At 39.7% G+C, this 72,089-nt stretch overlaps 4 protein-coding genes across 4 annotated transcripts; all 4 read right to left on the bottom strand.

Annotated features, from left to right (window-relative positions):
- Positions 1-3,126: 3,126 nt before the first annotated feature.
- LOC149452273 (olfactory receptor 6C4-like) lies at positions 3,127-4,163 on the bottom strand. The gene has a single exon (XM_089689566.1). The coding sequence runs from the start codon at positions 4,154-4,156 to the stop codon at positions 3,215-3,217; it is 942 nt and encodes a 313-aa protein (XP_089545692.1). The 5' UTR covers positions 4,157-4,163; the 3' UTR covers positions 3,127-3,214.
- An 11,991-nt stretch (positions 4,164-16,154) lies between these two features.
- On the bottom strand, positions 16,155-17,096 carry LOC149452272 (olfactory receptor 2AP1-like). The gene has a single exon (XM_089689547.1). The coding sequence runs from the start codon at positions 17,094-17,096 to the stop codon at positions 16,155-16,157; it is 942 nt and encodes a 313-aa protein (XP_089545673.1).
- A 19,048-nt stretch (positions 17,097-36,144) lies between these two features.
- On the bottom strand, positions 36,145-47,989 carry LOC149452271 (olfactory receptor 2AP1-like). The gene is made up of 3 exons (XM_089689546.1): positions 47,795-47,989; positions 36,638-37,543; positions 36,145-36,294 (listed from the first exon to the last, which is right to left on the bottom strand). The coding sequence occupies exons 1-3, from the start codon at positions 47,987-47,989 to the stop codon at positions 36,145-36,147; spliced, it is 1,251 nt and encodes a 416-aa protein (XP_089545672.1).
- Positions 47,990-50,570: 2,581 nt separating this feature from the next.
- On the bottom strand, positions 50,571-63,158 carry LOC149452270 (olfactory receptor 2AP1-like). The gene is made up of 3 exons (XM_089689545.1): positions 63,108-63,158; positions 53,737-54,642; positions 50,571-50,594 (listed from the first exon to the last, which is right to left on the bottom strand). Exons 1-3 carry the CDS (start codon positions 63,156-63,158, stop codon positions 50,571-50,573), a joined length of 981 nt encoding a protein of 326 aa, XP_089545671.1.
- Between the last annotated feature and the right edge of the window lie 8,931 nt (positions 63,159-72,089).

Raw genomic sequence — 72,089 nt, 5'->3', positions numbered from 1 at the left:
TGATGTAGCACTAACTGGTGTAGGTTGATGTAGTTGGTACAGGTCTGGAACTGGAGATAAACTGCAGGTGAGAGCCTGTTGGACCTGTAAGTGATAGCTACAAAGATTGATGGGTAAGGAAGTGTCAAAAAATGGAAATCATGGGAGTGGAGAGAGGGTGGTGAGGAGAAAGAAGGGAGGGTGGGAAACTTATTAGGGGAGGGGGTTGGCCAGAATGGTGAGTGTGGGGAGTTAGGAGGATGGGGGAATGGAATAGGATGGGATTAGGAGATATACCTGTGTGAATGATGATGTGGTTGGGGGATATACATGTTTGAATAGTAGGGGGAGGGAATGGGGTGGTATTAGGAGATAAGCATGTGTGAAATATGGAGCCTAAGGAATGGGATTAGTAGTGTAGAAATAGTTGCGTTCAGAGGGTGAGGACCAAGGTAAAAGGGGGTAAGGTGATAAGGATGGTACAATGTATGTGAAACATAGTGACTGGGGATTTACCTACTACATACTCCTGGCAACTCCAACCTATATGCTTTACTGGACACTACATAATTTTACACTGGGGCTGGGGGTCTTATTCATGAAAGGCAGATGTCTCATCATGAATATGGGGTGATGGAATGCACTTCTGAAAGACAGATCACTGCTCTCAATAATGGTAGCAAATGAGTGAGTATTGAACATCGTTGGACAATACAAGCTTAGTAAGTTCTGCTGCCAGCAGGTGATTGCACAACACTAAGACAGATTTAGGTATTTATCTGGATAATGGGATATGGACTTTACATAAGCTTACTGATGCATTGCTGCTCTGAGTTTTGATGACCCACCTCTCCACTGTACAGTGGGACCTGCCTGGTTCTTTCTTCTGATGATGCTTACATTGTGGCCAGCCAACCACTTTGTTTTGATGTCTACCTGATACAAGATCAGAACATGGTGAGCCAATAAATTCTGTTCAGGTAGCAAGGTGAGTCATTGTGGGACAGTCCAGTTAAATCTGAAATGACTGGATGGTCTGTACAAATGTCTCTTTCTGTGACACAACAATTACAGAATATTGTTTGGGTTTAAGGGCTGCAATATATGTATGTGCACACCTTCAAACTATTCAGTCAGTAACTTTTAGATTTACAGGGGATGGGGCAGAGCCAGGAGGAATATCGAGATGGAGAGTTTAATAGTAGACACATACGGGTGAATTTACTAAAGGCAAATTGACTGTGCACTTTGCATAGTACAGTTGCACTCTGCAAGTGCAGCTGCTCTAGAGCTTAGTAAATGAATAGAAGCTCCATTGACTTCCATCAACTAATTATGTGCATGTTGTTTCTTTCTTATTTTGCTTGCATGCAATTGGGTATTGTTTGCAAAGTGAAGCTTTTCCTTATTTACTAGGCTCTGGAGCAACTGCACTTTGCAAAGTGCACAGCCTTTTTGCCTTTAGAAAATGAACCCCATAATACACCACAGAACAATACTGAGATAATAGTACTGTGGTTTGATTTATGGGCGTACATGGATTCAATTAAAGTGATATGGTCATCTATGGAAACAACACTGATGACAATATGCTCAGTCCTGTTAGTACGCAGGCAACAAAAGTACAGTCAATCAATACTCAAGCAGCAAACAAGAAATCAATGCAATATGTGGGCACAAAATGGGCAGTGGTTACAATATGTGGGATACAATGGTACAGCCCATGCCAACGACATAAGTACCAATCATGGAGTACTATAGCAATATTTTGATGGGGCCCTCTGGCTAACTCTCTGTAACAGCTGGAAGTGTCAATTGTAATAATACTGTCACTGATACGAACATATACTATACCTAAATCAGGGATAAGCAGTAGGATTGCTGTCATCGTAGTCAGGTCATTACTATGGATCCGTGCTTTGGTTAACAGTTATAAAATATCATTATGGTTATTATTATTATTGCTACAACAACTATATTATGTCAAAGCTTTGCTACCCTAGACCTCATAGCAGGTTACCAGAACAAAACCATCATTACAAGTTTTAAACACTGCCTTGAAAATCTGAAAAGGAAATATCCTACAATATCCTGCAGCTCTACTAACTACTTACTATACAATCGAGCGCTAGGAAGGATAAGAAAGATAATCAAAAATTTGCAACCCTTCAAAAAAGAGAATTGAAAATCTAAAAGAAGAAATAGTTTACCAACCCCACTCCTGGCTAACTGGCAACCACCCAACCTCCGACATAAATTATTCAGCAGGAGACTGCAATTCTGTCATTTCAGTGAAACAAGTAAAGGAACCAAGCCTTGCGTCAACAAACGCTGCAAACTGTGCAGCCAAATCAATCCATTAAAATGTGTCACACACTCAAATTGGACCTTCAATATTATCAGATCATACAGCTGTATTTCAAGTAATGTTGGGTACTTCATTAATTTTTGTAATTTCTGTCCTGTTTTGCATTGAATTAATTGACATAGGGACATCATTTAAGGACACAAGGGGGTGGTTACTGTACACCTGCAAAACATTATTTCACACAACATAACTGTAAGGAAGACACATATGTTATGTTATAGTTCCTACAAGGAATTTGCTCAGGAAAGGAAACCAGGGGCGGACTAACAACTCATGGGGCCCCCGGGCAATAGGGGATCATGGGGCCCCTGTGTCCTCACCCACACTCAAACCACACCCAAATAAACCTATGAAAGGTACCAGGGGCATCTTATGGGGCCCCCTGCTGACCCCAGGCCCTCGGGCAGTGCCCGAGTTCCCAAATGGTCAGTCCGCCCCTGATTTGGACTAACAATGGTAATTCTGTTAGACAAAAAGATAATGTACTAAATGTAGACCTCAGGTTTCTAAATGGCTATTCAACCATTTTATGACCACTCTCACCTCTGTGACTCTTCCCCCACTCCTTTCATTCCATAGTCCACTCCTTTCCTTATCAGACCTACTTTCCCAGTTTATTCCTAGCACTGTGTATACTTTTTTCTCAGAGAGTGTCTTATTTAACATTTTGCGTATTAGTACTGCTTGGACCTCAGAAGAAGGGGATACACTTCAAAAACTTGTCAGAAAATTTGAATGTTGGTGCAAATAAAAAAAGTATTACATACAGTACTCAACTGTTGTGTATAGTAGCAAAATTTTATATATTGAGAAATAATAAACATATTTAAATACACTTTTTTTCATAATGCGAACTAAAATTGTGCCTTACAGGCCACAGGATAAATGTATTTTCTTCAAGACTGAATTTGTTATTGCTGTCTTCACATCACTGTTCCTCAAAGTATAAATGAAGGGATTTAAGAGTGGAGTAAGAACTGTGTAAATAAGAGCCAGAAATTTGTCATTTTCCCCTCCAGTTGGTCTGATGTACACAACAAGAGCCGATCCAAAGAAGAGACTGGTCACAATAAGGTGAGAAGAACAGGTAGAAAAGGCTTTTTGTTTGCCTTCAGCGCCCTTGATTTTCGAAATGGCGTTAATTATGTGAATGTAGAAAGTTATGATAATTAAAATTGGCACAACTACAGCAAGAATAGCGGCTATTGTTGTGCTTAATTTGCTCATTGAAGGATCGGAGCAAGACAAATTCTGAAGTGGTGCCACATCACAGATGAAATGATTTATCTGATTTGGCCCACAGAATTTCATTTGAGCCATATAAATAAGAGTCATGGAAGACATTGAAAAACCACCAACCCATGGGGCCACAGCTAACTGAGTATAAATTTCCTTCCTCATAATGGCAGAATAACGTAAAGGACTGTTAATAGCCAAGTCCCTATCAAAGGCCATGACTAATAACAAATAACATTCTGTCATACCCAAACCATTGAAAATAAACATCTGTGTAAAACATTCAATGAAAGATATCCTCTTATTTCCTGAAATCAAATTATCCAGAAGTTTTGGTATAGAAACCGTCACAAACATAATTTCAAGAACAGCAAAAGTACTTATGAAAAAATACATTGGAGTTTGAAGCAAGGGTTCAATTCTAACTAAGATGATGATGATGATATTTCCTGTAACGCAGATGATGTATGCTACCAAAACAAGGAAGAACAGTAATAACTGGAGCTGTTTTAAACTGGAGAATGCAAATAAAATAAATTCTTGCACCATGGTCCTATTTAATTCTTCTTTCATAGTGTAGAATCCCTGTAAAAGAAATATAGAGAACTGTCATTTAAGGGTCTTTGTGGACCTTACATTTTTGTTTTTGATGGGTTTGAGCTAAATTAAAGATGTCTCCCTGTCCTTTTGCTATTTGCAGTGATCAGAGATATCAGTATCCTCACTATCATATAATATAATACATTCATATAATGAATCTTCAGAATGAAAGTATTATAAAATTGATTTTCACCACTTCATTTTTAGGGACCCCCTTTTCAGGCAAACAATCAATGGGAAGCTGATGAATCCTTATGACTGCATAGATTATCATTATCAAATTGTGCAAAACATAGTGTATACTTACAGGGAAATTAACAGGCATATTCCAAATAAAAACCAGAGAAGTGTTAGAGAACATAATATAATGTATATTGAGAAATTACACCTGAAACATGTTAGCACGTGAATATATTTATATGTACTGTAAAAACAAGGGAGAAGGGCCCTCTAGACTTCATACACAGGGGACCATTTTCTTTTGAAGCAATTATTTTTTTACACCTGAGACAAGAATCTAGAAAAGGCAATTTAGCTGCAATATAATTCGTTATTAATGCTGATTGTTTCTTTTCTTTTCTCAATTTAGTTGAGACATGTTAAAGGCATAAGAAAAATAATATTTTAATAAAATATAATTTTACATGCCTTTCTGAGAATGCATGAAGAGGCATTTGTATCTTATTTGCTAGGGAAATAAATTTGGACAATTTTAATATGTCTGTTTTTCAAAATGAACGCATGCATTGCCAATGCTCTCACTAATGTTCAATCCATGGGAACAGTTAAATATAAAGACATATTAATGCATCTATGTATTTATTATTAAATCATTAAATGTCTTTTCTAAATGGAATTAGTATAAGTATCTGAATTTGATTTGGGCCTTATTTATATGGCTGCTGAGATCTGTAACCCATGAATGATCGGCTTGTTTCCCTGGCTGCAACTGCAAGGTGCTGCGTACAAGAGGCTATCCATTTCTGTTGGGTCACAGCTCCAGCACAGATACAGTCACTCATCTGAATTTAACAGCTGTGCAACTGGAGACCAAAGCTGGATAAACAAGTCTCTCACTCCCAGGCTACTGGTGTAAAAGTTCATTTGAATGAGGTCTTGGTGTCAGTCTCCTGTAATCCCTGTTACAACAGAGTATTCTGGAGGGGAAGTACATTGAGCCAAACTATACTCCGTGTAAATGTGATGACAAAGAGCAATCTGACAGAAGGAAAGGGCAGCTTGAACTTCATCAGTCTTCTGTGCTATCTATGTTTAAAAAGTAGGCTGGGAGCAAGGAGGTGGACCTTTCAGTAACTGGACATTCTTGACACATCACAATATACATAGCAGACAACTTTTAAAAAAGCTGTGCCTTTTCTTTTCAAAAATAATCCTTGAGAGCTCTAGTGTCTGGGATGAGGAATTGTAACTGGTCTTCTACAGGCAGGGGAAGGGTACATTTCCATGGCCTACTCTCCCTTTCGATCTGATTGCAACATCGTAACTGTATATCAAGAAGGAGAAAGGAGTTGAAAGGCTGCAGCAGGTAGCTGATCTGATCTCATTTATGACCACAGCCAAAATTGCACAGGGACCAGAATGTTAAATGAACTCTGAGCCAGTATCTAAATCTAGGAAGACGATGGCAACCCTGGACAATCTGAACAAGGACGACATTTCCTTTTCGAAGATAAAGGCATTGCCAGACAAAACACACTATATACTCTATATAGTCAGTGCCGGGACAAAGTCATTCAGTGCCCTCAACAGTAAAATCAGTCTGCATATGTAGTAAAGCATGCTTGTTATACTCACTGTGGAACCTAAGGGGTTAATCTTTTGCATTTTGTAAGACGTCTGTTTGATCCTGTCTTCTCTGCCCCTCCTTTTGTTCTAATGTCCATGTCTTATCTACTGATAAGACAGACTGAACCCGTAGCCCTTCTGTACATGTTCAGTTTAGTGTGTATTGCTAGACAGTTTTTTTTTTTCTTGGGAGAGTGCATGTGATCAGCACAGGGCCAATCAACACTGTCCAGACATAGGTCAGGGGTTCTGCATCCTCCGAGCAGAAATGAAACTCCTCCCACAAGCTTTAACCAGTGCTTTGCTGAAGTCACAAGGCTGCTCTAGCTGCTGTTGAGAAAAGGTGTTTAGCAGTTTATATTTACGAAAATAATTGCATTTCCAAGTTCTGTGTACTGTGGGAGACCACATAAAGTGTTACTAAACCCAGGACCCTGCATCCATTATAAGCCTCAATGATATAATCTGCTCTGCCCTTGTATAACTATATCCCTCACACCCTTGTCAGCGGATTTGATAACGATGTAATGGTTCTGGGCCAAAGCTTTAAGTGAATTACATTCATCCATAGGAGTCAAGTTAGAAATCTCTTGTTTGCTGATAGCCAATAGGTCAGCATAAACTACTTGGTAAAAATGTTGCACTGTTAGCTGGTACAGGGTGAAATACATACTTATTTCTAAAAGATGTATGGCATATAGAGACGGAATACCAAAACAGTGTATTAACATAAATCTCATGGTTTTCTGCTATCAGTTCCTCTAAAGTAGTTAGTGCAGCCATGTTCCCTGTGTCGCAAATTCCAATATCCTTCATTACTAAAGAATCAGTAGCTTCATTAAAGTGGTTAAGATAAAAGCAAATGTAGGCATCGGTATTGGCATCTCACCCCTTATACTTACCTGAGCTCTCATTCAGTCCAGCGCTGTGCACGACTGCAGCTCTTCTCTCCCTTCACTTCCAGCTCTCACAGAATTTGCTGAGGCAGCGAGAGCCATTCTATCCCACTGCTGTCAATCAAAGTCAATGAAAAGAAAAAGGTAGCGGGGCCGAGCCCTGCTGTCTGTGTCAATGGAGGCAGCAAGGGGCTTCGGGAGACAGCCCACACGAGTGCCTGTACGGGAAGCTTCTTCCCACTGGGGGAACTTGGGTGAGGGGAGGAGCCAAGAGCACCAGTGAGAGACCCAAGAAGAAAAGGTTCATGGCCACTCTGTGCAATAGAAAATGTAAGTATAGACATGTTTGTTATTTTAAAACAAATTCCTTTGCAACCACTTTAATTATATTCATTTGTGGGAGATTCATAATATAGAACATTTTGACCGTTTGTTGTTTGATAAATGTATTTAAATCTTTAAAGATGGTAAAAGGATTAAAATTAATGGAGGGAGAAAGAGAAAAGTTAAGTCCTTTACCCCTTTACCCAACAGAGATATCTCATGCTCTGTAAGTGTGTGTATAGATAGACTGACTATTTTTATAGTATTGAGGTTCTTTTTTTTTTTTAGGGGTTCTTCCATTTCCCCCCTCTTCTTCCTCCTCAGTGTATTTATTAATTTTTTTCAAGAGTTTGTAGACAGGATACGCTAAAAAGACTGAGAGTCCTGATTTGTGAGGTAATCTTTTTGTTTCTGGACACTTGGGGAGCTGATTCTCCTATTGACCCTCAAGTAATAACAATAAGAGCAAGATGGTGAGGAAATAGGAGTTGGGGAGGGAGGCTGTGATAGAACTTTCTCAGTATTCACACCAATTTGACCCCCCCCTCCAGTAGAGAAGGGAGAAAAAGGAAGATAACTTACATCTGTTGAGGCTGCGGTCACCCTATAGGGTAGGGACATGCAACCTTTCATGTGAGCAGGCGAAGAAAACCCTGTCTCCACACAGGAAGAAAATGGTCACTCTTAGTGCCATGGAGGTCCCAATCCTGAATCCTCAGAGGGATACTTAGGTGGTTGTTTAGAACTAGGTTAGTTAAAGAGGCCTAAAAATGCCCACCAGTGGTCTGATCAGCAGAGGTGCCCATTGTCAGCTATCTAAAAATAGCTCGGAGTGAACTGGTTTAATGAATACCAAGTTGCTTTATATGCAAACACTTTTTTGGAGTGAAACAGGGCAACTTGATGTTCTTTAAACCAGATGGCAGTTGCCTATTCTTAGGCAACAATGGACACCTCTGCCAATTGGTCCACCAAAATGCTTTTTTTTAGCTCTCCACTTCAAGACCACCCCATAGCAGATGTACTGCTAGAAGATGGCAGCGCTGTTCAAAATCACATAAATATACATGATTTTGCATTTTCAGATAGGGGGCTTGCGATACCCAACCCATCCTACCATTGGCTCCTGAGGATGTCAATCACTGGGTCCCGGCCAGTGATTCCTGGCCAGGACTCGGTGATCATCGGTGAAGCTGAGAGAGGAAAAATCTGTGTCTATACAACACAGATCTCTCTTCAGTCAGCATGGGCGTGCTGCTTTCTATCTCTCTCCACTGATCACTGTATTAGTGTCACTGGAGATGCCAGTGGCAGTCAGTTCCCACCCAGTGTTAGAGTGCCCACCGCAGACCTACTATAAGTTGCTGCAATTACTAGTATAAACAGTTCCAGTATATATATACTGCCATTTGTAGACATAACTTTCACGTAAATCAAATAATATACACTTTTTTTAGCAAAGACATTTTAACAATACATTTTGGCCTAAATTTATAAAGAAATTTTTTTGGATATGTTTTTTATAGCAAAAAGTAAAAAATATTTTTTTTCAAAATTGTCAATTTTTTTTATATCGCAAGAAATAAAAAATGCAGAGGTGATCAAGTACCACCAAAAGAACGTGTTATTTGTAGGGAAAAAATTACATTAATATAATTTATGTATAGTGTTCCAAGACATGATCTCAAAAAGTCCTTATCTTGGACTACAGTGTAATCCTGAGGAGCTTCAAAAATAAATGTTAATGTCATAAATCAATTCCTCAGAACTTTTATACATTATTTTTCCTGTTTTTTGGCTATTTAATTTTTTTTAAATTACAGGGGCTGTCAACAGCATACCCCTTGGTTTTGAGCTGAACTGATTCTAGAAAGTACAGCATTGTGTTTTCTTTGCTTGTCAGTGGCATTTCCCAGGAAATAGGTAGCACACAAGTTTCAACACAAGATGCCAAAATATTATTGAACTGTGCCCTGTTATAGAATGTGCATATGTAATCAAAACGCAAAAAAAAAAAAACATTTTTAAAAAATTTTGTTTGACCCCATCACTTTTTATGCTGTACTGTACATTACACGAACAAGTCCTTTGTATGTATGTGTGTGTGTGTGTGTGTGTATGACAAAGCTGGACCTGTGCATGCTTGGGTAGCAAAAGAAAGAAAACAGGGCTAATTAGTCCTTCAGAGAGTTGTGTAGCTCTGAAAGTGAGAGGAAGAGATTCCCCAGGGAACGACCTAGAACAGGTTTAGAGGCACACCAGGTTTAGACTTACGGCACAACTGAGGTTGGATTTTGAGAGGCTTGACCGAGAACTTAGATCACAGGTAAAAAGTTAATGTATTTTGCAGGAACTGCCTCCCCCTTCATCAGGGCTATTGTACAGAAAAAATTGAGGGCAACTGATAGATATCACATAAATCAGGTGTACAAAACAAGTTTAGAACTTTGATAACTTTTGTACCTTTGTACAAGATAGGCAAGTGGATGCAGTAAAAATAGATATGATAAAGAACATAAGGAATACGTGGGGTAAAAATAATTCCGTTTTTCACAACCCTCTAAACTGGTCACTGGGCCTTTTTATTAGCCAGTTGGCTTGGTCCTCTCCTTTTACCATGGTGATATCATGCTTCCACTTAGGTATTACCCAGGTGTATTCCCATTGGTCTCTGTTATCCTTGAATATCATCTTACAGTTGTGCCCAAAAGTTGACATACCCTGGCAGAAATTCTGAAATGTTGGCATTAACAGTGAAAATATGACTGATCATGCCAAAAAACGGTCTTGTATTCAAGGATAATTATCATATGAAGCCATTTATTATCACATAGTTGAATGGCTCCTTTTTTAAATCATAATATCAGAAATCACCCAAATGGCCCTGATCAAAAGTTTACATACCTTGGGATATTTAGCCTTGGTACAGACATACATGGTGGAACACACAGGCTAAAATGGCAATTAAATGTTAATTTCCCACATCTGTTTATTTTTACATTGCAATTAGTGTGTGTATAAGTAGTCAAAGAGCTTGTTAGCTCTCACGTGGATGCACTGAGCAGGCTAGATACTAAGCCATGGGGAGCAGAAAAGAATTGTCAAAAGATCAGTGAAACAAGGTAATGGAACTTTATAGCGTTTGGAAAGGATATATAAAGATATCCAAAGCCTTAAATATGCCAATCAGTACTGTTCAATCATTCATTAAGAAGTGGAAAATTTGGGGATCTCTTGATACCAAGCCAAGGTCAGGTAGACCAAGAAAGATTGCAGCCACACCTGCCAGAAGATTTATTCCTGATAAAAAAAAACGCACAGGTAACCTCCGGAGAGGTTAATACAGGCTGATCTGGAAAAACATGGTATGGTTGTTTAAAGGAGCACAATATGGGGATACTTGAACAAAAATGAGCTGCATGATCAAGTTGCCAGAAAGACGCTTTTACTACAGCAATGCCACAAAAAGCCCGGTCACAATATGGTTGACAACACCTTGACACACCTTAAGTCTTCTGTCACACCTTAATCTGGAGTGACAGGACCAAAATAGAGCTTTACGGTCACAACCATAAGCGCTATGCTTGAACAGGGGTCAACAAGGCCTATCCCCACTGTGAAGCATGGTGACGGCTCACTGATGTTTTGAGTTTTAAAGGCAAGAAGAATCTTGTGAAAATTGATGGCAAAATGAATGAAGCATGTTATCCAATAATACTGGCAAACAATTTGCATTCTTCTGTGCATGGAACACTCATGGACTTTCCCGCATGACAATGATCTTAAGCACAAGGCCAAGTTAACCCTCCAGTAGTTGCAACAACTTAAGGATCCAGAAGGGAAAAATATAAGGTTTAAGTTGGAATACAGATGGGTAGATCCAGAAGGGAGATTTCTGTTTATGAAGGGAAAATTACAGGAAATAGATTGCACATTGGCAAATATCTATTGCCCGAATAAGAAACCAGAGGTGTTCCTAAAAAATACTCTGAGGAAATTAATGGATTTTAGAAAAGATAGTTTAATTGTTGCAGGAGATTTGAATTTTTGCATGGATCCTCAGATCGATATGATGTCTCATGTGCAAAGAGATGGCATTAGGTCTCTTAAATCCTTGAAAAAAATGTTATATCAATGCCAACTTGTAGATATATAGAGAATCAAGCACATGAAGGACAGGGACTATATGTTCTATTCTCATGCACATGAGATGTACTCAAGATTAGATTATATATTGTTAAACCATCGACTTATTGAATCCCTGGTCAAAGTAAAAACAGAAGAGATGTCAATATCGGATCATGCTCCTGTTACAATGCAACTATTATGGGGAAATGAGCAAAATAGGGGAAAATTGTGGAGGTTAAATGAGACAATTCTCCAGGATCAAGAGACGGACCAAAAGATTAAAAAAGAAATAGAGCAATTTTTTGAGGAAAATGATATGGGGGAAGTGTCTGTAGCAACGGTGTGGGAGGCTCATAAGGCTTATATTAGAGGAATCCTGATAGCGATTCGAGCAAAGAAGAAGAGGGATAGAAGAGGAAAATAAATACGCTTCTTAAAGAACTTTGTGAGTTAGAGCAGAAACATAAACATAGAGTAACAAAGGAGATTATGTAGAGGGTAATACATAAAAGAGAAGAATTAAATAATTTTCTGGAAGAAGATAAGAGTAGAGTGTTTAATAAAATGATCATTGCGAGATATAGATGGGGAGAGGCCAGGAAAATATTTAATGAGGGCTCCGAGAAAAAAAAAATCTAGGAACTATATAGAGAAAATAAGAGATAACAAAGGAGAGTTAGTGTATTCAACTAAAGATATAGCTAAAGTATTTAAAGAATATTATAATAAGCTATACAATATTATTCCACATGGTTCCATGAAGAAAGAGGATGTTGGAAGAATAGAAAAAAGACAGACGTATTTAAAAAAGGCAGGATTACCGAAATTAAATGAGGAACAATTAAAATCTCTGGAATCATAAATAACGCAGGAAGAAATACACTTCACATTAAAAAGTACTACAGCTGGAAAAAGTCCTGGACCCGATGGATACACAGTGAGATATTATAAAAAGTATAAAGAACTATTAGTACCCAAACTGAGGATATATATGAATGCATTGGGTCGAGAGATGGAAATGAGGAGGGAATCCCTACAAGCCCATGTAGTTCTCATACATAAGGAAGGTAAAGATGATACTCACTGTTCTAGTTACAGACCGATTTCCTTATTAAACACAGATACTAAACTATATGCAAAAGTTCTGGCAAGTAGGTTGAAAGACCTAATGCCAGAATGGATACTTATAGATCAAGTAGGCTTGTTCCAGGAAGAGAGGGAAGAGATAACGGATTAAGATCTCTGTTTCTCATACAAAAAGCAGGAAAGAGAAAACCCCTGTGGTGGTACTCTTGATTGATGCTGAAAAGGCATTTGATAGAGTAGACTGGGGATATATGTTATATACATTGGAAGTATTGGAGATGGGACCCAGAATGAGAGAATGGATAAGGAAATTATATAGTCAACTCTCTGCAGCAATCATGGTTAATGGGAAATTATCAGAGTATTTTGGGATGCAAAATGGAACAAGACAGGGATGCCCTCTATCTCCACTGTAATATGTTTTATCACTGGAATCTCTTTTGGCTACAATAAGGAATAACATAGATATAAAAGGAATTTGGACAAGAGATATAGAACATAAGGTGGCAGCTTATGCAGATGACATGCTGTTCTATGTCAGAAACCCAAGGATAACATTGCCAAATTTATTGAAAGCATTGAAAGAATATGGGGAGATGTCAAATCTAAAAAATCCATCTAAAGCAGAGATTTTAAATATAAATCTTCTAAATAGAGAGAAAAACATGTTACAGAAGGAATTCCCTTTGTTTGGAGAGAAAAAGAATTAAAATTAACCGTATCTTCCAAGAACTTATATAGATTAAACTATATCCCATTATTAAATGAGATTAAGGATGTATTAAGGAAAATGGGTGGGGAAACTCTGTCATGGATATGTCGTATAAATTTGATAAAAATGGTAATGGTCCCAAAAATTCTATATAAATTTCAAATGATACCAATTAAACTACCAGAAGTATATTTTAAAATAATTAAAAAAATGTTAACAAGGTTTATATGGAGGAATAAATAACCTAGAATACGTTATGAAATTTTAAGTCGAAATAAAGAGAAAGGTGGACTGGGAGTTCCAGACTTGAAAAGATATTATAATTCGGTAATATTGGCGAGAATTTTTGATTGGACACAATGCACTTGGGAAAAGGTGGGTAAAAATATAAAATTCAGACTAATTTAAGTAGAATTGTATGGATACCTCCACAATATCAAGGATTAGCAGACAGCACAAGTTTGTTCACGCCTAATGTTTTAAGAGTTTGGGATATTTTACACAAACAAATGGGGTGGGAATATAATTAATTGTTAATGCCCTTGGGATCCACAGAGTTTTTTCCTCCAGGTAAAGAAAGTGTCACAGGGAAGTAGATAAAGAAGGAAGATGTACAGTTAAGAGACATAATAGTGGGTAAGGAAATAGGTTCACTTCAGGACTTGAAAAAAAAAGAGGCAAATATTTATGAGAATGGACGGGTGGCGTTATTTTCAGTTGAAACATTTTATAGGGAAGCTTCCAAGGCCAATGAGAACAAGAGAGGATTGGAACCCTTTTGAGCACTTATTAGACACAAGGGGAGATGGGAAACATTGGATTTCCAAAATATACAAGATCCTCACTGGAATAATCACTGATATAAGGCTATCATTTATAGAGAAATGGGAAAGGGATTTAGGAGTAACAATAGATGATGAAAAACAAAGGAAAATATATTGTTTCGTTCACGAGAATGTAAAAATGAGGAGGTAGAAATGAATTATAAATGTTTAGCAAGATGGTACATCACACCGAGTATAGCACAGAGATTAAGTGGTGATAATTCACCTTTATGTTGGCGTGGAGGTAGAGGCACAATGTATCACATTTGGTGGGAGTGTCCTAAAATTCAAGAGCATTGGGGGAAAATAGTACACCTGATTCAGAAAATAATAGAGGTTAATATTCCAAAAGATCCGGAGATCTGCCTTTTTCATGGTACTAAGCTTTCAGTTAAAAAATATAAAAAAATCTGGTTTATTGTATTATCTGAATGCTGCGAAGGGACTGATACCCAAATTTTGGAAGGAACAAGAGGCGCCAAAAGTAAAGGATTGGGTGGATCAGATATGTAGAATGGAGGAATTTTAGCCCATGAATGAAGATAAGATGGAGAGTTTCCATATAAGATGGAAAAAATGGAAGGAGTTTAAAAAATCAAATTTAATTCTAGAGGATATAGTCAATACCCCCCCAATGTCAAAATGTCCGCCGCAGTCCCGTCATAAGTCACTGATCGCCACCATTATTAGTATAAAAAAAACCTAAAAATCCCAGTATCTTTCCCGCCATTTGTAAACGCTATAACTTTCACGTAAACCAATTAATTTACACGTATTGGGTTTTTTTCTTAGCAAAGACATGTCGCAGAATGCATTTTGGCAGAAATTTATGACTAAATTTGATTTTTTGTTTTATTTACAGAATTTGTTTTATAGCAAAAAGTCCAAAATATTGTTTTTTTTCCTCAAAATTGTCAGCCTTTTTTTTTACAGCGCAAAAAATAAAAACCGCACAGGCGATCAAATACCACCAAAAGAAAGCTCAATTTGTGGGAAAAAAAAGGATGTAAATTTCATTTATGTACCATATTGCATGACTGCGCAATTGTCCGTTAAACTAGTGCAGCGCTGTATAGCAAAAAAAATGGCATAAATTGCAGTATATATACCATAGTTTGTAGACGCTATAACTGTCACACAAAGCAATCAATATACACTTATTGGGATTTTTTTTACCAAAAACGTAGCAGAATACTTTTTGACCTAAATTTATAACCAACTTTGAGTTTACTATATATTTTTTATAGCTGAAAGTAAAAATTATTGTTTTTCTTCAAAATTTTTGGTCTTTTTTTGTTTATAGCGTGAAAAATAAAAAGCGCACAGGTGATCAAATACCACCGAAAGAAAGCTCTATTTGTGTAAAAAAAAGCACGTAAATTTAGTTTGGGTGCAGCATTGCATGACCACGCAATTATCAGTTGAATTTGTGCAGCGCCAAGTAGCAAAAAGGCCTGGTCATTAAGGGGGGTAAATCCTCTGGAGGTCAAGTGGTTAATAATAAAATATTTAAATAAAAAAAAATACAGCTGTACTTCCAGTAATGTTGTGTACTTCTTTATTTTTTTTAAATTTCTGTCCTGTTATGCATTGAATGAATTGACACAGGGACATCATTAGAGAACACAAGGGGGGTGGTTACTGGTTACTGTACACCTGCAAAACATTATCTCACACAACATGACCACTATATGGAAGACACATATGTTATGTTATGTTATATTTTCTAAAAGGAACTTGCTCAGGAAAGGAAAACCTTTGAACTAACTATGGTATTTCTCTTTGACAAAGATAATGAACTAAATGTAGACCTCAGGTTTCTAGATGACTATTCAACCATTGTATGACCACTCTCACCTCTGTGACTCTTCCACCCCCCCCCCTCCCCCCTTTTCCATTCTGTAGTCCACTCCTTTCCTTATTAAACCAACATTCCCAGTTTATTCCTAGCACTGTGTATTCTTTTTTTCTCAGAGAGTGTCTTATTTAACATTTTGCGTATTAGTACTGCTTGGACCTCAGAAGAAGGGGATACACTTCAAAAACGTGTCTGAAAATCTGAATGTTGGTGCAAATAAAAAAAAGTGTTACATACAGTACTCAACTATTGTGTATAGTAGCAAAATGTTCTATATTGAGAAATAATAAACATATTTAAATACACTTTTTCTCATAATGTGAACTAAAATTGTGCCTTACAGGCCACAGGATAAATGTATTTTCTTCAAGACTGAATTTGTTATTGCTGTCTTCACATCACTGTTCCTCAAAGTATAAATGAAGGGATTTAAGAGTGGGGTAAGAATTGTGTATATAAGAGCAAGAAATTTGTCATTTTCCCCTCCAGTTGGTCTGATGTACACAACAAGAGCCGATCCAAAGGAGAGACTAGTCACAATAAGGTGAGAAGAACAGGTAGAAAAGGCTTTTTGCTTGCCTTCAGCGCCCTTGATTTTCGAAATGGCGTTAATTATGTGAACGTAGAAAGTTATGATAATTAAAATTGGAACAACTACAGCAAGAATAGCGGCTATTGTTGTGCTTAATTTGCTCATTGAAGGATCGGAGCAAGACAAATTCTGAAGTGGCGCCACATCACAGATGAAATGATTTATCTGATTTGGCCCACAGAATTTCATTTGAGCCATATAAATAAGAGTCATGGAAGACATTGAAAAACCACCAACCCATGGTGCCACAGCTAACTGAGTATAAATTTCCTTCCTCATAATAGCAGAATAACGTAAAGGACTGTTAATAGCCAAGTCCCTATCAAAGGCCATGACTAATAACAAATAACATTCTGTCATACCCAAACCATTGAAAATAAACATCTGTGTAAAACATTCAATGAAAGATATCCTCTTATTTCCTGAAATCAAATTATCCAGAAGTTTTGGTATAGAAACCGTCACAAACATAATTTCAAGAACAGCAAAAGTACTTATGAAAAAATACATTGGAGTTTGAAGCAAGGGTTCAATTCTAACTAAGATGACGATGATGATATTTCCTGTAACGCAGATGATGTATGCCACCAAAACAAGGAAGAACAGTAATAACTGGAGCTGTTTTAAACTGGAGAATGCAAATAAAATAAATTCTTGCACCATGGTCTTATTTAATTCTTCTTTCATAGTGTAGAATCCCTGTAAAAGAAATATAGAGAACTGTCATTTAAGGGTCTTTGTGGACCTTAGATTTTGTTTTTGATGGGTTTGCGCTAAAATAAAGATGTCTCCCTGTCCTTTTGCTATTTGCAGTGATCAGAGATATCAGTATCCTCACTATCATATAATATTCATATAATGAATCTTCAGAATGAAAGTATTGTAAAAGTGATTTTCACCACTTAATTTTTAGGGACCCCCTGATCAGGCAAACAATCAATGGGAACAATCCTTATGACTGCATAGATTATATTTATCAAATTGTTCAAATCATAGTGTATACTTACAGGGAAATTCTCAGGCATATTCCAAATAAGCAGAGAAGTGTTAGAGAACATACAAAGACAGTTTAATAACTGAAATCCCACAAAGAGTATAGTGAGAAATTACACCTGAAACATGTTAGCATGTGAATATATTTATATGTACTGTAAAAACAAGGGAGAAGGATCCTCTAGACTTCATACACAGGGGACCATTTTCTTTTGAAGCAATTATTTTTTTACACCTGAGACAAGAATCTAGAAAAGGCAATTTAGCTTCAATATAATTCATTATTATTGCTGAGTGTTTCTTTTCTTTTCTCAATTTAGTTAAGACGCGTTAAACTATCTGATCTCATTTATGATCATAACTTATTGCACAGGGACCAGAATGTACATGATTGTATGAACTCTGAGCCAGTTTCTAGGAAGAATCTAGGAAGAAGATGGCAACCCTGGACAATCTGAACAAGGAGGACATTTCCTTTTTAAAGATAAAGGCATAGACAAAACACACGATATACTGTATATAGTCAGTGCCGTGACAAGGTCATTCAGTGCTCATGGCAAAGATAGCAAACAGCGCCCCCCCCCATCCCGATGTGTACTTACAGTTCACGCCTCAGTCTCAACATAGAACCATTTTGAAATGAAGGCAGCTTCTCTTGCCTTCCCCTCTCTGGTTATGTGATATGACACAAGTGAAGGGGAGACAGGAAAGGGGGCAGTCTGCCCCCCACTCACACTCCTTAACAGCATTGTGACTGAGGTGCACAGCTCAGTGTGCAAGGTGTACAATCAGGTAAGGAAATGTATTGTAGAAAATACATAGTAAGCCTCTTGTGCTTAAAAAATCTACCCAAAAGTTCCACTTTAACTTTGCTCTTATCTTTTAAAATAATTTTAAAAGTGCATTAATAAAATGCACAAATGATATAGACTACATAAAAAAATAAAGTGGTTAAACATTGAAACAAGGCCTGATTAATTACACAGGGTGTACTACAGTGTACACCCATACAAGGGCTGTGTATAGGTGTTGCATGTATAACACCCTCCTAGTTAGCTAGGAGGAGCTCTAGCTTCAATTACAGGGGCAGAGCAGCAGCTCAGGTGCAACAGTCAGAGGGAGGTTACATTTGGGTAAAGAAACCCCCATTGGCTAAACAGCCTGTCCTGGGAGTGGTACACCAGCTCATGCCATACCCCCTGCATACATATAACAGGGGGGAGGTGCATCCAAAAGCATTAACTTAAAAAAAACCCACAAGAAAGAAAGGATACAGCACCTCAATGACTAATGAATAGGATACTGTATATTTATTGGACGTAAAAAATAACAATGCACATCCCATAAATACCCTCCCCATACCGTCCGTCCAAGAACCGCCCCCCCAAAAGAAAACCCCTCCAGAAGGTAGCTCCACCCCAACAATACCCCCCTCCTCCACTCCCCAGGACACCCTCAACTCCCCCCCCAAAAAAAAATTTCAGAAAGAGATGCGGGTGACAAGGGCCAGCCCTACACACCTCTACCTGTCCTCCCTCACTGTGCAGATGGAGCCTCCCTATAGGGCTTCTTTAGGGCGTAGCCCCGGTTAGTGGGCGGGGTGAAACATGTAGGCCGGATCTGTTCAGTGCCGACCATATGTCCTTATTGAAGCTCTGATAACAGTCTTGTGAACACAGGAGAAACAGAGTGCACCATAGACTGAGTTACATGAGAACTTTTATGTGGCACACAGTTGCCTTGCTTTTTTTCTCCATTGGAATACTTTGTGGAACTGATATCACTGCTGGCTTATTGATATCTGGTTTACAGCATATCTATAGCAGGATTTGTGGCAGGCGCAGCACTTGTAGTGCCTTGTGTGCTGTGGCATTAGAAAAATTATGCAATTGCTGTTTCTTTTGTTTGATTAGACTGACTTTACTCTGTAATTCCTCCAATGCCGCTCTATGGATGCAGTAGGTTTAAAGAGCACACCGAATACTTTAGTTAACTTCTTTAATAACTTCAATATTCTTCATATAACATTGCTTACAATGGCTTGTTTCATTTATCTTACAGTAGCTTATTTCTTTCATATTACAGTGGCTTAATTCAGTGGATTATATCGATTGATTACTTTACATTGAATTGTTTCGTTCTGTATATTTCGATAACTTATTTCGGTAGATTCGGTGGAACTACAAGTAAGCACATACAACAGATTTTACACACAGATCTACCTGCACTGTTAAACAATAGAGGAACACATAAGTGCTTTAAATACCTATTTGGCCTTCTCTGCTTCCATAAAGCTTCTCTGATTGGAACTTTATCTGTTTCCTCTTCTGTCTGATGAGCAAGTGACTCTAGAAAATTCTAGCAGGGAGTTTTACACAGGCACAAATGTGAAACTGGCTGGGATTGGTTAAGGCCCTGTACAGTGTGAGGCTGGCTGTGATTGGCTCACCTATACACTGACTCTTAGAGGCATATTTTCCTTTTCTGCTTCTGCTAACACAATGAATATAGAAATGTCATATAACATTCAAAGACATAAATTACAGCAATGATTCTGCTTTTGGCTTTAACATATGCACATATACACTGTACTGAGGTTATTGGCAGGTTTGGTATACACATATATGTGAACCATATTAGAAACCTAGGACTGGTCTTAGCTGGCCAGCTACAGGATTTGACACTTGCTTATGTACTATATTGTTTCCAGTTTCAATTAGCAGGGTCTATAGGGGCTCCATCTGCACAGTGAGGGAGGACAGGGAGAGGTGTGGAGGGCTGGCCTTTGTCACCCGCATCTCTTTCTGAGATTTTTTTTTTTGGGGGGGGGAGAGCAGGGGGGGTCTGCTGTGTTGCCGGTACTATAGGCACCACTTCATGTGAGTGTACATCTATTTGGTGTAGCATTTATTAAATTGTCATTGTAAACAAAAAGGAAAACCAGAGAGGATGGTTCCATACATGACCAAAATGCGCATTTGACCGCCTTAACCGGGGTCAAACAATCTGGTGAGTGAGCAATTCACTTATAACCTGTCGACACGTGGTGAAGATATGTTTTTACCTTGATGGATCACAGCACATTGGAATAGAAAGGACTGTCACTTCTTCAATAATTTCAGTCACTTATGGACTTTTTTTTTTTCTGCATACATATATAATAGGAAAATCTAGCACCTATAAATAGGTGCAATATAATAAGACGTTGGGATTTAGCGGCACGTTGTAAACCAGGTCTTTATATAATTATGCACAATATATTTGCGTAGCACCTGTCTATTTATAAATATTAGTTTGCACCAGTGTGTATATCCACTGAATAGGGGCAGCTGCAAAGCTCATACCACTTACAATATTTCATATCATTTGTTGGTGTTATCAGATACACTAGGCGCCATACAATAATTTTTCAATTCACTTCTAGCAACTCTCCAAAAAAGACTGTGTGGCAGGAAGTTGTCCTCAATCCATCGGTTCCATTGGGCATCCCTATGCCCCTTTCCCCATCCGAGCTGATATACCCCTAATAAAATATCAAAAACAAGCTCAATGACTGACAGGACTCCTGGATGCAAGTTGTTATGGAAATATGTGTTGCGTGGCTGTGCAGGACTATAAGGGGATCAAAAACTTCAGCAACTCCTTAGGGGGTAGTGCTACACGTGTACCCCCTAACAGGCAGTCCCATTGATGTCAGCTGGAACACAGTGGCTTCATGGACATAGCCACTACTCCCAATTCCATATGTGTACGACAGCAGTACACCCCCTATGAATGAGGCCTAATGGTGATAAAAGTATGCTTCACATACATATAAAATATGCCTTTTGGAAGTAACAATCCACACTGCAGCTTCCATTACACATATATGTATGTCACTAATTGATGTAATTTTATTGCATGGTGATTTTATTGTGTATATATACTGTATGTTAAAAGACAACATGAATAATAAAAGGTAATACTGTATTATTAGTAGTATTATAATTGAGGATTTATATAGCACCAACAGTTTGCACAGAGCTTTACAATGTGAGGGCAAACAGTACAGTTACAATACAATTGAATACAGGGTGAATCAGAGGGCCCTGCTTGTTAGACCTTACAATCTAAAAGGGGAGAGTCAAGTTTTACAAAAGGTAATAACCGTGGGGGATGAGCTGATGCAGAAAATACATGTACAGTTGTCAGGTCGAGGCAGGTTAGGCTTCTCTAAAGAGAAACGTTTTAAGGATTGCATAAGAGTGGAAAGAGTAGGAGATAGTCAAACAGATTAGGGTAGGGAGTTCCATAGTATGGGAGAGGCTTGGGACAAGTCCTGCATGCAAGCATGGGAGGAGGTGACAAGGGAATTAGAGAGCAGGAGGTCTTGGGAGGAATGAAGAGTGCAATTTGGTTGGTATTTTGAGACTAGGTTAGTGATGTAGATGGGGGCCTAGGTGTTTTAAAGTGGTTGTAAAGGCTCAGAGTGTTTTATCTTCATGCATTCTATGCATGAAAGTAAAAAAAAAACATCTGTGTGCAGCAGCTCCCCTAGGAATGCCACCTCATCCCTTTAAAACTGAATGCACATTAATTACACAGGTTCTGAAGCTAATTTATTGCAGATAAGGCACTAAGTGAGTTTAATTAATGCTTAAATCAGCTACAGAACCTGTGTCATTAATATGTGTTCGGTTTTAAAGGGATGAGGTGGCAACCCTAAGATCCCCCCAATACTTACCTGAGCCTAATCCCGATCCAGCACTGTGCACAAGAGCATTGGCTTTCCCAGCTCTCTCCTTCCACATTGGCTGAGACAGCAGCATAAGCCATTAGCTCCCCCTACTGTCAATAATAGCCAGTGAGCCAATGAGGTGACAGAGCATGCGAGGGGCGGGGCGAGACGCATCTGAGTGTGAATTGATACACAGAGCATTGACTCAGGAAGCCCCCTAGCAAGCTAGTTGCTGTGGGGGCATTTGGCAGAAGGGAGGGGCAAGGAGCAGTGGCAGGGGGTATAATTTTTGCTGCAGCTTCAATTCAAAGCATTGCAGCCCTGGCATCTTTACACCTCCATCTGCTGCCTCTGCAGCTTAAGGGGGAGCAGAATGGGGTGGTAAAAATGAGTCATGGCAAGTGTAAATGAGCCTTAATAGTCAGCTAAAAGCAAATGCATAAAGCACAGTGCCTCCAATATAATTTATCCAAAAGCACAGTCACTTTACGAACTTTTGAAAAGTTCCATGTAATATTCCTCAATTTAGCGGTCAAATCCACAATGCTCGGCTATTCCTTAGATGAAAACAGCAGCCCAAATTTGCACTCTACCTGTAATACTTCAGTGTTTTTAGATCTTCCCAGGTTTAGTCCCAGCATGACAGCTTGTCCTCACCCACCTGCCCACCCACTGCCTGTAATGCTTCTGTATTCTTTCATCTGAGTCTAGTCTTGGCATCTTTTGATGGCTTGTGTCCCAGCCTACTGGCCCACTATTGACTGCAAAAAAGGTCCACACCTGCTTTTCCTCCTTCCTCTTTACAAGATTCTCTTTCAGCAGTCTCAAATGATATGGATGACAGTATTTGAGGGTTGTCAGAGGTTTACCTTATGGCACTTTCAGCTAAGAAGAGGGTCAGCATGAGGTCACATAGAGTAGAGGCAAGCGTAGGATGCAACTATTCTGCTAACCCCATCCTGCCATCTCCAGCTTTAACAATCAGCAGGCAGTTTTCTGTGCCGCAGCTGCTGGAACATAAGAATAATTCATCCCAGGCAGCTCCCATACCCAGCATCTCAATGCCAGCTTGGCAACATTGCTAGCTTCACAGCTACTGCCGTTCCAGGTGGTGGAGTGTGCCCCATTGCTGGAAATTGTGTTCTTTGTCAGGTTCTTGGCCACCAATTGTATTGCCTGTAAGGCCTATCCTGCCCTCCTTCATTATTGATTTTATGTTGACCACATAGTAAACTGAAGAGTTTGCCATGAAAGGTTGTATGTGACAACAGCACCAACCTGCTGTCTGTCATTTGGCAGGGAAAGGTCACATACGTGCCTAGCCTGGTACACATTTTCAACCAGGTGGTTCAATGCTTTCTGGTTAGGTACCCTGCCCTACAGGATCTGCTGAGGCAGGCCAGGTGAGTTTGTAGCCATTTCAGGTGGCCACACCCAGCTAGTGTTCAGCCTGGTGAAATTCAATGTGAACTCCATTTGCCTGCAAACTACTTGATATTATTATTATTATACAGGATTTATATAGCGCCAACAGTTTGCTCAGCGCTTTACAATATAACGGGAGAAAATACAGCAACAATACAGTTCAATACAAGAGGGATAGGAGGGCCCTGCTCCTTGGAGCTTACAATCTAGGAGTATATGTACACTTAGTGGAACTGTACCTTGGTCATACTGCAATAGCTACACAAATATCCATGGGCCTTAAATAAGTATCTGTGTGGATATTGCATGACAACAGGCTTGGAGGAGCTGTTTTTCCTGAATCAGTAACTCCTTATAAGGGTTTCATGTCACTATGACCAGCATGTGCAGCTGAGGCCCCTCCCATAGACAGCTTCTGGGCCACCAATTAGTTCTGGCACCAAGCTCACTCCTGTTCCATGTGAACAGATGTAGGCCAAAGGTCCCTCATCCTCCTGGTCCATGATCTATTAACCCCCTATCTCCCATATCACTGTACACAGAGGCCTATGTTCTTTTTGGTCAAGGTTAGGTCGCAGGGAATCCACTCAAACACCTGGGGCCCTTGTCACATGGTAGCCTGGGTCACTTGGTGCATGATGCATGAAAGGGGGTCTTCTCTCACCACTAGGAGGGTGATTCCTGCCCCCAACTACTACGTGTTGCCGAGTCAACCAACTTTGCATAGTTAATTACACTTTAATGCTTTTTTTTTTACATTTCTTCAGTTCCTTCCTGATTTACTGGCCTAGGCAAATTATGTCATACACATCCCAGGAGTCTTCAGGAGGGGTTTTAGGAGGGAGCTAAGCACACCCTCCTGTCTGCATGTCTGAGCAAAGTGTAGATGGATTCCAGGAAGTAAATGCTACATTAATCATTTGCCCTTAATCCATACACAAAATAAAACATGGAGACATGGGTGAGTTTGCTTTGAATATTAAAAATGAATTAAATAGTGTTTTTGATTTGTGGTGCTGGGATGCAGTGTAGTTACACTTCAATTCATTGTCACTTTATGCACTTGCATTTTGCATATCTTTTTTTAGTAGTACACTTGACATTGGGCAGGTGACAGTTGGCAGTTTTTGAAAACAAAGGTCAGTTTGACACAGTCTGTTCTCGGCAGCGGCTGTAGCACAGTAGTTAAGGTGCCCCTCCAAGGAAGTGCATGGTCACTCTAACTGCCAATGGTTGTTTGTAACATAAGAAACTCCTTATCACATGCCATAACCCCCACCTCATCTTTCCCCATTCCGTCATTAGTGTCTAACCCCTGACTGACGTTTCTGCCCCACTATATCCTAATGCTCCCTCCTCCCTCAATCCTAATTTAAATTCTTCTCCAGCCTTCCCAAAAAACATCTCCCCCAGCAGAGCAGACCCTGTTCCATTTAGATGCAAGCCATCATTCGCATATAGGTTGTACTCCAATGAAAAATCAGTCCAGTGCTCTAGAACCCCAAATCCTCCCTTCCTAAATCAGGTATTACGCTATAAATTCAGTTCTCTAAGCTCCCACTACCTTTCCTGTATTGCACATGGCACAGGCAATATTTCAGAGAACATAACCTTGGAGGCCCATCCCTTCAATCTGCAACCTAGTTTTTTTTTGTACTTGATTCTTTAAACAGTCGCAACATCTGTGTATTCAGTCATTGGTCCCAACATGGACCAAGACAACTGGGTCCAGGGAGACAGCAAACACCCAGGGCTAAACTTTCCATAGCTTTTTCCCAGTTGCAATAAACTTTAATATTTCTCAACAGGGTCTATCCTGTCCTCTGCATGAAATGTTGTTTTGGGTTATGATCTTCTGGCACTAGTAACACCCAAAACCTAACTTTTCCATAGGTGTTTCCCAGTTGTAAAGACTAAGTGTAGCCAAAATTAAAAACAGAAAAATCAGTACAAGGGGCATAAGTCAGTAGGATGTGTTCTTTGTGTGATTCCTCTGCTTTCAGTTGTAATGTTAATGCATCCTGTTACCCCCATCACCCTTGTCACTGTAGTCTTTGCTGGGGTTAATACAACTGTAATATCTCGGTGGAAAGGGCCAGTATACATCTCGGTGGAAAGGGCCAGTATACAGTAGTCAGGCTCTCTTGATGGGAACCTGTGACAGCCCTTTAGTTGTATTAATCACCACCACACTGGAAGATTATGGCAGCAGCAGTGGCAGGATGGAGAAAGATTACTACTAACAGCAGAGGAATCAGCACAAGGGAAACATCCTACTGACTGTAAGTTGTGTCCCTTGTGTTGAATTTTCTCTTTTTGGCTGCACCTAGACTTTAATATTTTCTGTAAGGATCCATTCTGTCCTCTGCATGAGTTTATGTTGCTAATCGATAATTTATAAAAAATTTTTTTGCATTAGTACATGGCGACTAGAGCTTTGCTCACCTTACTGTCATGGGATTTTTCAACTCAGGCATAAACACCTTATCTTGGTTAGTCAGTGATACCCAATTCAAAAATATTATGTACTGTAGCTATATAGAGACCAGAAAGACTCAAGGAACATGACTCGGCTGATCTGCTTTAATTTTTGGAGGTTCAGATTAAGTAGCCTAATTGACATACAGTATTTAAGGTAGGTTGAGTCAAGATATGAAATTGACCAAAGAATAATATGATTAAAGCAAGCATTGAGTTAATTGTCTTGTGATTATGCTTCATCAAGAAGTCATCATAAAAGGATTCTTATTTCTTGTGGCTTGGTGTCTTTCAAAGACAACATCCAGATGTTTTTTTCCAGGAACTTGCTTTGCCACAGGCTCTAGAAACATCATACATTTCAGGCAGTCATCAGAATTATTTTGCAATATGCCAGTATACATGTAAAGGAAAGAAATAAGTACAGATTAAAGTTTTTGTAATTAAGCCATTTTGTCCTAAACAGCCATCTTGCAACCTCATCCCCATTCTCTTTGTTTGATGTTTACTTACCCCTGTACCACCAGGTTTAGTACATGAGCAAATTAAGTCATGTGGGTCAGTCATCCTGACTTAAGGGTGGGCAAGAAGCTGGTGCTGATGTCATACACTCTATTGCCTGCTTGGAACTGACAGTAGGGTCATCTATTTCTGCACATGAGACCTGAAGGTGACATGAATTTTAGACCCATTGCATCTTCTCTCAGCCAGATGGACAAGAGCAGCACACCTAGGCAATTTCTTACTTGAGGGGTTCAGCATTACTTGGACCTGGGGCAAAGGTAGCAAAAGGAGGTGGGTTTTGCAGTTTTAATATGGACCCCATGGCTTTAGGCACAATAGGGAATGCTTTAAAAAACATTTTGGCTTCAAGAATAGGACATTCTATAGTGTCTACTCCTCATTCCTCAATAGTGAGTGAATTCATCAGTAAATTATCTCTTTATGACAGAAACCATTGTTTTTATGCACTCTACTGTTTATATTATGCTTCACTTTTTTTGAATGAAGTTTCATATTCATATGTATATTAGTTAAGGGGGGGGGCTTCTTTTATTATATTTTGTATATAAGTGATAAAAGTTAAGTCTGTAAGAGGGGTACAGTGGTGATTGTTTGTCATGTCCTCCATGTTTCTTTCCTCATTGGACTCCAAGCAAGGGTCAATGAGAGGCTCCTCTGGGTTAGTTCTTCTGAGCTACACTAGGCAACCTTGTACATGGTCACTTTCTCTCTACTTCACACAAATGGGGTACCTGATGTCCTTTCAGGAAATACTTGACCTTAAGACAGGCTTACACTTTTTGAGATGAAGGTACACCATAAACACTTGCACAACAGTTAGCTTTCAGGTCCCTGTGGAAATGTACATCTTCTCACTGTAGCTTGCAATTAGGTGGGCTGTGCTAAACACTGACTGCAGCCATTTGTCCAGAGTTTCCCACTACTAGTCCCCGTAGCAACATGCAATCCATTTCTACACCTCTCTACAGGATGGAGACCTCTGCAGTGCAGTTTTGTTCCTGTTGCTGTGGGAGAATGCTGTGTAGGGAGTGCTGACATCTCACCTGCGTCAAGAAGCAATTTTACCTATAACAGGTACACTCTTCAGGCAGACTGCTTGCTGACTGTACCTTCATTGCTCATGGCAACCACATGTATAACTTGCACTAAAGTGACTCTTTAGCATGTGACTGAAGCTGTAGACTAGGTATAAAGTTGTTACTTGCATTACACCCCTTTGAGTAACTTCAGACTAGGCAGGTAGCAAAGTTTTAACACTTAACCGAATAAAGTACAAAGTCCAACACAACAGACATCACAGTTCCAATGATTCCAGATAACAGCCATTTTTCCTAAGTCCCTAGTCCCTAAACCTAACCAGGCTATGTGCTGTCCCAGCATACCTACAGAGGCGAGGTCCATGAATGACAAGCTCCAATGGTTGGAATCTTTGGGGCAAAGTTGCTCCCACAGGCTTCCTTGGTGGTTAGTTGGCTGCTGGATCAGCAGCATGACCAAGGACAGGAAGTCAGAGCTAAGACTCTTAAGCCCCGTACACACGATGAGAATATCGGACAAACAACCGTCCGATATTTTTTTGCCTGCTAGTCTCACATCGAAAGTAAAAAGATTACTAAAGATACGAAAATTCTCCGATGAAAGAATAGAATTTCGAAAGTGATATCATGTATTGTATTGCATTTGTATTGTATTTTCAGATGACTACTCTACTGATTAAATGAAAATCATACAATCTGGTATCGTACAAGAAAAATTTACGCGCTTGTCCCTTCAGACATTGTCATACGAATTGTCGTGATCGGCTTTCGAAAGCTGTGTATTAACAATCCGATTATCGGACGATCGGTCCTCATACGAACATTTTCGTACGATTTTTTAATAGTGTGTACAGGGCATTAGGGTCTTGGGTTAGACCCAAAGATCCCACCAAAACCAACAAGCCGAGAACCAAGCTAAACCCTTTCTGGGACAGCACTTAACTAGCAAATTCTAACCTGTTTACAAGTCTACAGATTATTTTATTCTTGTTTTGCAGTTACCAAGTTTTATATTTTTTTGTTCTCGCTGGTGTGCAGTAATTATATTGATACCTACAAAAAATGCTTATAGTACAAATAACTACAGAGCCATCTTTACATGCATACTGTAGATATGGCATAGGGTATTAAACAATAGAAAGAAGAGCAAATGTTAACCGTGTTTATTGGTCTCCTTTTACGGTAAAGGGAAATAAGTACTTTCATCCAACCTAAATCAAAATTCATTTTGCATTCCCAGCCCAATCTGTCCTGCTTAGCTGCACTAGAAGTCTACAAATAGCTTTGTCTGGCACTCTCTCAGGTCCCAAAAATGACTGAACAGAATCTCAAATCTTTTGCCAAGTAAGACAGTTTGTATATATGTATTTTAACTGTTAACCTCCCTAGCGGTCTGATTATGTCCATATTTCTGTGCTCAAAGAGGTACATATTTTTGCATGAAAATATGTATTTTTTTGTTGTAGGCCTGTAGCTTTTAGGAATAACTCACTGAAATCTGTCCGAACAAGAGTCTAGTAAACATACCGGGTAGGATAAAACTTGAAACACGAAATCATAAATTATAATTTAATAAATAATCATAAAAAATAATATAATAATAAATTTAATTCAATAATATAATCAAACCAAAAACACTGAAATTTGAAATAGAGCGCCAAGTTTGCACATCACTGAGTAAAGTCGCAAAATCGTTTTCAGTGTCTGATGACGAATTTCCCCACGAATCATTATCACTCAATTCTGCAAGTGGTTCTGATTTACTAACGCTGTTCTCTAGCTGGTCTAAAACCGCTTTTGACCTAAAGGGAAGCTTTTTGGACGCCATGGACATTTCTCAGTTTCCAGGCAGAAAGAACAGTAATAATGCAGGCAGGGCACAGGACAAAGCACTTGGGACAAAATGTATGTGAAATGGTCTGATACAGTAATGTTTTACTATGTGATTTTAGTGAATTTAGTGTATATCACTTTCACAACTTTCAAATTTCCTGCCTGTTCCGTCCCACATATGACCTGAAGTCGCAGGGGACGGAACCCAGAAGACAGATGCCGGCATCCGCCGGAGTACATTACAGGGGACACTGCAGGAGTATAGCTCTGGGTTACCGCTTGTTGTACTGAAACTTTACCCCGAGCTACACTCCGGAATACCGCCAGGGAGGTTAATCTGCAGGCAAACAGATCATGAGAGATTAGACATGCAAAATTAGAAATAGAAAGATTTTTCTGCATATCATTTTTGTACAGATATCTATTTCTATGCAGTGCCACTTAATATTGTGTTTCCTGAAGAAGCAATTGGTGAAACATGTTGAAACCACCACTTATAACAACATCTGGTTAAAAATGCAAAGATGCCTTGAATTGATTTAAAGTGGAACTTAAGTCAGAAAATTAAGTCTTGCTAGATCACTTTGGGCTGGCCCATTTTGCAGGTATAGCTATGTAAAACATTAAAAATAAGTGCCTATACCATTTAAAAGCACATGCTTCATTGATTTCTATTTTTTTGACACTGCTGAGTTTGTAGAGGCCGATCTGTCTAAAAATATACTTCTGCTCAGGGCTCTGGGATTCAGCAAAATGGCAGCCTCCAGCAAGAAGAAACAGGAAGAATGCTGGAGGCAATTATGCTACCAGAATTAGTGAGTGCTGCAAATTATTAATGTGTAATGTATGCTTCATGCTAAGGCACATTATTTTCTTTCAAGTTGTTATGAGTAAAGTTACACTTTAAGGGGAATATTACTACTAATTTCTATTCTTCCCCATTTTTATTTTTCTCATTGTATAATAAAGTGTGCAATGTTATTGTAAAATTGATGTATCTTTCTTGGCACGTTAAAGTCCTTCCCATTTCTCAAAATAATTTTAACTTACTGTATATCCAAAATTCTGAAAAAAACCTACACATTTTCAGGCAAGTATGCCCCATGATACAGGTGATTATTCACAGAAGTGTCACTAATAGAATCCTACTAATTTCTGACCCTGTACTTGTAATAAAAGCAACTGCCTCTGGTTCATAATGTTGTTTTTCTGGGAGGTTGGTAGTTTATTTTTCTTGGTGAAGTACTTGCTTCCTCTGCAGGAGACCCAACCTACATGTGGACATTGCCTATGGGGAGTCAGTGCTGTACTTTCTATAGGATAAATGTTGACCTCCCATCCAAAAAAGAGCAAGCAAAGCTCAGTAGACACAAGGCTATGGTGACCTACACTGGTAAGGATGTTTACATGCCACACAGTTGTGCTCAAAAGTTTGCATACCCTTGCAGAAATTATGAAATTTTGGCATTGATATTGAAAATATGACTAGTCATGACAAAAAGCTGTCTTTTATCTAGGTATAGTGGTCATATGAAGCCAATTGTTTGGTTCTTTTTTAAATCATAATGATAACAGAAATCACACAAATGGCCATGATCAAAAGTTTACATGCCCTGGAATGTTTGGCCTTGGTACAAACAAGGTTAAAAGGACAATTCAAGGTCAATTTCCCACATCTATGGCTTTTTAAATAGCAATTAGTGTCTGTGTTTAAATAGTGTTTTAGCTCTCACATGGATGCACTGAGCAGGCTAGTTATGGGGAGCAGAACATACTGTCAAATGATCTGCATAATAAGGCAATAGAGCTTTATAAAAATGGAAAAGGATATCAAAATATATACAAAGCCTTGAATAATATGCCAGTCAGTACTGTTCAATCACTTACTGTATTAAGAAGTGGAAAATTCTGGGATCTCTTCATACTAAACCAAGGTCAGGTAGACCAAGAAGGAATGCAACCACACCTGCCAGAATAATTGTTCTGGATACAAAAAACCCACAGGAAGCCTCAGGAGAAATACTGGCTGCTCTGGAAAAGATGGTGTTGTTGCTCCAAGGAGCACAATACATTGATACTTGAACAAACCATAGCTGCATTGTCAAGTTGCCAAAAAGAAGCCTTTACTACACCAATGTCGCAAAAAAAACGGGTTACAATATGTCAGACAACACCTTGACACACTTCACAGTGTCTGACACACTGTAATCTGGAGTGATAAGACCAAAATAGAGCTTTATGGTTTAAAAGGCACAGGGAATCTTGTGACAATTACTGGCAAGATGAATTCAGCATGTTGTCAGAAAAGACAAGCAGACAATTTACATTCTTCTGCCCGAAATCTGTCCATGGAATGCTCTTGGACTTTCCAGCATGACCCTAAGTGCAAGACCAAGTTGACCCTCCAGTGGTTACAGCAGAAAACTGTGAAGGTTCTGGAGTGGCCATCACAGTCTCCTGACCTTGATATCACCAAGCTACTCTGGGGAGATCTCAAACGTGCTGATCGTGCAAGATGACCAAAGACTTTGCATGACCTGGAGGCATTTTGCCAAGACAAATGGGCAGCTATACCACCTTCAAAAATTCAGGACCTCATAGATAACTATTACAAAAGATTGCACACTGCCATTGATACTAAAACAGGCAATACACAGTATAAAAAACTAAGGGTGTGCATACTTTTGAACAGGGGTAATTTTATTTGTTAACTTGCCATGTTTTGTTTTATGATTGTGCCATTCTGTTATGACCTACAGTTACAGAATATAAATCCCATAAGAAATAAAAGAAATGTGTTTTTTCCTGCTTACTCATGTTTTCTTTAAAAATGGTACATTTATTACCATTTTAACCAAGGGTACACAAACCGTTGAGCACAACTGTATTTGCCTCCAGATTGCTATGAAAAAGGTACCTGAACTAAACCTACATGCTGCAAGCCACTTCATTGAAATGCCATATCCTTTTACAAAATTAAACTGGGAAAATATATTATAGCCCAAACTTTTTAATTTTGTTTTGGATACGGCAGTGAATGGTTAAAACTCATGTCTTGTTATCTTTTCTTTTTCTTAGCTGTACCAGAGATACAACTGGAAGTATTAGAAAATCTCTCAATATTGATAGGAAATTCCCTCTTATGGTTCTTCCACAAGGGTGGACTGATGGATGATGGTTGGCCCATGGTTTAACACCCCCCCAACCCCCACCACCACAAACCACCCAGTCAAATACAGCCAAAAGGGGTTGTACACATGTCCTGCTTTTAATGCTTTGCTTCATGGGTGCTTCAATTTGATCTCAGCTTGCAGAGTTTTACAGGTGTCACTGCCTGTCATGTCAAATGCACCTATTAATGCCAATGAAAGTGCACCTATTAATGCCAATGAGAGTGCTCTGCAAGGTGGCATGATTGCCTCCTGATTGCCTGGCAGCCACTGCTCTACTGCCCTCTGAAAAGCATTCCACTGCAGGTCACAATTCAGAGGGCAGTAAACATTGACACCCATTCAAAATAGTCCTTAGCTGCCACAGAGAGAAGTATCTGCATTCTAAGATTTCTTGTCTATTCACCTGTTCTGGTGAAAGCTGTTAACTTCTCACCCCGTACTTTCTGTTACAATGTTTACCGCAGGACATAGACAGCAAAAACTTTACAGAATTTTTAAAATGTCATTCCTTAGCAACTAAAAATATATTAGTCTTGTATTGTGCAAAACCAATCTCAGCCTTCTCTGTTATGATTATTTTTGTTGTATTTTTCAGGCACTTCATTCTGGTCTGCACCTCTTAAAGCAAAGTTCCAGCCCCCGCCACCTCCCAAAAAAAAAATTAAAAGTGAAAAGTCAACAACCACAGTATTTGTAGCTGCTAATAGTAGGGCATTTATCTGTCCATGAATCCAGCGGTGTCCTCACCCCGAGCTGATTCTTCAATCGGCTGTCGGGTGCTGGCACCGCCATCTTGAGTAAGGGAAACAGGCAGTGAAGCCTCACATGAGTGAAATGCGCTGTGCTTTGTGAATGGGCTGCAGTCCTCTGTGTGGGTGCTGAACTTCTGGCTCAGTTCCCCGCTTCGAACTCAGCCGGAAGTGGGCAAACGTATATTTTCGCCAGCACACCACTGATCTCAATATGGTCCAAAAAGGTTTTTGATAAAAATATTTTTGCAACATATCAAGATCCATGGTGTGCTGGGGAATATGTACGGTTGACTATAATGTTTCCAGTCTCAGCTGGTAGTCTCTACAGCACCCTTTATTGATGAGCCATACTTCCAGGAATGTGCACGACGGGAATATAGTTATACTCAGCTGGAAGTGGGAGAGGGTTCCTGTCAAACCCAGATACCTGCTCCCCCCAAAAGGTGCCAAATGTGGCAGTGGAGTGGGGGAGGAGACAGAAAAGTGGAGCTTCCACTTTTGCGTAGAACTCCGCTGTAAGCTGGCTATAGATGGATTAAAATTTGGCTTGTTCAGCACACACTGGCTGAATTTCCATCAATATATGGGCAGGGTGGTTGTACAGAAGTTGATCTACTGATTTACCTCCCGACGTGCATTTAGTTACGAATCAATTTTTGGGCGAAAATTTGATTTTCAGAGATTCCGATGTATACAAATCTCTCAATGGAAATACTAGGGGCGTCCCATGTCAAACAGGGACTTCTAATTTTACAGATAAAAGGGATGCTAGCATGGCAGTACTAAACGCCGTAGTAAGTGACAAGTGTGTTCTATTACTGATAGGCGGCACACATGCCACGGACCAGTCCAGAGACCATTAATCAAGATGGCAGACAAAAGTGTTAGCACGTGCGGTGTGGTGAGGGAGTTTCTTGTGAATTAAGGCATAAAACCCGCGGATATCTACAGAAGCCTACAGTGATTAGACTCGCAGCTGCAGTAAGACAGTTGAATAGTGTTAACATTTCAAAGATGGCCGTACATCCATCAGTGACATAGTTTGTTTGGGCCAGCTTGTCCCTCACTAACCTGTGAGGCTGCTGGATGTGTGCAATAAACTGTTGTTTTACCTGCTCAAAATTAAGTCTACAGCTCACTCACTATCATACTAAATAGACAAAGACTAAGTCCTTTGAGGTAAAACAAAAAAGTAAATTTATTGATAATTAATATTCCCTATTTACAGGTTATAGCTAATCATATATAGAATAAATCATAAAGAGTAAGCATCAATACATCACCGGATATTGTAGCATCACTAGTCGCCTCGATTGGGGGACTTCTAGCAATCAGCGAGGAGGAAACCGGGAAAACACCGCAAGACATGTCGGTTGCTCCAAGATAAAGTCCCGTTTTCTCCTCAGAAATCTCCCCTTCTTAAGATAAAATTGTTATTTCACGCGTGTATATGCGCAGTGTCTAAATTCCAGCACGTGAACACGGCGTGTGTTCATGCTCAGTTGCCTGTTTTCAAGGTGTGCCCTAGCTCATGACAATGAGTCATAATTCCAGATAAAACCAGTTTCATCCACTTCTGCACAAACAAGTCTGAACTGTAATAACCTGTTATTCCTGTAACAGTGCAAAACCAAGACCTGTAATAACCTGTTATCCCCGTAACAGAGAAACCAAGTGTTCAATTATAATCTATACACTCATTCTATGCAAACTTGTCACACTCGTATCACAACTTTATGCAGCTGTGGCTTCATACAGCATACCTCCCTGCAGGGGCAGACTGACCATTTGGAAACTTGGGCACTGCCCGAGGGCCCGGGGTCAGTAGGGGGCCCCAGGAAATGCCCCTGGTACCTTTTTTCATAGGCTTTTTTGAGTTTGGGCAAGGAAACTGGCCCCATGATCTCCTATTGCCCGGGGGCCCCATGAGTTGCCAGTTTGCCCCTGCCTCCCTGTGTTCCAGGAGTGAGCAGAGACTTCCAGTAGAGTCTATCACAGCTGCGCTTAGCCATTCAGAGTGAGTGATGTATTCTAGCAATGAATACAAAGCTTTCTCTGATTGGCTGAGTCAGAGATTGTGACATCATCAGCCTGCCTCTCTGACCAATCAAAGGAAGCTGTGTATACATTCATAAAATACATTGCTTAGCTTGAGCGCTGCTGTGATAGACTCTACTGTGTTCCGGGTATGAGATTGGAAGTTTTAGCTCGCTCCTGGAACACTGTGCGTTATGCTGTATGTAACTACGGCTATATACAGCATACCGAGTGTACATCCAGCAGACTCACAGGTTAGTGAGGGACAATTTATTTGGGCCAAGCTGGAGCAAACAAACTATGTAAAGTATATCAAAAGGTGGGGATCAGCTTTAATTATTTCTAAAGCTTGAGCTTCTGCACTCAGGTGTAGTACTTAATTATAAAATGGACTATCCTGACTATTCTTGCTGTTACTGTATATCACACACCCGTCTTGCTGCATTCTCAGGACTGTGGGTATTGTTAGGCAAATTTAAAAACAACAAAGGAGAGGGCGCACAGACCCGGTGCATTGCCATAACTCCATTTTATTAAAAGTATCTAATAAGAAACATAGGAACATTTTTTGAATGCTATGAGGTCTTACCATACCATTCACTGATTACAGGGGATTTTGGAGGCGGTTGATCTGTATTTATAGATATGCTTGGACATGACATGTGTTTGTGAGTATACACTTGTTACATACTTTTAATAAAATTGAGTTATGCTAGTGCACTAGGTTGTTGTGCCCTCTCATTTATTGTTTTGCAACTTTAAGTGTTACATGGTTACATAATTGGTAAGGTTGAATAAAGAAACCAGTCCATGCAGCTCAACCTGTGTTGTGTGTATGTTCATGTCAAAACCATTTCCCACATCCCTATATACTATGTTCACTAAGATATCCATGTAAGATTTTTTTTTAAATATCTATGCTTCCTGCTGACACCACCGATTGTGGAAGGGAGTTCCACATCTTTAAAAGCTATGTTTTTGTTTGCAGCCCATTGTATCTTAGAAACATTTAGGTGATCTGTGGGATCAACACATGTTTTTCCACACCAATTACTAACACCATCAAAAACTAATGAATCACCAAAATAAATTATAGAGATTAAACTGCAATTATAGGAGTATAACACCTACATACAATCTAGATAATGTTGGTTCTAAATTGATACTGTATAACTGAGGTTTCTTTTTTATTGTAAACAATGGACAGGCCCTATGGATGTTTGAATACATTTATTTTTTTTAGTATTAAATTGTTTACCGCTGTCTTCACATCATTGTTCCTCAAAGTATATATGAAAGGGTTTAGGAGTGGAGTGAGAACCGTGTATATAAGAGCAAGAAATTTGTCGTTTTCCCCTCCAGTAGGTCTAATGTACACAACAAGACCTGCTCCATAGAAAAGACTGGCCACAATAAGGTGAGAGGAACAGGTAGAGAAGGCTTTTTGTTTGCCTTCAGCGCCTTTGATTTTTAAGATGGTGTTAATAATGTGAGCATATAAAGCTATGATAATAAAGACTGGGAAAATTGCAGTGAGAATAGCTGCCACTACTGTGGATAATTTGCTCATGGAAGCATCAGAGCAAGACAAGTTCTGAAGTGGAGCCACATCACAGATGAAATGATTAATCTGATTTGATCCACAGAATTTAAGCTGGGAGGTATAACCAGTAGTCAAGGAAGATATTGCAAAACCACCAACCCATGGTGCCATGGCTAATGTAGTATAAAGTTCCTTCCTCATTATAGCAGAATAGTGCAAAGGACTGTTAATAGCTAAGTCCCTATCAATGGCCATAACTACTAACAAATAGCATTCTGTCATACCCAACCCATTGAAAACAAACAACTGTGTGAAACATTCAATGATAGAGATCCTCTTATTTCCTGAAATCAAATTATCCAGAAGCTTTGGTATAGAAACTGTCACAAACATAATTTCAAGAACAGCAAATGTACTTATGAAAAAATACATTGGTGTTTGAAGCAAGGGTTCAGTCCTAATTAAGACGATGATGATGATATTTCCTGTAACACAGATGATGTATGCCACCAGAACAAAGAGAAACAGTAATATCTGTAGCTGCTTTAAGCTGGAGAATGCGATTAAAATAAATTCCTGCACCATGGTCTTATTGAAATCTTGTTTCGTAGAGCAGAACCGCTGTGGAAAACAATATAGAACATTATTATTAAAAGTAAAATGTTAAGCCTTTGGGTTCTTTCCATATATTGAATTAGATTTATAGAAAATGTAGCCCTGTTTTGGGGGGGGGTTATGTGAAATGGCCCACACCAAACAAGCTATGGCGCTAACCTGTATATGAGTAGTCAATCCTGATATGGAAGAGGGGGTTGTGATAATACAAATGGCAGTGCCTCCACCTAGAATAGGGATCCTGCAATTGAGGAGACTCACCCCTTCCTAGGAATGTAACAGGTAGACAACTTAAAGTAACTATACATACCAGTATTAATGCACCCAGCTTATATTTCTAACATGAAAACATGTCACCACACCTGTATGAGATTAATGCAAAGTTTATATAAAGCAGCCACATAACACAGGATGCATAAGAATAACATTCAGGAATTACAATTTACCATAAATTGGGAGGTTGCAATTATACCCGGGTATATGTGCATGTAGTATACAGAATACCTCAAACCATGGGTTATAGTGTTGTCCGGTTGCAGGGGTCCCTGGAGAGGTGAGAGTCAATAAGATGCACGCTTCCACTTTAGATGCTGTGATGGCGTCCAAGTAACATGCGGATGATTGCACTGCTTGTCTGAAGATCAGCGATGCATCACCTAAAAGGATAAAATGCCCTATCTATCCTTACTCTTAGTCCCTATCCCTAAACTGGGCTGTCACTGCAACCGGGCCTCTATCTGTCTAAGTGGCCGTCGGATGCCTAACCTACCTCTAGCATAGTCTATCCAACGCTCCCTATGTTAATCCTAGCTAAAGGGAGATCCAGACCAATAAGGATGTTATGGCTTTAAGCAAAGAGGCTGCAAAGATACACTGCAATTAACAGAAAGTTCACCTGACAGTCTTATGCAGGTGAAAACACAGATCTATATATATATATATATATATATATATATATATATATATGTATATATATAGACAACTATAAGGATTCTGCAGTGTGTAAATAGAATAATGATAATGAACCACAAATCTCTCTCTTACAGAGATATTAGGGTTCCTATACAGAAGTTGAAATATAACAGAGGCAGACCTAATCTGCTTCAGTAACAACTAGATAGATAGCAGCCTTGTTAATCTGGATCATTACTCACAGAATCCCCATACAGTTCTCCCCAGATACATAGCACATGGCAGGCTGGCACCCTCTGCCTGATACTTCCTGGAAAACAAACTATATAACATCCTGGGGTTTCTTGACCTTGTAGGGGCAGGAAGCACACCTAGGGACTTGTCTGTAATGGGACCTCTATGGTAGTGGCTGTATATGGATGTAAACAAACCACAACTAGTGTATAAATAACCGTTCCCTACAAAAATATATGTATATGTCACACCTGAATTTTGTTGATGTTGTTGTGACAACTGTTGGTTTATGATAATTCCAATCTTCTCCCACATTTATGGTAAATTGGTGAGAGTTATGTGAGAATGGGCCAACCATCTTGTCACTATAGCACACATTATAAAATTTTACTTCTTAGACACAGGAAATATCATCATCAACATCTTAATTAGGACTGAACCCTTGCTTCAAACACCAATGTATTATTTCATAACTTCATTTTCTGTTCTTGAAATTATATTTAACAGTTACCATACCCAAACTTATGAATAATTTGATCTCCAGAAACTGGCTAAGGATTTTGTGTACTGCTTTAAACTATTGTCCTGTGTGTGTGTACATATCAGTATGTGCTATTGTCTATAAAAAATATTTTTTAACAGGCAATAACAATGAAATATTTCATATATACAGTACCTGACTATAATAAATACAAATTACTGTATATACTAAAACCACCTAATTTTCCTTTTAAGGGGCTCCGCAGACTCGATAGAAATCCAAAATTGTGATATTCAGACCAAAACATGGACTTCCCAATGTCCCTAAATTGTGAACTCTAAGACAATTAAAAGTTCTCACTATCTAATCAGTACCCTCATCATCATATGATATAGTACAATCATAGCACAGTTCATTCACAGTTCTAGATTTCATTGCAAAAGTACTACATCTGTTTGAATGTCCATCTGTGAGGAGAACCACAAAAACTAGTCAAGATACTTGTACCAGTGAGGGATCTATTAGTTTTTTTTTTTTTTTTTCAAAATAAATGAGCAAGGGTACAACCAACATGTTTTGGGTTTTTTGGGCTTCCCTTACTTCAGTGCTCTAAATATTAGTTTAGGTCCAGTTAGTTACTGAATCATCTCTGCTTTGGATCATTATTAGCTTGCCGCATAGTAAGTGCTCCATCCTTAGCTGTGCTTTTTAACACCAAGTCTAATATCTATCTAAAGCCCTAAAGAAAAATAGGCGACCCCCACAAATACAAACACATAGACTGTACAATTGTTTGCTGTTTTAAATAAATATAAATCAATAGATGTGTCAAAGTTGCAAGCATCTGGACTACTTTATGCAGAACTCCTCACTCACCAACACCCAGAGTTTCCAGTATAGGATAGGTTCCATTGTCATTTTATCCCTCGAATTGAACAGCCGCAGGAGAATCTTCTAATACAGTGTTCTTTACCTGTTTTGGAACTAATCTCCCACTTTATCCAGATATCCACTCCTACTTTAGGGCTCCCCTGACCAGGAAATCAAACCAACGGAAATCAAGCGTGGGAGATGGATGGAGATGGATGGATCCAATATGTGAACCATTATAGTAAACCATAGGTTACTATTAGTATTAATATAATGTATGTCAATGTAAAGTGTGTAAAGCAGGTTATACTTACTGGAACAGTATCACCCATAGTCTGTATAAAGCAGAATTGTGATTAAAGAACATATGATGACAATGACAATTAATTTAATATCAGGAAGAATGTATTTGGAAGTTACATGTGAATTTAATGTTTGCACGCATATATACAGTTTATATAACAATACATACATATATTTGAACACAAACTGAGAAGGGCCCTGAAGACTTATTGCACAAGGGACCACTATAAGACCAATTATGTTTTCACTTGAGACATGAATCTAAAACATGCAATTTGTAGGAAACACAAGCAAGTAAATGGCAACATTGATTGATTTCCCTTTAGAGTTGGGGATAGTTGAGAAAACATGTTTTGTTTAGAGTCATTGTCAGAGACAAAATATGTTGTCTTGATTAATGCATGCCAATACATATGTATGTTGCAAGTGGAAAAAAAGTTATTTTTATATTGCTAGCAATTTGATTGCAAGATTTAGTTAAATTTCAATAGGACCACATTCATTTTAAATTGGACCTTTATAAATTATTATGGCAAGTAAATTACTGTCATATACACTCACCAGCCACTTTATTAGGTACACTTTGCTAGTGCCAAGAAAATATCCCTCACACCATTACACCACCATCAGCCTGAACCATTGATACAAGGCAGGACAGATCCATGTTTTCATCTTGTTTACGCCAAATGTTACCCTACCATCTGAATGGTGCAGCAACCAGTCTGCCCATTCTCCTTTAGCTTCTGACTTCAAGAAGGTATTTTTTGTCCACACAACTGCCACTCACTTTTTTTGGACCATTCCCTGTAAACCCTAGAGATGGTTGTGTGTGAAAATCCCAGTAGATCAGTAGATCAGCAGTTTTTTAAATACTCAGAGCAGTCCGTCTGGCACCAACAACCTTGCCACATTCAAAGTCACTTAAATCCCCTTTCTACAAACTTTAACCAGTGCTGCATTTTATTTTTCTGAAGCCAGTCTGTTGTGAATTTACCTCAATGCTTGCGGTCATTGTCTTGTATCACCCAACTTCTACTAAGCTTCAGCTGGGTCACAGCAACCCTGATTTGTTAAGATGTTATTCCACTAGCTTGGTGTCATCTGCAAACACTGAAATGGCGCTTTTTATCCCAGACCTGACATCATTTATAAATATGTTAAAAAGTAAGGGTCCCAACACTGAACTTTGGGATACACCATTAAAAACCTTAGACCATTCGGAGAGTGAATTATTAATTGTTCCTCTCTTAATACGGTCAAAACTTTTAGCCAGTTCCTAACCATTTACAAACTGAATGTTCTACACATATAGACTTTACGTTACACATTGTACATGTGTGGCGAACTGGGCCAAATGTTTTTGCAAAATCCAAGTATACTATGTTCACAGCCACTCCCTTGTCTACGTTTTTGGTTACTTCCTAAGAAATAAGATTTGTTTGGCAACTTCAGTATATCCTGAGTCCACGCTCACTATTGCTTAAAATACTTTTTTTCTAGCAAAACGCCAATCCAGTGGTACTATGCCAGTCATTAAAGAGTCTCTAGAAACCAGAGACAGTGGCTTAGAAAGAGTAAAATATCTTTGAGAACTCAAGAATGTAAGCCATCTGCTCCAGGTGCTTGTTCACCTTTATTTTGTCTTTTTATGTGTTTCTTGACCATGCCATATTTTAGCCATAATGGTTCATTGGGACTATGTCAACATTATCCCCATTAACCACTTGAGCTCCTGAGGATTTACCCCCCTTAATGACCAGGCCTTTTTTTGCTGTTTGGCGCTGCACTAATTCAAATGATATGAATGCGGTCATGCAATGCTGTACCCAAACTAAATTTACGTCCTTTTTATCACACAAATAGAGCTTTCTTTTGATGGTATTTGATCACCTGTGCGCTTTTTATTTTTTGCGCTATAAACAAAAAAAACACGAAAATTTTGAAAAAAAGCAATATTTTCTACTTTCAGCTATAAAAAATATATCGTAAACTCAAAGTTAGTCATAAATTTAAGCCAAAATGTATTCTGCTACATGTTTTTGGTAAACAAAATCCCAATAAGTGTATATTGATTGCTTTGTGTGAAAGTTATAGCGTCTACAAACTATGGTATAGATACTGTAATTTATGCCTTTTTTTGCTATATAGCACTGCACTAATTCAAATGATAATTGCGCGGTCATGCAATGCTGCTCCCAAACAAAATTTACGTTCTTTTTTTCACACAAATAGAGCTATCTTTTGGTGGTATTTTATCACCTGTACGCTTTTTATTTTTTGTGCTCTAAACAAAAAAATACGAAAATTTTGAAAAAAAACTATATTTTCTATTTTCAGCTATAAAAAATATATCGTAAACTCAAAGTTAGTCATAAATTTAAGCCAAAATGTATTCTGCTACATGTTTTTGGTAAAAAAAATCCCGGGCATTAGCGGGCAAACTGGCGCTATCTGGGAGGGGCGCTAACACTATCGGAAGTCACCAGTGACACTGATACAGTGATCAGTAAAAATCTGTTCACTGTAATCAATGACACTGGTGACAGGTCAGTGAAGGGGTTAACTGGGGGGGGGGGTGGGGGATCAAGGAGTTAAATGAGATTACTGGTGTACTGGCGGGCAAACTGGCGCTATCCGGGAGGGGTGCTAACACTATTGGAAGTCGCCAGCGACACTGATACAGTGATCAGTAAAAATCTGTTCACTGATCAGTGACACTGGTGACAGGGCAGTGAAGGGGTTAACTCGGGGGGGGGGATTAAGGGGTTAGACGGGATTACTGGTGTATTAGCGGGCAATCTGGTGCTATCTGGGAGCAGCGCTAACACTATCGGAAGTCGCCAGCGACACTGATACAGTGATCAGTAAAAATCGGTTCACTGATCAGTGACACTGGTGACAGGGCAGTGAAGGGGTTAACTGGGGGGGGATTAAGGGGTTAAACGGGATTACTGGTGTACTGGCGGGCAAACTGGTGCTATCTGGGATGGGCGCTAACACTATCGGAAGTCGCCAGCGACACTGATACAGTGATCAGTAAAAATCGGTTCACTGATCAGTGACACTGGTGACAGGGCAGTGAAGGGGTTAACTGGGGGGTGGTGATCAGGGGGTTAAATGTGTCCTATGTGTATTCTAACTGTGGGTATGTGCTGTTTTACTCACTGTTTGTATGTCTTCTTCTCTGTCTGGAACGCAATGTGTCCAGGCAGAGAAGAATGACATCATATCCTGTCCTGTGTAAATGTCAACACAGGATAGGACAGGGACCGATCATTTGATTTCAGCCAGACATCACTGGCTGAAATCAAATGATTGATCCCTCCGGGATCAAATGGTGTCACCTGCGGGTCGACGGGAGCGCGCACACCCGCCTTCTGCCGGCGAAAACGTTGGGAGCGCGGAGCCCGTTTTAAAACGTGCTTTTGCACCCCAGTGCCGCCCTGCACACGTATATATGCAGTGGCAGGGCGGCAAGTGGTTAAGGACATAAGCTTCCCCATTTTCCTTTGTATACACAGAGCTGAAGAAGGTATTTAACAAATTTGCCTTTCTTTGTCCTTGTTCACCAAGTCAAAATTATCTTGTAAAGGGCCAAAGGGCTTACATTCTCAGACTTGAACATTATTTCTGGAGGTTTGTCCTACTCTGTTTTGCAACCCGTCATTTGTTTTACATTTTTGTAGCTTTAATTTCCTTTTTACATATCGGGTTGCATTTCTTATAACTTTCAAATGATGATGATCCTCAAATGATGATGATCCTTTATTTTTATGTAAGTTTTTTAAATGCTCTTTCCTTCTTATTCATAAAGTAACTATTTTAAGTTTGGACCTGAGCCACATAGGCATTATTTCTAGCTTTTTAAACGTATTGCCCATGGGAATATATTTTGCAGTGTGTTCATATACAGTTGATTTGAAGCATCCCCGTTTCTTTTCTTTGTTATTTATTGTCAACATTACCTTTCAGTCTAAATCTTGGGGAGCAGCCCTCAGCTTTGGAAAATTTGCTCTCCTAAAATTAAGTATTTTTTTCTGTCCTTTACTTTTCCAGTGGTGTTTTTTTCCAATCAGTTTCAAGGTATTTAAAACCACCATTTTCATAGCTGTCCCAGCCCTTTATAGCTGTGTAAACAGCTGAGCCTCCACCTCCTCAAGGTCCGCTTGCTTTGAGATCACTTCTCGTGTAGAGATAGACACTGCCAGCTTTTCATTTTACCCTGCCTCTTTGAAAGAGAACATAGCCAGGAATAATAATTGCCAAGCCATGTGAAGAATGAAGCCAAGATTCAGTAATACCAGTTAAATCATAGTTTTCTTCATGCACCAATGCTTCCATCTCTCCTATTTTGCTTGGCAGACTTCTGGTATTGGTAAATAAAAACTTTAAAGCAGAACCTCATTTTCTGTATTCAGGAGGGGAGGATGGGTTTTAGGAGGGAGCTAAGCACACTCTCCTGTCTGCATGCCTGAGATAAGGGTAGATGGATTCCAGGAAGTAAATACTACATTAATCATCTGCCCTTACTCAGGATGTCCATGGGCAGAAATTCTAGGGGTGATTTAGGGGTGAATAAAGCATGGAGACATGGGTGAGTTTGCTTTGAATATTAAAAAAATAATTAAATAGTGTTTTTGGTTTGTAGTGCTCAGATGCAGTGTAGTTACACTTCAATTCATTGTCACATTATGCACTTGTATTTTGCATATCTTTTTTTAGTAGTACAATCAGTACTCTAACTGCCAATGGTTCTTTGTAACATGGGAAACTCCTTATCACCCTCCATAACTCCTACCTTCTCTATTTTTGTGCTAGTGACAACTCAATTTTTTGTATATTCCCTACATTTCTGGCTTTAGGCACAATAGAGAATGCTTAAAAAAGCATTTTGGCTTCAAGCAGAATAGGACATTCTATAGTGTCTACTCCTCATTCCTCAATAGTGAGTGAATTAGTCAGTAAATTATTTCTTTATGACAGAAGCCATTGTTTTTATGCACTGTACTGGTTTTAGTATGCTTCACTTTGGTTTAGTGGAGTCTTTTTTGGATCCCTTTACCTTTCTTTTGAATGAAGTTTCATATTCATATGTATATTAGTTAAGGGGGGGGGCTTCTTTTATTATATTTTGTATATAAGTGATCAAAGTTAAGTCTGTAAGAGGGGTACAGTGGTGATTGTTTGTCATGTCCTCCATGTTTCACTCCTCATTGGATTCCAAGCAAGGGTCACATGAGAGGCCTACCCCTGGGTTAGTTCTTCTGAGCTACACTAGGCAACCTTGTACAGGGTGGCTTTCTCTCTACTTCACACAAATGGGGTACCTGATGTGCTTTCAGGAAATACTTGACCTTAAGACAGGCTTCCACTTTTTGAGATGAAAGTACACCATCAACACTTGCACAACAGTTAGCTTTCAGGTCCCTGTGTAAATGTACATCTTCTCACTGTAGCTTATAATTAGGTGGACTGTGCCAAACCCTGACTGCAGCCAGTTTCCCACTACTAGTCCGGGTAGCAATATGCAATCCCGCCGTACACATAGCAGGGACTCCAGCCTGCACTTTAATTTCTACACCTCTCTACAGGATGTAGAAAATTACTTATATAGTGTCGCGCTAATAACACAATAAATATATCCAACATACAAATGTAAAATAATTTAAAAAAAAAAAAATATATATATATATATATATATATATATAGTGATATGATCCTTCCAGGATCTAATGGTGAAATATTATACAGTGATAATGTAAAAAAAGAATAAATCCTATAGATTGGTGAAAAATACCACTATCCCCCTTATCCACAACTGAGTGATCAAACACTCTCAAAAACAATGGTGCAAATAAGTAAAAGTGAATCCCCTGCTATGGGGATATAAACCCATACAAAAAGTCAGAAGTGCCACAAAACCACACTTAATCATATCCAAATGTCCACATAGAAAAACGTGTAAATAGTTGTTCATAAACGCACAAAAATATATATACAAAAATGTCCAAAATTGCTGAAAACATATACACGTGCTCCAACATTGAATTTGTGCAAATGTTGCAGTGTATGCGTGGTCACAGCAATAGTGTAATCCTCAAGTGGCCAAAATGCCCCCTCACCTCCTTACAGTGACCACAAGGGCCAGCTCGCTTTTGGATCACACCTCGATCCTTACAGGTATTGGTTCGTCACAGGACAGTGTCCTCACTGGATCCCATCAATGGTGGCACTTACTCCTTTCCTTTAAGACCTCCTCCAGACACAGGTAACAGCAATACCGCTCACTCTCCCATAAAAGATCATATCAATAAAGCAAAAAGATCCTCCATAGTGTAATCATGTTTAATATGTATAAAACATTTGCAAAAATAATGATTGCCCACTCACATTTGCTCCATATAATGACAGCTTTTCACCTCATGCTATGGGTGTACTGCATGGGTAGTAAAAGGTGTACTAAAATGCTGCCCACGCCGGAAATGATGTCACCGCGTACCAGAAGTTCCTCACCACGTCTCACCCAAAGCAAGAAGCAATTCTACCTACAATAGGTACACTCCTGAGGCATGTTGCTTGCTGACTGTATCTTCATTGCTCACGGCAACCGCATGTATATGTCATGGTCCTGTCCACGGCAGAAGTTATGAAAGATCTGGCATTTCTGCCAGTGCCCTGCATGGCCGCAGAAGCACGCATCAGCCTCAGTTTGGTGCCAGACGGCCTTTATAAGGAGGCTCATTATTTCCTCAAGTTGCTGGATGAACTCTAGCTCCTGTGCCCTGTTTCCTATGATTGTGATCTGTAATTTCCTGATACCGACTCGGCTTGCTCCTGGACCTGTCTACTCTGATTTACCCCTGATCTGACCTCGGCTTGGCTTACGGATACTCTCTCTCTCGCTCCTCTGTGTATGACCTCGGCTATCCCATCTGACTATGTCTGCTCTGATTCCCACCTGGTACCTGACCTTGGCTTGAACTGACTACCCAGTAAACATCTAAATCCTGGAAGGACTTGCATACCACGCACAGGTGCCTCCTGTCTGCAGACCTATCTCCGTGCACCAGCTGTGCTTCTGAGTGGACCACCAACCAGCACTCCTACAGGCGACCAGTGTGACTTTGGCCTGACTCCCGCTGTCCCACTCAGGGGAGTCAAGCCCTTTCTCCATTGGCCTCCATCACCAGGTACGTGATAGTATAACTTGCACTATAGTGACTCTTTAGCATATGACTGAAGCTGTAGACTAGGTATAAAGTTGTTACTTCTATTACACCCCTTTGAGTAACTTCAGACTAGGCAGGTGGCAAAGTTTCAACACTTTACTGAATAAAGTGTAAATGGTACAAAGTCCAACACAACAGACATCACAGTTCCAATGATTCCAGATAACAGCTATTTTTCTAAGTCCCTAGTCCCTAAACCTAACCAGGTTATGTGCTGTCCCAGCATACCTGCAGAGGTGAGGTGAGGTCCATGAATGACAGGCTCCAGTGATTGGAATATTTGGGGTGAAGCGGTTCCCACATCTTTAGGCTTCCTTGGTGGTTATTAAGCTGCTGGACCAGCAGCAGGACCAAGGACAGGAAGTCGGAGCTAAGACCCTTAGGGCCTTGGGTCAGACCCAAAGATCCCACCAAAACCAACATGACAGGAACCAAGCTAACCCTAGCCTTCCCTTCTGGGACAGCACCTAACTAGCAAATTCTAACCTGTTTACAAGTCTACAGATTATTTTATTCTTGTTTTGCAGTTATCAAGGTTTATTTTTTTTTGTTCTCGCTGGTGTGCAGTAATTTTATTGATACCTACAAAAAATGCTTATAGTACAAATAACTACAGAGACATCTTTACATGCATACTGTAGATATGGCATAGGGTATTAAATAATAGAAAGAAGAGCAGATTTTAACCATGTTTATCGGTCTTCTTTTATGGTAAAGGGAAATAAGTACTTTCATCCAACCTAAATCAAAATTAATTCCAGTTGCATTCCCAGCCCAATCTGTCCTGCTTAGCTGCACTAGAAGTCTACGAATAGCTTTGTCTGGCACTCTCTCAAGTCCCAAAAATGGCTGAACAGAATGTCAAATCTTTTGTGAAGTAAGACAGCTTGTATATATGTATTTTAACTGTTAATCTGACAGATAATGATAGATTAGGCATATGCAAAATTAGAAATAGAAAGATTTATCTACATATGCTATTGTACAGATATCTCTTTCTATGCAGTGCAGCTTAATATTGTGTTTCCTGAAGAAGCAATTGGTGAAACATGTTGAAACCACCACTTATAACAACATCTGATTAATAATGCAAAGATGCCTTGAATTGATTTAAAGTGGAACTTTAGTCAGAAAATTAAGTCTTGCTAGATCACTTTGGGCTGGCCCATTTTGTAGGTATAGCTATGTAAAACATACAAAATAAGTGCTTATACCATTTAAAATCCAGTAATACACTTTCTCAGCCTACTCTGCACATGCTCCATTGATTTCTATTTTTTTACACTGTGCTGAGTTTGTAGAGGCCGATCTGTCTAAAAATATACTTCTGCTCAGGGCTGTGGGATTCAGCAAAATGGCAGCCTCCAGCAAGAAGAAACAGGAAAAATGCTGGAGGCAATTATGGTACTAGAATTAGTGTGTGCTGCAAATTAATGTGTAATGTATGCTTCATGCTAAGGCACATTATTTTAAGTTGTTATGGGTAAATTTCCACTTTAAGGGGATTGTTCCTACTAATTTCTATTCTTCACCATTTTTATTTTTCTCATTGTATAATAAAGTGTGCAATTTGATTGTAAAATTGATGTCTCTTTCTTGGCACGTTAAAGTCCTTCCTGTTTTTTAAAATAGGTTTCTTGTTAAGTTACTGTATATCTAGAATTCTGAAAAAAACATACACGTTGTCAGGCAAGTATGCCCCATGATGCAGGTGATTATTTACAGCAGTGTCACTAATAGAATCCTACTAATTTCTAACGCTGCACTTGTCATAAAAGCAACTGCCTCTGGTTCGTAATGTTGTTGTCTTTCTGGGAGGTTGGTAGTTTATTTTTCTTGGTGAAGTACTTGCTTCCCCTGCAGGAGACCCAACCTACATGTGGGCATTGCCTATCGGGAGAGTCAGTGCTGTCCTTTCTATGGGATATACCTTGACCTCCCATCCAAAAAAAGAATAGCTCAGTAGACACAAGGCTATGGTGACCTACACTGGTAAGGATATTTACATGCCATATCAGGGGCGGACTGACAACTCATGGGGCCCCCGGGCAATTGGGGTTCATGGGGCCTCTGTGTCCTTGCCCAAACTCAAAAAAGCCTATGAAAAAGGTACCAGGGGCATCTCATGGGGCCCCCTACTGACCCCGGGCCCTCGGGCACTTCCCAAGTTTCCAAATGGTCAGTCCGCCCCTGTGCCATACAGTTGTGCTCAAAAGTTTGCACACCCTTGCAGAAATCATGAAATTGTGGCATTGATATTGAAAATATGACTGATCATGACAAAAAGCTATCTTTAATTAGGTATAGTGGTAAATATGAAGCTATTTGTTTGGTTCCTTTTTGAAATCATAATGATAACAGAAATCACACAAATGGCCTTGATCAAAAGTTTACATACCCTGGAATGTTTGGCCTTGGTACAAACAAACAAGGTGACACACAAAGGTTAAAAGGGCAATTCAAGGTTAATTTCCCACATCTGTGGCTTTTTAAATTGCAATTCGTGTCTGTGTTTAAATAGTCAATGTTTTTGTTAGCTCTCACATGGATGCACTGAGCAGGCTAGATACTGAGCCATGGGGAGCAGAAAGAATTGTCAAAAGATTTGCTAAACAAGATAATATAACTTTATAAAGATGGAAAAGGTTTTAAAAATATATGCAAAGCCTTGAATAATATGCCAGTCAGTACTGTTCAATCACTTACTGTATTAAGAAGTGGAAAATTCTGGGATCTCTTGATACCAAACCAAGGTCAGGTAGACCAAGAAGGATTGCAACCACACCTGCCAGAAGAATTGTTCCGGATACAAAGAAAAACCCACAGGAAGCCTCAGGAGAAATACTGGCTGTTCTGGAAAAGATGGTGTTGTTCCAAGGAGCACAATACATTGATACTTGAACAAACAATAGCTGCATTTTCAAGTTGCCAGAAAGAAGCCTTTACTACACCAATGCCACAAAAAAGCCTGGTTACAATATGTCAGACAAAACCTTGACACACTTCACAGCTTCTGACACACTGTAATCTGGAGTGACAAGACCAAAATAGAGCTTTATGGTCACAACCATAAGCGCTATGTTTGGAGAGGGGTCAATGGCAACAAAAATACCTTCCCCACTGTGAAGCATGGTGGTGGCTCACTGATGTGTTGGGGGTGTGTGAGGTCTGAAGGCACAGGGAATCTTATGACAATTGATGGCAAGATGAATGCAACATGTTGTCAGAAAAGACCGGCAGACAATTTGCTTTCTTCTGCCTGAAATATGTGCATGGGATGCTCTTGAACTTTCCAGCATGACAATGACCCTAAGCGCAAGACCAAGTTGACCCTCCAGTGGTTACAGCGGAAAACTGTAAAGGTTCTGGAGTGGCCACCAAAATCTCCTGACCTTGATATCACCAAGCTACTCTGGGGAGATCTCAAGCTACTCTGGGGAGATCTCAAACATGCTGTTTGTGCAAGATGACCAAAGACTTTGCTATACCGCCTGCAAGAATTCAGGGCTTCATAGACAACTATTATAAAAGACTGCATGCTGTCCTTGATGCTAAAACGGGCAATACACAGTATTAAGAACTAAGGGTGTGCATACTTTTGAACGGGTAATTTTTAGTTAAGTGAATAATACTAATATGTAAAAGTATTAAAAATTGCGCTACATGAGTGATGAATATAAACCACAAATTGACAAATAAACAAATAAACACAAAATGCTACTACTTCAAAAAATATCAAATATAACACATAAAACACTCAAACGTGATCCAGTAATATATAAGTGAAAGAATATGTGAAAAAAATAAAATTTAAAAAAGAATTAAAAATACGTGTATAGTCCCAAGTAAAGTCCAAATAACAATCCTTCTCCACCAAATGATTTTTTAAACTCAGTAACCACCACATGAGAAAAGAAAATTGTGTTCCCACTATTAGGTATACACTCACCCACTCTCATGGTTGGCAAAAATAGAGCTCAATAAATATCTCTCAGTGGGATGAAGGGTCAATCAGTGCCGATATGCTTCCTCTCCTCCACTCTCCATAATTGCCTATCCCCAAAAAGGCAGGAAATCCTTTCAAGTGATAATGGTTATCCAATATGGGGGTACTTAGGGTAGCACAGAAGAGTCCCTCCCTCCTCTTAAATACTCCATACTCAGATAAATGGTCACTTAAAAGAAAACAAGAAAAATCCCCAATGGTACAGTACAAAACGCAGCTTCTTTATTGCCAAAAATAGACTACCACTTAAAAAATAAATAAAGATAAAAAGCCCAAATATGTTGCACTAGGTATGTGCATAAGTAAAAACTGAGCCAGTGCTCTCTCCACCGCCAGATACTCGATCACTGATGCTCCTGTGTCACTTCCGGTTCCGGGCACACCACTTTCGATTGCCGCACAGCCACATCCTGACTCGTTTCGTCATATCCGACTTACTCATAGGGATCCATAGGCTGAAAAGTGGAGCTTCCACTTTTGGATAGAACTCCGCTTTAAGCTGGCCATAGATAGATCGCCATTTGGCTTGTTCAGCATGCACTGCCTGAATTTCCATCAATGTATGGGCATGCTGGTTATACAGAAGTTGATCTAGTTTGATTTTCAGAGATCCAGATGTATACAAATCTCTCAATGGAAATACTAGGGGCATTCCGGTCAAACAGGGATTTTAATTTTACAGATAAAAGGGATGCTAGCATGGCAGTACTAAATGCTGTAGTAAGTGACAAGAGTGTCCTATTACTGATAGGTGGCACATATGATGCAGGACAGTCCAGAGACCATTAATCAAGATGGCAGACAAAAGTGTTAGCGCATGCATGGAACAGTGGGTGGTGAGGGAGTTTCTTATGAATTAAGGCGTAAAACCTGTGGATATCTACAGAAGACTTCAAACACAGTACGGTGATTAAACTCGCAGCTGCAGTAAGTCAGAAATTGTGACATCATCAGCCCTCCTCTCTGACCCATCAATGGTAGCTTTGTATACATTCATATAATACATTGCTTACTCTGAATGGCTGAGGTCCACTGTGATAGACTCTACTGTGTTCCGGGTATGAAAATGGAAGTCTCAGCTCGCTCCTGGAACACAATGTGGTATGTTGTATGTAACTGCGGCCATATACAGCATACCGAGTGTACATCCAGCAGACTCACAGGTTAGTGAGGGACAGTTTATTTGTGCCAAGCTGGTGCAAACGATCTACGTAAAGTATATCAAAAGGTGAAGATCAGCTTTAATTATTTCTAAAGCTTTAGCTTCTGCACTCAGGTGTAGTACTTAATTTTACAATGGACGATCTTGGCTATTCTTGCTGGTATATCGCACACCCGTCTTGCTGCCTTCTCAGGACTGTGGGTATTGTTAGGCAAATTACAAAACAACAAAGAAGAGGGCGCACAGACCTGGTGCATTGCCATAACTCAATTTTATTAAAAGTATCTAACAAGAAACATAGGCACTTTTTTTGGATGCTATGCGGTCTTACCATACCATTCACTGATTACAGGGCATTTTGGAGGTGCCTCATCTGTATTTATAGATATGCTTGGACATGACATGTGTTTCTGAGTATACACTTGTTATATACTTTTAATAAAATTGGGTTATGGTAATGTACTAGGTCGCTGTTCCCTCTCATTTGTTGTTTAGCAACTTTAAGTGTTACATGGTTACATAGTTGGCAAGGTTGAATAAAGACACCAATCCATCCACTTCAACCTGTGTTGTGTGTATGTTCATGTCAACACCATTTCCCACATCCCTGTATATTATGTTCACTAAGGATACCCATCTAAGAGGTTTTTTTAAAATATCTATGCTTCCTGCTGACACCACCAATTGTGGAAGATAGTTCCACATCTTTAAAAGCTATGTTCTTGTTTGCAGCCCATTGTATCTTAGTAATTGGTGCAGAAAAACGTGTTTATCCTGCAGATCACCTAAATGTTTTCAACACGACCAAAAACTGATTAATCACCAAAATAAATTAGAGAGCGTAAAATGCAATTATAGGAGTATAACACCTACATACAATCTCTAGATAATGTTAGTTCTAAATTTATACTATATAACTGAGGTTGCTTTTTTATTGTAAACAATGGACAGGCCCTATGGGTGTTTGAATACATTTATTTTTTTTAGTATTAAATTGTTTACCGCTGTCTTCACATCACTGTTCCTCAAAGTATATATGAAAGGGTTTAGAAGTGGTGTGAGAACCGTGTATATAAGAGCAAGAAATTTGTCGTTTTCCCCTCCAGTAGGTCTAATGTACACAACAAGACCAGCTCCATAGAAAAGACTGGCCACAGTAAAGTGAGAGGAACAGGTAGAGAAGGCTTTTTGTTTGCCTTCAGCACCTTTGATTTTTAAGATGGTGTTAATAATGTGAGCATATAAAGCTATGATAATAAAGATTGGGAAAATTGCAGTGAGAATAGCTGCCAGTACGGTGGATAATTTGCTCATGGAAGTATCAGAGCAAGACAAGTTCTGAAGTGGAGCCAAATCACAGATGAAATGATTAATCTGATTTGACCCACAGAATTTCAGCTGGGAGGTATAACCAGTAGTCAAGGAAGAAATCGCAAAACCACCAACCCATGGTGCCATGGCTAACGTAGTATAAAGTTCCTTCCTCATTATAGCAGAATAGTGTAAAGGACTGTTAATAGCCAAGTCCCTATCAATGGCCATAACTAATAACAAATAGCATTCTGTCATACCCAACCCATTGAAAACAAACAGCTGTGTGAAACATTCAATGATAGAGATCCTCTTATTTCTGGAAATCAAATTATTCATAAGCTTAGGCATGGTAACTGTTACAAACATAATTTCAAGAACAGCAAATATAGTTATGAAATAATACATTGGTGTTTGAAGCAAGGGTTCAGTCCTAATTAAGACGATGATGATGATATTTCCTGTAACACAGATGATGTATGCCACCAGAACAAAGAGAAACAGTAATATCTGTAGCTGCTTTAAGCTGGAGAATGCGATTAAAATAAATTCCTGCACCATGGTCTTATTGAAATCTTGTTTCATAGAGCAAAATCCCTGTGAAAAAAAATATAGAACATTATTATTAAAAGTAAAATGTTATGCCTTTGCGTTTTTTCTATATATTGAATTAGATTTATAGAAAATATATGTATATGTCACACCTGAATTTTGTTGATGTTGTTGTGACAACTGTTGGTTTATGATAATTCCAATCTTCTCCCACATTTATGGTAAATTGGTGAGAGAAGTTGCCAACCATCTTGTCACTATAGCACACATTATAAATGTTGACTTCCTAGACACAGGAAATATCATCATCATCATCATCTTAATTAGGACCGAACCCTTGCTTCAAACACCAATGTATTACTTTATAACTACATTTGCTGTTCTTGAAATTATGTTTAACAGTTACCATACCCAAACTTATGAATAATGTGATTTCCAGAAACTGGCTAAGGATTTTGTGTACTGCTTTAAACTATTCTCGTGTGTGTGTGTGTGTGTGTGTGTGTGTGTGTGTGTACATATCAGTATGTGCTATTGTCTATAAAAAATATTTTTTAACAGGCAGTAACAATGCAATATTTCATATATACAGTACCTGACTATAATAAATACAAATTATAAAATAAACCCACCTATTTTTTCCTTTTAAGGGACTCGGCAGACTCGATAGAAATCCAAAATTGTGATATTTTTTTTAGACCAAAACATGGACTTCCCAATGTCCCTTAATTGTGAACTCTAAGGCAATTAAAAGTTCTCACTATCTAATCAGTATCCTCATTATGATATGATATAGTACAATCATAGCACAGTTCATTCACAGTTCTAGATTTCATTGCAAACAGTACTACTGTTCGAATGTCCATCTTTGAGGAGAACCACAAAAAGTAGTCAAGATACTTGTACCAGTGAGGGATCTATTAGCTTTTTTTTTCAAAATAAATGAGCAAGAGTACAACCAACATGTTTTGGGGTTTTTGGGCTTCCCTTTCTTCAGTGCTCTAAATATTAGTTTAGGTCCAGCTAGTTACTGAATCATCTCTGCGTTGGATCATTAGTAGCTTGCCGCATAGTAAGTGCTCCATCCTTAGCTGTGCTTTTTACGACCAGTTGGTCTGAATCTAATATCTTTCTAAAGCCCTAAAGAAAAATAGGTGACCCCCAAAAATACAAACACATAGGCTCTACACTTGTTTGCTATTTTAAATAAATATAAATCAATATATGTGTCAAAGTTTCAAGCATCTGGACTACTATATGCAGAACTCCTCACTCACCAACACCCAGAGTTTCCAGTATAGGATAAGTTCCATTGTCATTTTATCCCTAGAATTGAACAGCCGCAGGAGAACCTTCTAATACAGTGTTCTTTACCTGTTTTGGAACTAATCTCCCACTTTATGCAGATATCCACTCCTACTTTAGGGATCCCCTGACCAGGAAAACAAACCAACGGAAATCAAGCGTGGGAGATGGATGGATCCAATATGCGAACCATTATAGTAAACCATAGGTTACTATTAGTATTAATATAATGTGTGTCAATGTAAAGTGTGTAAAGCAGGTTATACTTACTGGAACAGTATCACCCATAGTCTGTATAAAGCAGAATTGTGATTAAAGAACATATGATGACAACCACAATTACTTTAATATCTGGAAGAATGTATTTGGAAGTTACATGTGAATTTAATGTTTGCACGCATATATACAGTTTATATAACAATACATACATATATTTGAACACAAACTGAAAAGGGCCCTGAAGACTTATTGCACAAGGGACCACTCTAAGACCAATTATGTTTTCACTTGAGACATGAATCAAAAACCTGCAATTTGTAGGAAACACAAGCAAGTAAATGGAAACATTGATTGATTTCCCTTTAGAGTTGAGAATAGTTGAGAAAACATGTTTTGTTTAGAGTCATTGTCAGACACATAATATGTTGTCTTGATTACTGCATGCCAATACATATGTATGTTGCAAGTAGAATTTATATTGCTAGCAATTGATTGGTTGCAGGATTCAGTTAAGTTTCAATATGACCAGATTCTTGTTAAATTCGACCTAAATTATTGTGGCAAGTAAATTACTGTCATATACACTCACCAGCCACTTTATTAGGTACACTTTGCTAGTGCCAAGAAAATATCCCCCACACCATCACCAGCCTAAACCACTGCTACAAGGCAGGTTGGATCCATGCTTTCATCTTGTTTACATCAAATTCAGACCCTACCATCTGAATGGTGCAGCAACCAGTCTGCCCATTCTCCTCTAGCTTCTGACATCAACAAGGCATTTTTGTCCACACAACTGCTGCTCACTGGATATTTTCACTTTTTCGGACTATTCTCTGTAAACCCTAGAGATGGTTGTGCATGAAAAGCCCAGTAGATCAGCAGTTTTTTTTAAATACTCAGACCAGTCTGCCTGGCATCAACAACCTTGCCACATTCAAAGTCACTTAAATCCCCTTTCTTCCCCATTGTGATGCTCCGTTTCAACTTCTCTGCCAATCCCTCCACTGGCTTCCCATTGCCCAATGAATAGTATTTAAAACAATAACATACAAAGCCATTTCCAACTCTGCCCAAAATTATAGTACATCACCAATCTTGTCTCCAAATATCACCCAAAATGTCCTCTCCGCTCCTCCCAAAACCTCCTGCTCTCTAGGTCCCTTGTCTCCTCCTTCCATGCTCATCTCCAGGACTTCCCCAGAGTCTCTCCCATCCTCTGGAACTCCCTACCCCAATATGTCAGGCTATCTCCTAGTCTGTCCACTTTTAGGCAATCCACGAAAACTCATTTCTTCAGGAAACCTTTCCTGCCTTCAGTTAATAACCAAATCTTTTATTTCTCCCATCAGTTCATATCTCGCAGTTATTACCTATTGTTCCACCAGCCCCTTCCTATTAGATTGTAAGCTCCCAGGAGCAGGGCCCTCCTAACTCTCTTTTTTTTTATTTGTATTGTTGCTGTATTGACTCCCTTTATATTGTAAATAGTTGTGCAAACTGATGCCGCTATAAATCCTGTATTATAATAGTAATAATAAAAATATAATTCATAATGGAAGACTTCTGTGACCAATGCTATGAATGTTAATTACAGGTTCTTCACAGACAATATATTGACAACAAAAATAGCATTTTAACATTTGAAATGTTTCCTAAAATGTTTTAAACAATGGGGACATAAGTAAAAATATTGCTTCTATGAGGTATATATCATTGCCCTTTAAAAGTATACTTTTATTTTGTTTTAGGAATAAAGCAAATAGTCTAAAGAGGAAGACACTTTACAGATTCATTCTTTAAAAATTAGGTTGATTAATTCCTTAAAAACACACAGAAGTGCCGGGGAGCCACAAAATGCATTATATGGGATTTCAGTTTAACTACAACAAAAAATAGATTTTATCATGGACACAAGAGCTTCCTAATGGTCTACTCCATACAAAAAATCCACCAATGCCAGGAACTTCTGCAAATTAGGCATTTAGGGACCCCTTTCTTTTGGCACATTGCATCCTACCAACTACTCTTCACATAGCCCACCCTGAGAGACTAAGGTCTGGTTCTCCATATGCATTGAGCGTGACCATCCACCAAAAGAAAGATCTGCATGAGGGCAGGGATAGTCTCCATATTCTTGATGACAGGTTGCATATCATTTCAATGGTTTACTGCAACCTACCCTTACGTGAGTAACATTATTCCTCTATCCTTTCTTGTGGATAAGGTCCGTTCACATGAGCAGTCCGACTTTCAGGTGGACCCAATAGGACCCTCCATTCTCCTCTATTGAGTGGAGGATGTAAATAGACTTGTGTCTGTTTACACCCACCTACATCCAATCCAATCTGCCAAAACCAAGCAGAAGATGATCTGTTCCCATCCATCGGGTTGGATCAGAGGGCAGTCAGCTGTAAATGGACAGCCAGTTTTTTTTACATCTGAGTGCCCTTAAGCAGAATGAACACAGACATAGCTTGCTCTGCTCTAAGTGTAAGGGACGCGAACCTGTCATTCGGCCACTCCGCTTAACAGGGGGATTAGCTGACAAATCCCCTGAAAAATGGATCGGACCCATATGAAAGAAGCCTAAGAAATTACACTATATAGGACCAGGGGCGGACTAACAACTCATGGGGCCCCCGGGCAATAGGGGATCATGGGGCCCCTGTGTCCTCGCTCACACTCAAACACCTAAAAAAGCCAATGAAAGGTACCAGGGGCATTTCTTTGGGCCCCTTCTGACCCCGGGCCCTCGGGCAGTTCCCGAGTGCTCAAATGGTCAGTCTGCCCCTGTATACGACTCTCTCATCTCTCTCCATGCCTTCTTTGTTTTTTCCACTCTCCAGTTCTTCAGAGATTGACACAGATACAGAAACAAAATCATTCTAGTATCATGAAATCTGTCAGGTAAAAATAAAATTAAAAACCACTACTCCAAAAGAGAGGTCACCAAAGGTGCATAAGCCTTAAAGTATTACTAAACCCAGGACCCTGTATTCACTATATCTGGTCTACCACAGTACACACAACATGGAAGTGCAATTATTTTAGAAAATATAAACTGCTAAATACCTTTTCTCATCAGCAGTTAGAACAGTCTTGTGACTTCTACCAGTGTCCAGCAGAGCACAGGTTAAAGCTTGGAGGAGGAGTTTTGGAGGAGGAGTTTTCTTTCTGCTCTAGGAGGATGCAGAACCCCTGACCTCTGTCTAGACAGTGCTGATTGGCCCTGTGCTGATCACAAGCACTCTCCCAAGAAAAAAAAAAACCTCTTTAGCAATACACACTAAACTAAACATGTGCTGAATGGCTATGGGTTCAGTCTGTCTTATCAGGAGATAAGCCGTGGACATTTGAACTAGAGGAAAAGCAAAGAAGAAAGGATCAAATGGCTTTTTTACACAATATAGAAGATTAACCTCTTAGGTTCCACAGTGAGTATAACAAGCATGCTTTACTGCATATACAGACTGATTTTACTGTTGTGGGTTTAGTAACACTTTAAGTTCAGCTCAAACTCAGATTTCCACTTTGCCCAAAACCATCGTCCTCCAGCCATCTACTGGAATTTATCTTTATTGGAATCAACCAGAAGTCCCATTCGTTTTAGTTGAGGCTTTCAACTATAGGCACCTGCTTGTGTTTTTCTGGCACTTGCTCTCATGCAACAGTGTTTGTTCATTTTTTTTTTAAATAACAGGTTTACTTTTAAAACACTGGGGTTTATTTACTACAGCTGAAGAATGCAAAATCAGGATGACATTTGCAAAGAAACCAATCAGCTTCTAACCTCAGCTTGTTCATTTAAGCTTTGGTAATAAAACCTGGAAGCTGACTGGTTTCTATGCAGAAGTGAGCCTGATTTTGCACTCTACAGCTGTATAAATAAAGAGCAAAAAATTAAAAAAAAAACCTTTTTTTTTTTTTTTACTTTTTATTAAAAATTTTTGCAAATAAGTAAATTTTCTTCATAACTTTAGGCCAACATTTTTACTGCTACATTTCTTTGGTAAAAATAACCAAAATCAGAGTATATTTTTTAGTCTCTGTGAAAGTTATACAGTCTACAAACTATGGTACCAATCATTAAAAATTGATCACACCTGTTGAACCGACGGTCTATCTGCCAGGACAGTACAAATACCCCCCAACTGACTCCTTTTTGGAAAGTAGACAGTCCAAACTACTGTATTTAGTAAGAGGCAAGGTGAATTCTTTTAAGTTGTCATTTTTTTCCATCAACTCTTGGGAAAATGAAGGAATTGATTTTTTTTTTAACACAAAATTGTCATTAACAATGTATTTCTCACACACGGCATATGCATACTTGCAATTACAACCCAAAACACATTCTGCTGCTTCTGAGTATGGCGATACCACATATTTGAGACTTTTTCACAGCCTGGACACATACAGAGGCCCAATATCCGAGTAGCACCATCAAGCCTTCTAGGAGCATAAATTACACTTTTAATTTCCTGACTACCTATTGCATTTTTGAAGGCTCTGGAGCACCAGGACAATGGCATGACCCACAAAAGAACCCCATTTTGGAAAGCAAACACCCCAACGTATATTCTATGAGGCATAATGAGTTGTTTTTTTTTATAACAATTAACTCCTTCACTGTGAGACGTCTCCATAGAAAAGGACAGGCATAGGATGTACTGGGATTGTTATCAATATACTACTGAGAAAAATGGTTCATCTGGTCCACAATGTATTGAAGTAAATTGGCAGGGAAAAACAAAAAAATCAATTTCAGAAAAATGTTCAGTATTGGTATGCATACCTGGCTGTACGGTGATTGAAGCTGATCCTGAGCTGGAAGTCAACCATAAAGGGTTTGCCAGAGCATCAGGAAGATATGTTTGGGCCCTAATTCTTGGGGTCTGGTGGTGCTCCAGTGCTGGTACTGAGCCTTTCATCCTTGGTGTCTGCTGATTGACCATTGGGGTGTATGGTGCTGCTTGTGGTTGCCTGCTCTTCAGAGCGCCATATCCTTTTAGGAGGGATTGCTTCCTCCTCTGATTCGGTCAATGACCCACTATTTGCTCATATTAAAAATCGGAATCAGATGGTGAGAGCTCGCCGCTCCTCTCATCTGACATGCTGAAAATTACGAGCACCTCCTCCTCCTAGTAAAATATTTTTTGGACATTGCAGTACACAGCAATGGTGATTGTGGCTGTATGAGGGATAAACTGCTGATGGATGGCTGGGTGCACTTCTAATGGGCGGCAGTTGTGTCGACTCTGTGATGAGTACATTGATTAGGCTGCACTGATGGCTGTGGTGACAGGAACACCGATGGGCTGCACTGATGAATGCACTGACAGGTACACTGATGGCTGCACTGGTGGGCTGCACTGACAGGTCCACTGATGGGCTGCACTGACAGGTCCACTGATGGGCTGCACTGACAGATCCACTGATGGGCTGCACTGACAGATCCACTGATGGGCTGCACTGACAGATCCACTGATGGGCTGCACTGACAGATCCACTGATGGGCTGCACTGACAGATCCACTGATGGGCTGCACTGACAGATCCACTGATGGGCTGCACTGACAGATCCACTGATGGGCTGCACTGACAGATCCACTGATGGGCTGCACTGACAGATCCACTGATGGGCTGCACTGACAGATCCACTGATGGGCGGCACTGACAGATCCACTGATGGGCGGCACTGACAGATCCACTGATGGGCGGCACTCACAGATCCACTGATGGCGGCACTCACAGATCCACTGATGGGTCCACTAATGGCTCCACTGACAGATCCACTGGTGGCACTGACAGGGACTTATTTTATTAGGGGCAGTGTGGTGCACAGTAGTGAAAGGGTTTTAAAAACTCACTGTTCCTAGGTTCTTCTCCTAGAAGATAGCAACAGTGAGTGACCACTGGGTGTTTATATTTATGATTGGCTGTGACAGGTCACAGACCATCACGTGATAAAAAGCCAATTTCATTGGCTCTTTACCTTCAGCAGGGAAGCGCTGTGTCCGGGGGACACAACCTGACAGCAACGGCTGCGATGCACAGGATGTCATGACGCCCAGTCACAGGGAGAAAAGGACCACCCGGCTGTCAATCTGCTATAGGCTAAGCAGGAATTAATAACTATAGTTATGTCAAGATTCTAGCAATTAACACTCTTGATCTTCTCACTGCTTACTTCACATCCTTGTTCCTTAAGGTGTAAATGAATGGATTTAACAGTGGTGTGAGGACAGTGTATATAAGAGCTAGGAATTTGTCAAATTGGGTGTCAATTGGTGTAGCATATACAATAATGGTTGTTCCGAAGAAAAGACTGGCTACAGTAAGATGGGAGGAGCAAGTAGAGAATGCTTTTTTCTTTCAATCAACACTCTTAATTTTTGAGATTGTGCTAATAATGCGAACATAAAAAGCTATAATAATAATAAATGTAATGACAATGCTAAAAACAGCTGATAGAAAAACAGTTACTTTGCTGACAAAAAGATCCGAGCAAGCCAAGTTTTGAAGTTGGCCCACATCACAAAAAAAATGGTTGATCTGATTTGGACCACAGAATTTCAGGCAAGCAGTGAATAATGTAGTCAAAATTGAAATAGTAAATCCACCAATCCATGGTAATACAGCTAATTTAAAACAAAGCTCCTTTTTCATAATAGATGAATAGTGCAGGGGATTGTTCATAGCTAAGTTCCGATCAAAGGCCATTACTACCAGGAGGTAGGATTCAGTTATCCCCAATCCACTGAAGACAAACATCTGTGTAAAACACCCAAGAACAGACATGCTCTTATTTCTAGAAATTAGGTTGTCAAGAAGTTTAGGTAGAGTAACTGTTACAAAAATAATTTCCAGGACAGCAAAGGCACTTATAAATAAGTACATTGGAGTATGAAGCAAGGGATCAATTCTAATTAGGATAATGATGATAATATTTCCAATGACACAAATGATGAAGACAGAAAGAAGTACCTGTAAATGTGGAAATTCTGAAAATGCTATTAGGATGAACTCTTGCACCATGGTTCTATGTGTGTTGTTTTGTAGTACACTAAGCTCTAAAGCAGAAAATGATTAAGTTGTCATTAAAAAATTTCCAATAAAAAATTATTGCAGAAGAAAAACAATTGAATGAAAGAAAAGGAGAAATGAAGGAATACTCCATGTTAAATTCTCAGACAAATCAACCCCTGTTAAACCTTAACACAATTCAGTAGTTTAATAGTATAAAGAAAATATATTTTGCAAACATTGAGGAGGTAGGAAACATCATTTTGGCTAGTCAATGTTTACCAAAGATCAAGAGTTTTCCATATTTGTAATTTTTTTTCACATTATTTTAACACATATACTGTCCTAGGCTGGCTGTACCTAAAGAGGGATCCATGGCTGTCACTTAGGCTTGACGTTTACCTCTTGACACTCAGCCCTTTCTGTCACACATTAAAAAAAATGGCATTTTTTGCTAGAAAATTACTTAGGACCCCTAAACATACATTTTTAATCAGAGGCTCTAGAGAGTAAAATGGTGTTTATGTCACACAGTATTTGTACAGCAGTTTTTCAAGCACACATTTTTTGTAAAAAATACACTATAATGACATATACAAACACAATATAATACCCAATTTTTTGGTAAAATACAAAAGATGTAAAGCGAGACATATTTGGTATCTATTTATTCGGATTAACAATTGGGCACGCCCATGGAATGGTTACAAACTATGGTACATTAAATTATCCATAGGCGACACTTTAAAATCCTTTACTGGCTACCAGATTAGAGTTACAAAGCAGGTCTGGTGCCAGAATTATGGCTCTAACTCAGATGTGCATGGTGATACCTTCATGTATGGTGCGATCATTATCTGCATATGGGACTGATGTGTGTGTTTTCCTTTGCACACAAATGGGGGGGGACTTTACATTTTTCTTTTTTTTTCATCAACTATATTGCTATCACAAGGGATGAACAACATTCCTTGTTATAACATTGGCCATGACATCCTCTTTATGGAGAGCTCTGGGGTCTATGAAATCTCTGACCTCCAAACCTTTGCTTACAAACAAAACTGGAAGTGACAAAATCCTTGTCGCTCCTGGTTTCTGACATCACTCAGTGGGAGAAACAGCATCAGTTCCTCTTACTCTGTGCCCAGAAGCTGCTGGTCGCATCCTTACCAGGCTCCCCTATTGGATGGGAAAGCTCAATAAAGGTGGCAGTGGGAAGAGGACCCTTTTCCACCACCTGTTGAAGTAATCGAGTAGCTCTATAGCCTCTCAAATCACTTACGCCTGGCAGTACTAGAGTCGTTGGTTCAAATCCCAACCATGGCACCACCTGCCTGGAGTTTGCATGTTCCCCCTGTGCCTGCGTGGGTTTCCTCCGGGTACTCCTGTTTCCTCCCACACTCCAAAGACATGCTGGTAGGTTAATTGGATCCTGTCTAAATTGTCCCTAGTATGTGTATGTTTGAATGAAAGTTAAGGAACTTTAGATTATAAGCCGTCTGAGGATTAGGGACTGATGTGAATGTACAATATATATATATGTATATGTAAAGTGCTGTGTAAATTGACGGCGCTATAGAAGTACCTGTAATAAATAAATAAGTGTACAGAAAGAAGATAACATTGTTTGTTATCACTTCAGCTCACAGGATGCTACAATTCTTTTATAAGTATTTCCTATTCTTGCTGAAAATGTTCTAAGCCTGAAAATGAAAAATAATGCAGCCGCCACAACTTAGAACTGGTAAGCAGCAACATATTACTTTTTTTTGTTATTGGGTTTAGATTCTTTAAAAAAAGACTTTTAATATATAATGTCATGGACTTAAGAAGAGACACAATGAATATTAATGGGGTAGCCTGGACATGAAAGCCAATGATAAAAAAAAATATTTTGAATGCACTGTAGATACAGAAGAACTACAGCAAAGTGTTATAGAATTTTAGCCTTAAACCTAGAATTCTGATATGACCTGGATGTTCAATGCCAAGGCAGTGTAGTCACATGACTGACACCATAGGGCAGAATGATTGTAGGGATTTTAGGTATGATTTATAAAGGAATGTCAGCACTTTCAATAGCTTATACTGGAAGCACTTGTGAGGATATTTATGTGTATAAAGATTTTAGGGCAAGGTTCTGAAAACCTTTATTGTTTCATCATTTATTCTGTAAAGATAATTTGAAATTATACACTTTCAATGATATTTGGGTAGCACTAGTAATGTTGGAGGTTCAGAGAGATATTCATTAAGAAACATGCACAGAAAGGTAGTATAGAAATGAAGCAGTGTTTAAAAGTAGAATTTCATGTTATAATTTGATAGACACATATAGGCACATATACCTGATGACTTGTGACCTTTAATGGTGAAAACAAGGGTGAAATACACTCACATTTCATAAGTGAGATAAAGGCTGAAAAGTAGAGAAAGGTGAAGGTCATCTGAACGTCTGGCCAGCATGTCGGTGCTGCAGACCTGAAGGCAAAGGGGAACAGTGAGGCTGATGGGCACATCCACTCCAGGAAGTCGAGATGGACCTCACAGTGGAGCACAGGCTTCCAAGGACGTACGGTGTCATGAAGTGAACAAAGGGAAGGGGAGAAGTCCCAATCAGATGTGCGCACTCCTGTTGCCTCACTGTTCTACGCCGCCTTCAGGTTTGCGTTCGGGCTGGACGTTCGGATGATCATCACCCTTCTCTACTTTTGAGCGTGTATCTCACTTATGAAATGTGAGTGTATTTTACCCTTGTTTTTACATTCAAGTTGAAAGTCTACACTTAGAGGTGCTGTGTTTCTTTTGTTGTTTTTATATGATTCTGGAGCCAGCTTTTGCTCTCTACACAGCTGGCCAAATGGATGGACTGTTGTACTTTAATACAGGACATTCTTCTGACTGTTTATATTTTATGGTATTGCTGAGGTTCCATGCACCTGTTCTCTAAATTTTTTAAAGAAAATTCCTACACTGAGCAACACACTGCACTTATAAACAGTCGGAAGAATGTCCTGTATGAATTGTATGGTATTTCTGAGGTTCCATGCACCTGTTATCTCTAATTTGTTAAAGAAAATTTCTACAATGGTCAAGAAACTTCGGTGCACAGTGAATCTGTTGCATATACAGTACATATACATAATTATGATCAGCTTAATATATCTATGAGTGTCAATGTTCTAAAAAAGGGTCCACTTTTATAATTTGTAAGAATATATGTACATGGAGAAATGTATGTTTTATTAGTTCATTATGCAAAACAATTACATGCAAAAGTGCAAATGTAATTTTAACTTACAGGAGAAAAGCCCTCCATAGTCCAAACAGGAATCCTTAAAAATGATGAGCAATCTTTCGTTTTTATTTCTTGAGCATCATATGGGTCTTAAACAGGGGCGGACTGACAACTCATGGGGCCCCCGGGCAATAGGGGATCATGGGGCCCCTGTGTCCTTGCCCAAACTCAAAAAAGCCTATGAAAAAGGTACCAGGGGCATCTCATGGGGCCCCCTACTGACCCCGGGCCCTCGGGCAGTGCCCGAGTTTCCAAATGGTCAGTCCGCCCCTGGTCTTAAAAGACCTATATGAGTACAACATGTGTCAATTTATACTTGAACATAGGATTTACATAAGACTCTGTAGAATTGTGGAAAGAGAACCATGGGATCTCTTCTCCTTTGATGATAGGACATGCAGCTTGTAAAGACAATAAGACAAGTGGGAGAAGGATCCACAGAGATTTTTGAAATCTCATTCCCAAAGCAGCCATATCTTCATATTTTCCCCTAAAAAATATATTGTGGCGTTTCATGAAACAAAAGCCACAATGGATGCAACATCATCCATGGGCTTCCCTTGAAACTTTGGGTAAGTGTAGCAGTATGTGGCATTCCCTACTGAGTTAAATAAAAAAAGTACATAGCTAGAAGAAAGAAAAATGCCTTATTTTTTCATAACACTTTATCTTAATTCAGCTGTCATTTTTCAAGTGCAGTTTAAGCACTGACGATTAACAATCAGTCTGATTATAATGCCAACGCTATGGGGGAGATGTAGTAAAACTGTTGCACTGAGAATCTGGTGCAGCTGTTCATGGTAGCCAATCAGCTTCTAATGTCAGCTTGTTCAATTAAGCTTTGTCTATAAAACCTGAAAGCTGATTGGTTTCAATGCACCAGATTGTACACTCACCAGTTTTAGTAAATATGTCTCTGTGTCTTGTTTCCCTTTCCCTACTTTTTATAAATAAAACTAGTACAAAGTAGTTTTTTTCTTTGAAACAGGTGACAGAGGCCAAAACCTAGGATAGCAGGACTACTAGGAATGGTATCTGATAGTCTTCTGACCTTCAGTATATGGAGGACAAAGGATTATACTGGTTTACAGTGTTTTGTGCTATTCTTTAGTAACTATAACTGTTAATATCATTATTATTAGGGATAGGGCCAAAACTGGGGGGGGGGGGGGCATGTGCCTCGGGTTCTGCATTGAGAGGGGTGCCACCAGCAGGGGTAATAACTGGGACTGACCTTCTGTATGGCTCTCACCCTAGCAATTGAAAGCCAACATCTCCTCCCTCCTGCCAGCTTTCAGCTGCTGCAGGGAGAGCCACAAAAGACTGGTTGCAGTAATTTTGCCCACTTGCTACACTCATCCACTTATGTCCAGATTCTGCCTGATGCCTGGGCTCCCTGTGTGCTACCCTCTTCCCAGCACTGCCAGCTTTCTACATCTTCTGCCAGCCAGTTACCTGTTCGCGGTAGAACATTTGAATGGACCAAAAGTTCACCACGAACATTGAACCTAATGCAAGTCTATGGGACTCGAACTTGCAAATTCAAAGTGCCCATTTTGAAGGCCTATATGCAAGGTATTGCCCATAAAAGTGGTATGGGGACTGGGGTTCTGCCCTGAGCAACATGAATCAGTGAAAAAAACATTTTCAAAAAGTGCCTTTTTTAAAGGAGCAGTCATTTTTCATTGCTTAAAAAAAAAAACATTTTATTTAAACATCCTGCCTGGGAGGGAGGGGCCCATCTGTACAATGTATAAAACCTGCTGTTTAATGACTGACTTTTTTTTTTTTAAATGACATTTTTATTAAAAAAAAACACAGCGTTTTGACAAGCCTTCAGGTTTGCGCTTGGGCTGGACGTTCGGATGATCATCACCCTTCTTTACTTTTGAGCGTGTATCTCACTTATAAAATGTGAGTGTATTTTACCCTTGTTTTTACATTCAAGTTGAAAGTCTACACTTAGAGGTGCTGTGTCTCTTTTCTTGTTTTTACATGATTCTGGAGCCAGCTTTTGCTCTCTACACAGCTGGCCAAGTGGATGGACTGTTGTACTTTAATACAGGACATTCTTCTGACTGTTTATATTTTATGGTATTGCTCAGGGTTCCATGCACCTGCTCTCTAAATTTTTTAAAGAAAATTCCTACACTGAGTAACACACTGCTATGACAAGCCTGGGTTCACACAGGAGCAGTGAGGAAACCGCATGCGATTTGGACAAGAATAGAATTCCTGTTCAAATAGCATGCTATAAATTTGCATCCATATATTTATCCAAATCACACCACAAAATATGGGTGAGTACTTGACCAAAAGTATCGGTACTCTTACTCGACTATAAAAGAATATCCATGCATCCCTACATCTATATATGTATCAATCAATATATGTAATAAAAAATGTATAAATGCAAGAAACAATGACAAGGAAATAAAATGGAGTATCGTACAGAGGAAAGGACAAATTACCGTATTTTCCGGCGTATAAGACGACTGGGCATATAAGACGACCCCCTACTTTTCCTGTTAAAATATAGGGTTTGAGCTATATTCGCCGTATAAGACTACCCCTCTTCCAACGCACACCAAATAAAAATTAAAAATCATCAGATTTGATTTCAATATGGCATGCTATTTCAGTATGGTATTCCAATGATGGGGTGCTATTCCTCCCACTGACACCAATGATGAGGCACTACTCCTCCCACTGACACCAATGATGGGGCACTATTTCATCCACTGACACCAATGATGGGGCACTATTCCTCCCACTGATACCAATGATGGGGCACTATTCCTCCCACTGATACCAATGATGGGGCACTATTCCTCCCACTGATATCAATGATGGGGCACTATTCCTCCCACTGACACCAATGATGGTGCCCCATCATTAGTGTCAGTGTGTGAGGAATAGTGCCCTATCATTAGTCAGTGGGAGGAATAGTGCCCCATCATTGGTGTCAGTGGGAAGCATCGTGCCCCATCATTGGTGTCAGTGGGAGGAATAGTGTCCCATCATTAGTGTCAGTGGGAGGAATAGTGTCCCATCATTGGTGTCAGTGGGAGGAATAGTGCTCCATCATTGGTGTCAGTGGGAGGAATAGCGGCCCATCATTGGTATCCGTGGGAGGAATAGCACCCCATCATTGGTATCAGTGGGAGGAATAGCGCCCCATCATTGGTGTCAGTGGGAGGAATAGCACCCCATCATTGGTGTCAGTGGGAGGAATAGCGCCCCATCATTGGTATCAGTGGCAGGAATTGCACCCCATCATTGGTATCAGTGGCAGGAATTGCGCCCCATCATTGGTGTCAGTGGGGAGAATTGCGCCCCATCATTGGTGTCAGTGGGGAGAATAGTGCCCCATAATTGGTGTCAGTGGGGAGAATAGTGCCCCATCATTGGTGTCAGTGGGGAGAAGGAATAGTGCCCCATCGTTAGTGTCAGTGGGGAGAAGTAGTGCCCTATCATTGGTATCAGTGGGGAGAATAGTGCCCCATCGTTGGTATCAGTGGGAGGAATAGTGCCCCATCATTGGTGTCAGTGGGGGAGGAATAGTGCCCCATCATTGGTATCAGTGGGGAGAATAGTGCCCCATCAATGGTGTCAGTGGGGGGAGGAATAGTGCCCCATCAATGGTGTCAGTGGGGAGGAGGAATAGTGCCCCATCAATGGTGTCAGTGGGGGAGGAATAGTGCCCCATCATTGGTATCAGTGGGGAGAATAGTGCCCCATCAATGGTGTCAGTGGGGAGGAGGAATAGTGCCCCATCATTGGTGTCAGTGGGGGAGGAATAGTGCCCCATCATTGGTATCAGTGGGGAGAATAGTGCCCCATCAATGGTGTCAGTGGGGAGGAGGAATAGTGCCCCATCATTGGTGTCAGTGGGGAGGAGGTATAGTGCCCCATCGTTGGTGTCAGTGGGGGAGGAACAGTGCCTCATCGTTGGTGTCAGTGGGGGAGGAACAGTGCCCCATCGTTGGTGTCAGTGGGGGAGGAACAGTGCCACATCGTTGGTGTCAGTCGAGGAGGAATAGTGCCCCATCATTGGTGTCAGTGGGGGAGGAATAGTGCCCCATCATTGGTATCAGTGGGGAGAATAGTGCCCCATCAATGGTGTCAGTGGGGAGGAGGAATAGTGCCCCATTATTGGTGTCAGTGGGGAGGAGGAATAGTGCCCCATCGTTGGTGTCAGTGGGGGAGGAACAGTGCCTCATCGTTGGTGTCAGTGGGGGAGGAACAGTGCCCCATCGTTGGTGTCAGTGGGGGAGGAACAGTGCCACATCGTTGGTGTCAGTCGAGGAGGAATAGTGCCCCATCGTTAGTGTCAGTGGGGGGAGGAGCGGCTGCTCTTTCTTCCAGTTCGTCCGCTCGATTTTCGCGGGGCCGCTCGGCTCCGCCTCCTCGCCGGTGATTGGACGCCTGTGTGCCTTTCCAGTTCTGGCGCCCAATCACCGATGAGGAGGCGGAGCCGAGTGGCCGCGTGACCATCGAGCGGCCGAACTGAAAGAAGGAGCAGCCGTGCTTCCTGGACCGGATCGTCGTGGGACCGGAGCCAGGTAAGGTACAGCAGCCCCTCTGCCCACCCCTGTACTTATTGTCCATTGGAGGAGGAGGGGGGGCGGCGCGGCGCCGCCCCTCGAAAAAGTGCCGACCTGACACCGGCTCGCACCGGCGTATAAGACGACCCCCGACTTTTCAGAAGATTTTCAGGGATTAAAAAGTCGTCTTATACGCCGGAAAATACGGTACTCATAATAATGAGTGATGTCCCATTTGAACTTTAAGCCTCTAGGTATAAAGGTGTCCAGCTTAAAAATCCAAAATACCTCCCTCATGCACAGAAGGGAAAATCAGTCACCACCACGGACAGATTGATCTATCTTTTCAAACATTTGACCTCTAAAGGATTGTGTATTCTGTTGAAAGAGCTAATTGAAGTGTCTAGCCAAACTGGCATTTTTGTTAGTCCTAATATCTGAGAAATGATCCCTCATTCTGTCACTTAATCGTCTTGTGGTTCTACCCATGTATTGGATATTGCATACATTATAGGTGACCAAGTATATAACAAATTGGGTGTGACAGTTGTGTAATACCAGTGGAAAAACCATTGGAACAAGAGATAATAGTAAGGGGGTCTCCCAAATGTTTTCAGCAAGAACACCTAGCTGCTCCACATCTGTATAGGCCAGTGGTGTTTGCCCAAGTCCATGGAGAAGGGTTGGAAATAAACTGGAAGATATCATGTTTCCTATGGTGCATGCCTTCTGGGCTAAAAATCTGACACCCCAACCCAATATCTCATGGTAACTGTCATCCCCATGTAAAATGCGAAGATGCTTAGATATGATGCTTTTGATAGCCTGAAATTGTAGGCTATAGTTTTGTGCAGAATACAAGTGACATGGTGGATCTGGCTGACATAGGATGGCATTGTTTGAATAAATCAGTACTTTATAAACTTCTGGTATTTAGGCAGGCCTGTCTAGCATTAGACTTTTTGTAGCCATGGTCACAAAATCTTGTTTCCAATGAGATAGCTTCCTTATCAAAATCAACAAGACTGGAGCAATTTTGTCTGATCCTGATGAACGGATCACATGGAATGGCCTTGATGGTGTATAAGGTGACAACTG

This window comes from Staurois parvus, unplaced genomic scaffold, assembly GCF_062004578.1.
Source record: "Staurois parvus isolate SC_StPar_1 unplaced genomic scaffold, SC_StPar_1.0 ptg000486l, whole genome shotgun sequence".
Lineage (NCBI taxonomy): Eukaryota > Metazoa > Chordata > Amphibia > Anura > Ranidae > Staurois > Staurois parvus.
Note: the sequence above shows the minus strand (reverse complement) of the source record. Positions and strands in the feature narration are given on the sequence as shown.

Coding starts and splice junctions, on each gene's coding strand:
- LOC149452272 (XM_089689547.1), bottom strand. CDS start 17,096: ATGAAAGAAGAATTAAATAAGACCATGGTGCAAGAATTTATTTTATTT.
- LOC149452270 (XM_089689545.1), bottom strand. CDS start 63,158: ATGGTGCAAGAGTTCATCCTAATAGCATTTTCAGAATTTCCACATTTA. Junction 54,643..63,107: donor CAGAATTTCCACATTTACAG/GTACTTCTTTCT, acceptor TTTTTTTCACAG/GGATTTTGCTCTATGAAACA. Junction 50,595..53,736: donor ACAGTGATGTGAAGACAGCG/GTAAACAATTTA, acceptor TTGTCACTCCAG/ATTACAGTGTGTCAGAAGCT.
- LOC149452273 (XM_089689566.1), bottom strand. CDS start 4,156: ATGAAAGAAGAATTAAATAGGACCATGGTGCAAGAATTTATTTTATTT.
- LOC149452271 (XM_089689546.1), bottom strand. CDS start 47,989: ATGTTGGTTTTGGTGGGATCTTTGGGTCTGACCCAAGGCCCTAAGGGT. Junction 37,544..47,794: donor ACCTCACCTCACCTCTGCAG/GTATGCTGGGAC, acceptor TGTTTTCCACAG/CGGTTCTGCTCTACGAAACA. Junction 36,295..36,637: donor ACAATGATGTGAAGACAGCG/GTAAACAATTTA, acceptor CAGGAAGCATAG/ATATTTAAAAAAAAATCTTA.